Source organism: Diadema antillarum, unplaced genomic scaffold (assembly GCF_040938485.1).
Source record: "Diadema antillarum isolate AM-2024a unplaced genomic scaffold, OU_Dant_1.0 scf00000035, whole genome shotgun sequence".
Classification (NCBI taxonomy): Eukaryota; Metazoa; Echinodermata; class Echinoidea; order Diadematoida; family Diadematidae; genus Diadema; species Diadema antillarum.
This window is the reverse complement of record NW_027270924.1, coordinates 3413252-3474199: the sequence shown is the minus strand read 5'-3', so window position 1 is coordinate 3474199 and position 60948 is coordinate 3413252. Positions and strand designations below refer to the sequence as shown.

General features: G+C 38.0%; 1 protein-coding gene across 8 annotated transcripts; it reads right to left on the bottom strand.

Annotated features, from left to right (window-relative positions):
• Nucleotides 1–218: 218 nt before the first annotated feature.
• LOC139744225 (far upstream element-binding protein 1-like) lies at nucleotides 219–44457 on the bottom strand. Of its 8 annotated transcripts, none has more exons than XM_071654714.1 (20): nucleotides 44289–44457; nucleotides 40448–40658; nucleotides 40154–40208; nucleotides 37700–37752; nucleotides 36744–36815; nucleotides 35885–35942; nucleotides 31785–31929; nucleotides 31111–31209; nucleotides 26796–26852; nucleotides 26274–26306; nucleotides 25406–25511; nucleotides 24433–24533; nucleotides 22839–23070; nucleotides 21945–22099; nucleotides 20444–20541; nucleotides 19904–19982; nucleotides 19338–19563; nucleotides 16423–16487; nucleotides 15323–15439; nucleotides 219–2472 (listed from the first exon to the last, which is right to left on the bottom strand). In XM_071654714.1, the coding sequence occupies exons 1-20, from the start codon at nucleotides 44376–44378 to the stop codon at nucleotides 2464–2466; spliced, it is 2061 nt and encodes a 686-aa protein (XP_071510815.1). In that variant the 5' UTR covers nucleotides 44379–44457; the 3' UTR covers nucleotides 219–2463. The 8 variants fall into 8 exon arrangements, with proteins under 8 accessions (XP_071510815.1, XP_071510819.1, XP_071510793.1 ...); XM_071654718.1 differs by having other exon boundaries at nucleotides 15323–15429; nucleotides 16425–16487; XM_071654692.1 differs by having other exon boundaries at nucleotides 15323–15451; nucleotides 16426–16487.
• Nucleotides 44458–60948: the final 16491 nt, after the last annotated feature.

Below are 60948 nucleotides of genomic sequence, written 5' to 3'. Positions count from 1 at the left end.
AACCGTTTCCTGAAAAAGTAGCGAAACTTCAAAATGTAAAAACTTCCTTTTTTTCATCTGGTTTTGGTCAAATTTTCAGTGGTAAGACAATTATATGCTTTCAAGTTTTGTTTTGTTTTTTCAGACTAACTTTCAACTGCAATGGAATTCCACTTTAATAATGTAACAGAGTCAATAGCCGTTGGTCTACAGAATGACTACACCGACAAGTCAAACAATTTCAATCGACCAGAACTTGTTTTTTTTATTAGGAGTTTTTAAAAGATCAATGTAGCCAATAAAAAAAGGACAATGTATGACATCGTTTCTACAAATATACACTCTCAATCCATTCAAATACTCGAGTACTACTTAGGAACATGAAGAACAGTGCATGATTACGTTACAACAAACTCAATCACTATTATTTATTTCAATGAATTTTATAACGACGAATACTGAAAAAAAAAATACTACAAATGTAAGAGGACAAATTGAAGTTAATACGAACCTCCCTTTTCTATATGGTGTTGAAATCATGAATTAAATAAAGGTATTGCAATGTTACCATCAAGTCTTCAAACTTTATCCAGAGATGAAATATACTACATAAAGCATTTTCAAGTGTCAAGTACAGCATACAATAGAAAGAACACCCATTTTTCATGCATATTGGTACATGTACATAAATTTTAATCACGGCAATCTACCGCACGTAAACCTTCCCCTATTCTCCTTTCATTGTCTCTTGTGTTAAACATGCCAGCTTTTGTTTTGTTTTTGTTTTTTTGTTGGGTTTTGCTTGTCAAACACTACTTGTTGGGTTTTCATGTACGGTACAGTAGGGAAGTAAACTAACAATGTACAAGGCAATAGGCCAGCAAGATGGCTCTGCTTCTTAGGACTACTACCTTACCAGTTTCTTGTGTTTGTTGTCGTGCCTCTCTGCCACCAGATGACATCCAGATGAAAGCTGATTCCTCTTGCATTTTCATCACCAAGTCCATTAACATGATATATGCAACACTTCATACTGCTTCCCTGCTTCATTGTACTTTAAATTTTGTTTTACAGACACTAAGTCTTTATACATTGGCACAAAGCATATCCCTGCTAATGTCCTGAAAATGCAATTATACCATCCACTGTAGAACTGTAAACCAGTGCCACTTATAAAAACATGTGTGTACGATATTTAACTTCAAAAGACAACATAATAAATGTAGAGAAATTGCAAGTCATCTACCAGGATTCAGTTTTTAAGGCGGGCAGCATAGAGTACATGATTTTTTATTTTCAAATGGAAAACACAAACAAAAAATTTATATATTCAAAGGGCAATAAGCAAGATTTCACTTTCCACAATCACACCACAATTGAAAAGGTTGAAAGGGAACCCAGGCTATGGAAACAAACTATCCGATAGAGATTGTCTGGGAGAAAAAAAAAAAGTTTCATATAAATGTATAGAAGCATAATGTAAAGAGGCAATATACATCTTAGGGAAAGTTTTCAAATATGGGTGGAAATGTGCAAAATTATCAGCCACAAATGCACCATATCCATACACTTTGAAGCACAAAAACAAACTTGAAAAGACACAGGAATAAATTCTATTGACGGTGAAATATCAGTTTAAGTTATATTGACAATCAGACAGTATGCAGTGACCTATCATATATAAATATATAAAAAATGTCCTGTTTATTTTGCAATATGAGAAAAATTGAACATGTAATAATATCACTTTGTATCATTCTATTATCACTTACACACATCTGCAGTCTTGTGTAGTGAAGCGACCATATTGTTTTAGAGTAACGAGCCCCTGGTTCATCTCCTTCTAATTGGGAAAGAACTTTCAAAAATCAATAAATGCAAATATTGTATGCCAAAAAAAAAATTAAAATCAAAATGAAAAAAAAAAAAAAGATATGTTTTGGTATTCAAAAGTGCAAAAGGTAATACAAGGATTTTTCATTTTCAAACAATCAATCATGTACATGTTGCCCTTGTACTTCAACGTAGAAACAACACAATACAAATGTATCCTGGGCCTACAGGTCTACCACACAAGCAGCACTTTGGCATATTATTACTATTACACACTTTCTTATCATGCTACAGCTTTAAGTGCTATAAAGGTGTTGTGGGGAGTTTGAAATCCCTCTCTTAAATACACAAACAAAATTTATTTCATAGGTATGTTTTAAATTTGAATCCATCTGGCACGACATTCAGAAGCAACTGTTACGTAAGAGTGGTCCAATCCTCATCATCCTGATTTTATAAAACCCAGTTACCACCTGAATCTTGCATACTATATTTACAGTGTTGGCATTAATTTAAACAAAAAGAAAAAAACACACTATATCCACTCAAACACTGGAAAATGTGTTTGGAATTAAGCAAGGAACACCAGCAATGCATATAATCAACATAGCGAAGTGATGAAAACGTAGGTAGAGATACTTTTTAACTGCTTCACTGACCCTGTGGATATACAAGAACATGAAACAAACAAAGACACATTGCCATACATCTCATTGAAAAGCCTTGGGTACCTGGAAAAGAAAATTTCATTAATGTTTATTCTATTACAACATCTACAAATCATAAAATGGGATGCATAACATGAAACAATAATATTTGCAAATACAACGACATAAAAATTGTTAACTATGGAAAAGCCAATTGGGCACAGAATCACCTTATATAATCTCACACATCACTTATACTTCTCTACCTCTTTAAACGCAGTCACAATTACATACATTGTACTGACCAAAAAGATATTCAAATTCTATCCCCCATCCTCAACGCATAGGAACCAAACACACATACACACCCCCATACACAGTTTGTATTAAAAAAAAACAATTATAAGCATAAATATTCATTCATCGAGCAATCACATATTCAAGCATGTATTTTCAAGGTTCACACTAAAAAATGAAATGTGAAAATGTGAAAAGATAATTGTATCAAAGCCCGTATTAACAATTTACCAAATTATTACATTTAGTGAATATGGGTTTGGCTTTTATGCCAGCTTTCAAGAAGGGAGAGTGATTTTAACAGTTCTGTCACTAAACTTCAACATGAGAACATTTCATATAAAAGAAACCAAAGTCTTTACAATAGCAACCCACAACACTGAAGAGCAGTATCGTTATTACAACATCTGGTTCAGGATTTTGTGTACTTTTTTTTTTTTTTTTTTTGAAATGTGTACATTAATTATCTGGGACCAGAAAAGCAGGTATTGAATGAACAAAAACAATTGCAAGGGGAAAATATATTATGTTGGCATAACATGTATTTTGCTATTTAAAGGGGATGGCTAGTAACTGATCAGTGGGAATCAGTGGGAATGCTGGGGATGATTGTTCTAATCCTTGTGGGATTCATTTAAGAGTACATTATATATCTATTGTTGTGTGAAAATTATTTGTTTCAGAATTGTCTCATATTCAAGTAATGTGCAGTTTTATGCTTCCAGGTTAGCATGCCTGTACAGTGACAGGGCGATCGTTGATCATTGAACTGCACATTACTTGAATATGAGACCATTCTGAAGCAAATAATTTTCACACAACAATAAATATATAATGTACTCTTAAATGAATCCCACAAGGATTGGAACAATCATACCCCAGCATTCCCACTGATCAGTTACTAGCCATCCCCTTTAATGCTGCGTTTACACCATGTTCCCTGTGGCGATGGCAGCCCCGTTTGCCTGAAATGTAGTGCAACGTGGGCAGGTGGGATATTCTCAATTTTTCTACCCCTTCCGTATTCTAGCCTTGTTCCTACCAATCCTCCGTCCAGTGAACATGTAGCTATTTGACGCTGTTCTCACAACTTCTGGTCAGGCAAGACTACCATGGTAAACATATTTCCCATCGCATTCCACTATGGACGGCCTCCAGGCTATGTTATGGCCTATCACATGATATAAAGCTTTGTTGCATTCACCCCATTTTACTACGGCCTACTAGGTTTCCCATCTGCACTGTGACTGCCATGGCAAATTTTTGACAGTTTAAAAATCTGACAAAATATCCACGGCAATCATGGCCTGTCACACAATTGCCCATCCATTTTGTCCATGGTGGCCAGCAACGTGACTGTCATGGCCACCAGGAACATTGTGTAAGCGAAGCATTAAAGCTTGCTTGTGATCCCATCCTCAGCATCATGTATGTTGTGTTTTACTTGCAACATATAAATATAGGCCAGGAAATGGGTTGTCCAAAAACTATTCATATGAATTAAAATGTGCAATCATCTTCAGCTGCATAAAATATTCTGACTTTCAGTTTCAAGGCACATCTTAATACAAGCTACATAAGTATTTTTATTCATCACATACAAATACAATCATCCCATGATAACAGGGGGAGGAAACTACGCCATTTATCCTAACATATATTCTTGGATGAACATGACGATATGAAAAACACTCAGAAATGGCAATGACATATTTTAACATACTTCAGATTGGAATATATTCTAGTAGAAGTCTGATAATTCAAAACAGGAAGGCAATTAGCTCATCTGATTAACAAATTGACGTATATGAACGTCAATGTACGGCAATTTGTTAACCAGATGCAATAAAAACAGCTTGATGGAAGAATTTCACGAATTTGAATAATTAGCTCATCTGGTGGACAATTTTCTACTCCTTTTACTGCATCTTACATAGCGAACATTTAGAGAAAGCTGAAAAGGGATGGTATAGTTTTGTTTGAGATGGGGCCTCAGAATTAACTTTGTTGTGAGATAATGAGAAATCACTTTTGAAATATAAAAGAGCACACAATTCTAAAAGGAATTCAAAGTTCAATTAATGAAAGTCGGTTTTGAAATGGGTGAGATATCTGAAAAGTAATAAAGGTTGGGGCCCAACTTTTACTAGGACCACTTTATTTTTGGACAACTCAGCCATTTTAAAACCAATTTCATCAAATCTCATAAACTTTGAATTCCTCTCAGAATTGTATGCTCTTTTTTACAAGTGGTTTCTCATAATCTTACAAAAAGTTTAAGGGGTGTGTAAAGTTCTGGTTGAGGTGAGGATGTAGCTTTCAACGTTTTGCGAGATATTCAGAAACCACTCTACAAGATGTCAAAGAGCATGCAATTCTAAGGGGTATCAAAAGTTTATTTGATGAAAATCGGTTTGGAAATGGCTGAGATATCCAAAAACAAGGTGAAACAAAGAGATCCTAATAAAAGGCGTGGCCTGTTGCCTTTTATTATTATCACTTTTTTGGGTATCTCAACCATTTGAAAACCAATTTTCATCAAATAAACATTGAATTCTTCTTGAAATTACATGCTCTTTCATATTTCATAAGTGGTTTCTCATTATCTCACTTAGGAATGTTCAAAACATGAATCCCCACCTCAACCAGTACTGTACAGTCCCTTTAAAATTTGAAGACCCATTTTAACCCAAACTATATGATGCCAAAAAGTCATGTCGAATAAAATCTTCTTTTTCCACTCTCACAGAAGAATAAGATACAGAAATGCACCATTTTAAGCTGTTCATTTCAAGAAAACATGTAAGACCAAAAGAAACACACAGAAAAATCATAATTTGTCATATATTTTGACTTTCAAATCCAGTTTTTCTTTCCTATTTCATTGTGTGAAGCTGATGTTCCACAGAAATACAAGCTACAAAGTGTTTTAAGAGTCTAAATCTCAAAGTGGAATAAAGAAAAGATGTTCATGTCACAATAGGGCAAAAAAGACAGAAAGTAGAAGAAAATGTTTCCTATTCAATCCTACATGTACAGTTTAAGAGATGTCACTTTTAGCAATATTACTATTATAAGCATTTGGTTTCATATCTATCCTCATATCTACAGTGCACTGAATGCAAATGTTTCATGCTTAAGTTGTTTTCTGAGCCTTACTTTTTATTATTTGACAACAATGAATTAGCACCAAAGATCAAAGTCTTTATATCAGATCTCTAACAAGTTTGCACGATACATTGGACTCGTTTGCAAGTTCTGTATTTTTGGCATGTTATAAATTCTTGATATACTGCTATTCAGGATATTGCAAAAATAATTCAGGATATTGCAAAAATAATTCAGCACTTCCCAACAACATGTCAAAAACCCTTACAGACTAACCCAGTTTCTATTTTCTAAGGGTGCGGTCGAGTGCTCTCCAAAAAGGTACATACCATACCATACCATTGCCAGAGCAGTGCTCGAACGCTCCTGAAGTGTACCGTACCATACTACAAGGCATATTGAGCTAAATGTGGACCACTTCCGGATGTGCACCAAAAGCATACCATACCGTATCAAAAGTTGGCGGGAGAAGAATGCGCGTAACACACACATGCGTCATAACGATGATCGGGAATTAGACATTGCGATCTCTGCCGCTGCCGGTACGCTTTAGAACGATGTAGCTACGCTGTTAGTGCGATGTTGCCGATGTTATCCGATCAATGCACGCTGTATCTACGCTCTGAACGATCTATACGATCTTATCACGCTGTTACCCCGTTCAGAGAGCTGAAAAGTGCCCGATGTGCCCCGATGTACCCCGATTCGACTGTGGGTCAGCAGTCAGTCAACTTATTAGCATGCAGAACCGAAGAAATATACTGTGGACCTCGAAGATTCATTCTTCTTTTTTTACTTTTGATTTTCAAAGTTGTTGTTGCTTCGTTGTTCTCACTACTCTTTCTTCATCAGCGAACCCGTGCTTCTGTGCCTCCAGTGCCCTGGTTATGACCCATCATTCCCCTCTCCTCTCCCCTCCTCCCCCCCCCTTGTCCACCTTGGACTTGCTACCTTCTTCACTACTATATCTTTCTATCCTCTCATCAATTTTTTCCTTACAAGAGAGCCGCCATGTGTTTGTTAATGTGCGTCCGTATGTGTGCATGTATGTGTGTATTACTCTGTCTGTCTGTCTTTTTTTTTTGCTACCGCTTAGAGCTCTTAGGGAAGTTTGTTGTTGTTGTATTTTGCAATTATATATTTTTCTCTATGAGGGGACTGCATTCTAATACTACAAGCTCTGCTTTTTAGCAGTCCCCTCCATTTCCAGCAATATTTTGTATGCATTTACCACAGTGACGTAACTGTTATTTGTATCTCTGTTAATAATTTGCCTGTATCTCTTTTACAATGTTATTCTGTTCATCGCATTGTGGTACTGATTTCATGACGTCTGTGTATATGAGCGTTTCTTTGTATTTTTTATTATTTGTTTGTTGGAAGTGAAATAAATCAACTTGAACTTGAACTTGAAGAGCCTCCTCAACTCACGGTTCTTTTGCAGCAATGCATTGTATAAACAAAGACGTGCTGATTTTTCAAAGGATTTTTCTTGATGTCCTTGCTTTTATAGTCCGTCTTCCTCCAGTTGTAGATGATTTCATATTCTTCAAAATTCTGCTATGTCCTCTTCCTCCTCTTTCAGCATCACGTGCAGTCTCTCTTTCTTCGCCTTTTGGGTAGCTGCTTCGCGGCTTTCTTCTCTTCTTTTTCTTCATCTCTTCTTCTTCTTCGAAAATTACAGCTAAATTACTTCCCGTTCTTGTGCCGATGTTACTACGCTCAGAAAGACCTTGTTACGCTCATCCCGCTGCGTTTACGCCGTCATTACGCTCTCCCCGCTGCGTTTACGCTGTCACTACGCTCTCCCCGCTTGCCGTACGATTAAAAATATGTCAATTTTGATCGGGGAGATCGGGAAGAAATTTTGAACCGGTTCAAAATTTCTTCCCTATCTGAAAAACTGCCCGCTCCAACCCCGACCTCTACACGCTGCTGCTACGATGCTTCCGATCCCCGTACGCTTTTGCCGCTCTCTCCCGATCTGCTAGATCGGGACAGATCGGGGTCCAAATCGTGATAGTGGAACGGGGGCTTTATGCAAAGAGTCAATTCTCTCAGTTAGGGACACCTGTAAGTCAGGTAACATAAGCATGCCAAGTGCATGACCCTGTTGCTACAAAACGTATGGCCTCCTGTAACTCAAGTCCCAACATAACATGCATGGTACGCTTTCTCCACAGAGCACTCAAACACTCCAAATCTGGCATGGAATGGTATGCACTAAACTGATTCGCTTTGGTTCAATTTTGAGCGCTCGAACGCAGCATAGGTTGCAATCATCGTTTATTGACCCGCCTCATACAGAAAATGGCAAATTTTGAAGATGGCTAAAAACAAAATGTACATATCTTGTAGGCAGAAAAGCAAAACTATGCTTCAATGAAGGAAGATATTCAGACAAGCTAAACAAGGCTTTAACTACAGAGTGTACAATATGTCTGTAAATTGAATCTTTACCAAATGAGTTTACCAACATCAAGTCATCAATGTGCATGGACTCACAAATCCTGCAGATTCCATTACTGGTGAAGATCAACTTTATATCCAAGTTCACCCTAGATAGCCTCTAAAAGCAAAGTACAGAAAACTTATTTTGTTTTCATCAAGCTCTATTGTCTCTGGCAGAATAAATTCTTTCAGGTACTGGATCAACGATTCAAGTAAGCCGCAGGGGAATTGGGGGGGGGGGGGGGGATGGATGTATGCATAGTGGATTTTCTTTGAAAAGATAGGTCACAAATAAGACCAAGATTTTCCTCACAAAATAATATCAACAGTAACTCTCTCTACAAGCATGAACTAAAAATGAAGAGATGAGATAATAGAAGCCCAAAATACATGTGAAAAATTGACATGACTTTTCCAACAAAAAAAATCAAATAACTCAAGCAAACTACAAAGTTTGCATTAAAAAAAAAAGGAGCTGAAACCCACAACAGGTCTAGATGAAATTTCCACTTTCAATCAATTACAGCTATCTTTGGTAATGAAAATATACAACATTTTGCTTTGATATGGAAAAGCTTCAGTGAGGGTTTCATTTTGACCTTTTTTCTCACAGACAGCATCTCAAAGAGATTCAGAAAGCAATGATGTAATGATCACATATGGGAATGGTAATATGTAATCATTAAAAAAAAACTGTCAAAAAGAACAGCTGTGTTGACAGATTTAGAACAACACAAGGTCTTCAACAAGATTTTGTGGTAAGAACTACATATGGCTGGTCTAACCAAATTCAGGTATTGCTAATGAATTCACATGTACTGCAGTATCAACCCTTCAGGCCAAATTCAATTCCCAAATGTAACAAATACTTCAAAAAACAAATAACATTAAATTTAAAAAAAAGGCAGTTTATCAAAACTAGGGGGTGTGTGACAGAATCAACCATTCCTCTGGAATATTACAGAAATGACGATGTTGAGTACTGAAATGTAAGCTCTCGCAGATATGTACTGGAATTAGATTCTATGAAATGTCCCCCTAAAAACAAAAACAGCACCGTCACACATGAAATCAAGATTTTTGAGGGGGATATTTAGTCTGTTTGAAATATCACTATTTTGTACTTCCTGACTAGCAATGGAAGGAAATTAACTTTTATACGGGAACATCTCAATCCTGAAGTCTCATTGTGCTATGTGGTACACCAGAGTGCTACACAAATTTCAAAATGGAATGCACAAAAAATTGCAAACAAAGATCGCTCTAATTTTGCAATGCATCATTAATTCACGACTGCAGTGTAATGACGGTGAGTCAGAGAAACTGCATGAAGAGCTAGTGAAACACAAAACTTAAGAATGTATTCAACAGCAGCAAACAATCCGCTGTCTGGATATGAATATGCATTGGCAAATCATTTGTGTAATCTTTATCAGTATGATTACACAAACTGACAATAGACAGAGAGAGAAATAAGGTACAAATGCAATCTGCACATTGCTACAATGGAGCAAAAACAGCCCAATGACAAGATACATTATCTTCATGATAACAAGGCACATCATAGTACCAATATTCTGCGGTACCCCCATCAGGATATACATTTCAGGGAAGTTGAAGGACCGTCTAATAAAATGTGTTGCACACTGTATATCAAAACACATTTCAAATGTCAACAAATTTACTGCAAAAAGTGAGAAAACTTGAATCTTTTCCCCAATTACCAACATGTGATGCCTAGTTGCTGGTGATACTAATAGTAATACTACTAGTACCTCAAAGTGGTGTTAACCTGGCATGGGGCCATTTTGCAAGCACGGAAAGAAAAGGGAGGGAAGAGAAAGGCAACAGCACAGAGACCATAAGAGAGAATTCAAACATGAATGTTAAGAACATGTAATTACATAAACATAGTGTTCTTTTAAAAGTCTTGACAAGCTATTGCTATAATATCACTCGCATAGTTTTACGTCAGTTTTCATCGTTTGTGTACAAGAGACAGAGCTGCTGAACAATTTGCATTTTTAAGTTTCATCCACATTATCCCACTGTCATTTTCATTCATGCTGATCAATATGTGTGGCAAACTTATCGAAATTTATGCAACAGTCATCATAAAATCAATATCTTTCACATTTTGGTATTCTTGTCGATGTTAGGAAATGGTGTAAGATGGGAGAGAAAGAACAGGGGACAAGTGTGGTTATTCTGGCATTGCACTTTTCCTGCTGACCTTAAAATGCATTACGCTCACTTGCAAAGAATCCACTCTAAACCAATCTTGGTGTGATACAACTGTAGTATGCTGCCATTCAAATCTGGGCATAGAAGAATGGTATCCAATTAGTATGAATAAAAAAAAAAATTACAGCTTTAATCTTATATTGATATGAAGAATCCACTAGCATGACGGAAAACCAAGTGTACACCTTTTCAGTGAGAAACTATACTAGCATCATGTTACACGAGCATGTGAAGGAAAAGATGAGATTAATTTATGATTCAGACATACGGCATGAGACCACAGTAATAAAATCTGAAAATATACAAATATTATCCCCAAAAAATAACTCAATACTGGTGATATGCGATATCTCATTTTCCTTATTTTCCATCAAAAACAGCTGCAAGATGTCATACCACTTGATGTTTCAAAGGCAAAAATTTCGCCGAGGCAAACCAGGGAATAGAAAAATAACCTGCGGTACAAAACATGAATCCAGCAAATAGTGCAAAAGAGGCATAAAACATAAGTTTATATACATTCACGGTATTACCCTACATGTAGATGATGTCATAAGACTTGCATATGAAATAGTGTTAAATACTCTGTATGATATAAATTCAATGTCACTAGTCTAATAATTAGCCAATGAGCTAGCATTGACAAGTAAAGAAGTCAAAAAATATTCAGATGTGCTGTCAATAATGCAATTCAATAGATGTGTGCTGTGTCACGACAGTACTGAATAGAAAGTTGTTACAATTACAAGCACCCTATGGCAATATCATACAGAATAAGAACAAAATACAGCAAACGGCAGTATCTCTCGGCCGAACTCTATGAATTATTTCATGTGTACAGCGAACAATTTTCAGTCACTTGGTTGAACATCCTACCCAGCACTGTCACCAAAAATAACCACAAGTCATTAACACTATCAAGGAGAGTAGGAAATCTGAACTCCCTATATACCTGTAAGAGATGTCATTACAGCATTAAAGGCTAAACTGTGCATGTAACTCATATGTTTGATACTTTACAAAATATGAGAATTTCATTTTGTGGATTAACATCTTATTCAATAATGCATGGAATGCAGAAATAGAAGGTTCCAATAAATAAAAGTCATGTACATATGTATCAAATATAACCAGACTTGATTGTATGACATGTTGATTTAGATGAACCAGTACATCGAAAACATTTAATTCAAGAATCATTAAGGCAGTAAAAGCAAGTGTCAATATGCAATCATAAATGCACCATCAAGAATGATTTAAGGAAATATACAAACTTCTCATTTACAGATGACACAGGTAGTTTTTGAAGGTGACTAAGGGCAAATCATGAACAGGTTACACTGAATAGACATAAAGCATGGTGGCAGCATAACCATTGACTTAATTTTAAAAACTTGCTTCAGCATTAGGAAGTCACAGAGTATGAAGATGATAATCTATCCCAGGCAGTCATGTCCTTACCTTTCAGTTTGAACATGGAAAGATGCTGCTCTACAACCTGAAAAGAAGAATCTTCACATGTATAGCAAAATGAAGATTCAAAGTCCCAAATGACAAGATACTGAAAGATCTCCATAAAGTGAGTATCCACGCCGTAGACAAGAACGATAATTCATCATCATGGCAAATAATCAATGCAGCAGAAACAGCAAATTAGGAACCTTTGTAACCTTTCAGGGGGCATATGCAAAGTTTTATCATCATATGTGACTGTGCACCTCAAAACGAACATAAAGTCGCACACACTGATTTTGCGTGAGGACTGAAAATAAGTGAAATGGGTCAACGTAGCTGAACTTGACTTTTTCATATTTTCTGAAAGAGCGGGTCTTCTTTTACATTATGCTAAAATTTGGTATCATAAAACGGGCTGGAAAGTGTGTTTTTTAGCAGTTTATCTCGAACATTTTTGGTAGAATAGTGTGATTAGGTGAGTCTTTAGAATGCCTTTTTCATTTCTGAAAAACCTTGTCCACACTCTTCACTTTCAACTCTAATAACTTTTGAAAGGACGATACTACTGCTTTGAAAGTTGGCATTAATTATGGACAGAATGTGTTAATGAGGCATGCTTAATTTCAGTCTAATCTGATAATCCCTTCATTGTTGTTACTCTGGTGGTTTACTTCCTGTTTTTTGTCCCATTCATCGCACAGCCAACACGGTTTGGTAAAGATTAAGCGCTTGAATAGACAATGTACTTCAGAGCCTCTTTTCTCAGTTCACACTTTCCCTGAGTTTGTGCTTTCTTTCCAATATTTAGATAGGTTAGAAGAGTCCATTTGATTTGAGTTATACATCATTTTAAAGCTTAAAGTCTCCTCTTTCAGAATATGGTCTTAACTAAAGATTCATGTCTGGCGACTTTTTGTTTGTTTTGAGGTGCAGGGTCACATATGATTTCATCAAGGAAAACAAAGAAAGGGTTCAGATATCAATAAATGCAATCCTTTTTTTTTCAATTCAGAAATGTCACTAAGCACATAAAAAAAATGACTGAATATTCATGCAATAAAATTGACAAATTAAACAAAATAATGTCCTCACACAGATAAAACATATACTCAACAATTTCAAAGAATCAGGTGCGTAAAGCTCATTTCAAAGAAATGCAGTGAAAACAATAATGCATTGAACCTTTTTGATACTTGTGGAAATTCAGTTATGTGACGAATCTTCAAAGTTTGTCATTGAATGAGCATTACAAAAACGCAGGATGCAGTACATGTGAATGGTTATTCAGTCAGCACATAAAGTGGAAAGTGACCTTGATTTCATGTTTGAAGTCTAGAATAATAAATCAATAAAGTCAGATAAGAGTCTGAGTGAGATGTGTCTAGTGTTTGTTAATGAAGATTGAAGCTGATAGAAAAAAAATAAATAGGAAAATACAGATTTAAATTCATTTTCCTGGTTCCTCAACCAGAACAAAGATACATTTATCGAGCAACGCCCATTTTCCTTCACTTCATTGCTAGTTGGAATCAATTGAGAATGAAGGAGGCAGGGGTGCTTAAAATATTGATGAATGTCCTTGTTTTCAACAGAAGATACATGGACTGTGGCATAATTGAACAAAGCAGTAAATATGGCTGCTTCGAGATTGTTCATTACAAAACATCAAATGGGTATTTTCTATTGTAGATGATTATCTCACTGAAGAAAAAAAAAAAGTCGATAACAATCCCTCATGAATAAAATTGGAATTTGAATGTCAGCTAATTGTGTGTTCTGCAGGTCCTTTCAAAGCGAGTTTGATGGATAAAAAGCTCATCTTTGCAGACGCACATACAGTTGTAGCTGCGAAATGTGTGCTTTAAAAAGTGTCATTTGAGTGCTGCAGTCAGGCAGCGAAAGGTTCTGTCCTTTTTTTCCCAAAAATATGAATAGAAAACGTTTCTTAATGCATTCTGCACTGAATTGAAACATTGATGATCAAGCAAAAAGCAAATTACAATGGCCGGTCCAGAAGTGCCCTATCAAACAGTAAAGTATTCCAGTCAATTCCCCTTATATAACCTACACGGTTACATGTACATCAACATTTCTGAACAACGAAGGCTACATTCAGGTCCCAGAATTATCAATTACATATCTTTGTATGCTTTATTTGTTCGGCTTTAGCGAAATTTTAGCAAAATGAAAGATTACTGCTGGTCTTGAAGACTTCGCTATAACAGGAGTCAACTGTTCTGTTGATGCATCAAGTGATCCACAACCAATTCAACCTAATTTTGTCACGTATAAATGGTACGGCCTCATTCCACTTTATCGCCAGCACAGCATTAGAGCTCTTGATCCAACAAACTGCTCTACTAAGTAATCATTTTGAAGGAGCAGAAATCTACTAAGTAATCATTTTGAAGGAGCAGAAATGCCATTCAACACACAAGATGGAAGCTGAAGGTACGAGAACCCCCCTCAAGCACTGCCCAAACTTTGTGTGTTGACATTGACATCCAGTGCAACCTACAGCATTACTATTCCCATCATCCCATCCCACGCAGTATACAGTAACTCAAGATCTAAGAAAGTGCCCTCTTCATCAATTTTTCATGTGGAATGCTTTTAACATTTCAGTTCATGAATCAAAGGATAGGCAATAAACTCTAAATCATCATTCTGACCTGCTAATAACATCAAAAATTATGGAATGCTTTATTACATGAGGTCTTAAACAAACCCTTCTTCCTTGCTCGAGTCAATCAAACATCTACGTCGGGATGTTTAAAAAATTAGCAAAAAAATCACACATTGCAATTAAGCAAAACAAACACACATCGCCTCATACAACTACATGTTCAACACAAAATCAATATTCCATCTACTCTTTCATACACACACAACCTAGTGCATACATCCTGTCCATTAGCATTATATCATAACATTTATATGTAATTCCAAATGCAATTTTATTCTAAAGACAACAGAAAATCTAACAAAATCCTAGACATTTTTCAGAGTTCATTTACTGTATTTCATATATGCATCTACAGAAATGACAGCATGTATACGATAGTCTAAACCATAATACATACTATTCTTTCACAAATGAAACAAAGTTTACTGCTTCGCTTCACAAATCTTATGCTAGCACTGAAATATATCCCCAGCCCTGCTTACCAAAGAAATACTTGCAATGGCAGGAGCTACCCTTTTGTAGACCAAAGAACTGGAAAACAAGATGGGTGTCTATCAAGAGAGTTTTCTTCCTTATGTGGTGGGGCAACAGATCAGGGGCAAGCGTTGGCTACTTGACTTACCTGCGCGGGTGTCTGGCCCTGATTCTGCTGGTTCATGTACATAGCTTGGTGCTGGAAGTAGTCCATCCACTGCTGCGTGTAGTCCTGCGTCCCTTGCTGCTGCCCGGCTGTTGCAGCGCCAGTAGGGGCAAAAACGAAAAGCAGACAGAGACGACGATGATTTCGCACCGTCTACACAGAGCATGTTACCCCAATGACAGGACATACAGGGCACTCCCGTTCCAACAAACAAGGTTATACAAAATTTAGATACGGCAAAGGGTACGTTTGAGTGCCTCTTGAAGCGTACCAAACCGTACCGTACCCATGCCAGAGGAGCGCTCGAATGCTCTTCAAGTGTACGGTACCATACTGTACCAAGCCAAAAGTCGACCACTTCTCAATGTGCTCCAGAACCATACCAGAAGTTGGCATGTGAAGAATGCGCATACGTCATAATGCAAAGAGTTCACTCTTTTTGTTCAGGACATCTGTAAGTAGTTTAAGCGCGCCAGGTAAATGAACCTGTTGCTACAAAATGCGTGACCCCCTCTAAAATAACTCAGGAGGTATGCTTCCTCAATAGAGCGCTCAATCGCTTCAAATCTGGCACAGTACGACACGGTTCGGTTCAATTTCGTTCGCTGTTGAGCGCTCAAACGTGGTCCCAAAATTACCATTAAAATCTATGGTGCAAAATTGTATCGGATTTAATGAAATTTCAATGTAACGAAAAAAAAAATGACAGTCCCAAGGACTTTGTTAAACAAAAGTCGCCTGTATACTGCTGCATCTTTTAATAATTACTTTAACTATTTCTTTGCATTTCATACTGTAGAGCAAAAAATACTCTCTCATACAGCAGGTTCCCCAGTTCCAAGGATTCAGATATTCCATGGCATATAACATGGCCTAAAGCTATCTTTACATTGATGGATTCATTCATTTCTAGGGGAAAAAAAAACAAATAAAATGTGCAGGTATATGACTGCAATGGAGTAACATAAAAGTGTGCATGCCAAAAGATTAGGATCATATACAAATGAAAATGCCTCAAAGAGACAATATAAAGCTACAGTACAGAAGTATAATACATGTAAAGTTAACATGAAAATCCAAGTACCTTGAGCTCTGTAGTACTCGGCCCATTGCCGCATTAAGTCTTGATTTGCTGCCTGGTTATTTGCTGTTCCAAAAAACAAAAGAAAAGTATTTTTTAGAGGAATACTCGAGAATCAATGGAGGACCAAATATTTTCAACCTCCCTGTTATTCTCTATTAAGTACCTAACTCCAATCACTGAAAATACCAACACACAAATTTAGTGCTTACCATTACCTCCATTGAATCTGGAAGACTGGATTGATTATTCTAGTTTGATTAGATGAACAGCCAGTTGCTCATGCTACCAACATCTCACCTGAAGATATGCCATCTACATAAAAATGTTATACCCTACACCCCCAGCACATCACTCTGGCAGCAAATGCTTAGGTAAAATGTAGCAATTTGATCTTATCTTACCTGACTTCAGAATTCTTACATTAACAAGAGACCCGCGGGTCACGCGCTCACCTGAGTATCACACGTTCACCTTCCATGCATTCTTGCAGACTCTCACCTGAGAACATTGGAAACTTATGGTTGGGGTAGCTTTGAGAATGGGGGCATGGTGTCCATTGACATATTCCATCACACTGGTAAAAATACCTGCCAAGTACACTGTACTTTATAGAACGTTGGCTTATGCAGCTTGGGAAAAACGACTTAAAGGCCTATCACTTTCGATTAGAAGTAGAGAAAAATATTTTGTCTATTCATTAATTTAGGAGGTTTGGACCCCCTGGGGACCCCAAGGAAAGCATGGTGCCCATACAAACACTTTGAGATCTTATCCCTATGGGAATGCTACTTGACAAGTTTGGTGAAAATCCATTGTTGTTTTCAGCAAGAAGATGAAAATTTAGGCCTGCATTTGGACCCCCCCCCCCCCCATCCCATCCCGCTTCCTTGGGTCCTAAGGGGGTGGGGGGGGGGGGGGGCATCCCTGATTCTCCCATGAACAAACTTGAAACAACAGTCATCAATATACTGACTCATTGTATTAACTTAGCTCAATCACTTCCAGTTCTAGAGAAAATCTGTAAAGATTCCTTACAGGAGGGAGGGGATGGATCCCCTGGGGCCCCTGAGGTGGGGCATGATGCCCATTTGATGGAATGGAGATTCTATCCGCCTAGGGATGCTACCTGCCAAGTTTGGTGAAAATTAGTGATAGGGTTTTCAAGGAAAAGATGAAAATTTACAATTTCGGTCCAAATTTAGGCCCCCTGGGGCCCCCCAGGTGGGGCATGGTGCCCATTTGATGGGAATGAGATTCTTTCCCCCTAGGGATGCTACCTGCCAACTTTGGTGAAAATTCATCGTGGCATTTTCAAGAAATAGATGAAAATGTACAATTTGGGCCCCATTAGGACCCCTCCCCACCCCCTCCCCTGGGTCCCAAGGGGGGCACCCCTGATTCCGCCATGAACAAACTTGAAACTACAGTCATCAATATACTAATTCATAGTATTAACTTAGCTCTATCACTTCTGGTTCTAGAGAAGAAGATTTTTTAAGATTCCTTAATTTTGGGGGGTTTGGGTCCCTCTGGGGGCCCCTCAGGTGGGGAATGGTGCCCACTTGAACAAATTGAGATCCTATCCCCCTAGGGATGCTACCTGCCAAGTTTGGTGAAAATCGGTCATAGGGTTCTCAAGAAGAAGATGAAAGTGTAAAAAGTTTACGCACGCCGGACGCCGGACGACGCACGACGCACGACGCACGACGGACGCCGGACGAAGAGCGATCGCAATAGCTCACTTGAGCCTTCGGCTCAGGTGAGCTAAAAAAGGAATTTTAAAAAATGGATGATATATTCAGAAAATGCTTACAAACATAAAACCTGTCATGAGAGCCGAGAGCTTTACAATCAACATCAGATTGCTACTAACTACATGAAAGAAACTATAACATGATGTAAAACAGACATCACATTATGTTGATATAGACCTTCAACTGAACGACAAGAGTTGGGGGGGGGTGGAGATTCTTCTGGCACCCTCAAGAGGGAGAAAGGTTTGTACATATCTAATCCTCGCACAATGTGGCCTTGCTCGACTTGCATGTTTTGCAAAGCCACTGGGCCGCTATGTTGGCAGGTCTACTATCAAACCCTACCCACAGGATCACAAGGGTAGTGCTAGCGAATCCTGCCCGTGATCTAGCATTGCTCTCGCGGACCGGGAGGATCACGAGAGGATGATCCCAGGGCTAATGAGAGATGCACAAATTAAACCAGCGCCATTCTCAATCTCTCTGAAGGTCATCATCAGCTCAGTCTAGATCAGAAGATTGGCATGGGGGGGGGGGGGGGTTGGATCAGAGTTCGAGTCTACAGACACAAAACTTGCTACTGAGACAACTCTGTTAAAACAATTTTGCTAGTTTGATGCCATTATTTGGCCTGGTTGCAGATTATATTCATGTAAAGCAACTTTCTTTTAAATCTCGACAATTGTTCCAACAGGGTTAGGGGATACTATAATGAATCATAACCTCCGATAAGACCAATTTTACTAGATATATTTCTAATGTGGACTCTTACCACATTGTCCTCAAATCCTACCCCCAAAAATACAGTAACCACCTGATGGCATTGTCCCCTTCATAAAAAACTTTTTTCTTTCCTGTTTAAATTTCCCCATATTGTGTTAAAGCACAAGTGCAGGGCAGCCAACATTCACCCATGAAAATCAGTGAGATTCCAAAGAGCAATCGTTGAGATGCTCGTGTGTTACATGTACCTCATGTACCAAAAGTAATTTCTCAATCGGGGGGATTTCGTCTTCTCTTTCTATCTAGACATGAGGAGATAATGACGTTTTCATCAAGTTCCTGCAGAATGAGTGAAGACTTGGCAGCTTTGCAAGTGGTAATTGTTGCAGTTAAAGTGAAAACTATTTGCGGCAAGAGAGCTACCACTTCGTTCTACCTTGGCCTTGTTGTGCCTGCGCATCAGTTGACTGAGGGGCAGAGGTGCTTGCCGGGGTCTGGACTGTGCTGGCTGGCTGGCTGGTAGCCTGCTGCTGTTGCTGCTGGGCGGCTGCCTGCTGGTAATACTGGTAGTAGGCCGCGTACGGGTTGTTGGCGTCGCTGTAGCCAGAGGTGTCTGGGGCTTGCTGTTGGGGTTGTTGCTGGGGCTGTTGCTGCTGGGGCTGCTGCTAGAACAAATGATAGAGAGAGTCAATGCATGCTCTCTCTGATCAGAATCTCATTCTACAACAATGGCGACAACGTAGACTGAACCCTGCAAATGGACACCTTCTACCACATGCAACAAATTGTGGAGGAGTATACCACATAGTCCAGCCAAAGCATCTTTAATCAGAGTGCAGCAACTACAGCTACAACCAATGGGTGAATGCAAGAAACCTCCGTCATAACACCAGACACACCTATTCCTGGCAAATCACAAGTTTTCCCATTAATGAGAGCATCCTTTCACATCACTATGATTCCACTGGAATAGGAATACTTCTCTCACGATTCGGTACTTGCCTGTGGTTGCTGCCACTGGCTGTATGCATTCCATCCTTGCTGATTGTTAAACCCTTGTGGAACAGGGGGTTGCTGAGGCCTGCAAAACAAAAAGGACAGTACCATTAACATTACCCTGGTAACTTCGCAAATCATAAGCCTGTAAAACAATCATAATCAACACACTTTGACCTACCATTATGATCTCACACACACACATACACACACACACAAAATAAAATCTCAACAACACAACGAAAATGAAAAACTTCTTTTTCAATGTCACAATGAAAAGAAACTAAATTCTTGCCTCCTATTCAACAAAGGAACTGTTGTAGTTCAACAGATAAGACCACAGACTACCAGTCATGAGGTCCCTAGTTCAAATCCCCCGGCTACAGCAACTGTACCCCTGTGCAAGGCTCTTCATCCTTATTGCATAGTCCCTCAAAGGGGACTGAATTTCATCGGTCCCATGGTTAACTGCTTCCTCAGTGACCACAAAAACAAATCATCATGCAAGTATCACATGCTCACAGTATACAAAGCAATGGTATTTACCCTGGTCCCGGGGGTCCACTGAATCCACCACGATGTCCTGGCGGTCCGCCAGGTCCCGGGCCACCACCTGGGCCACCTGGACCTCCTGGGCCTGGGCCCTGATAAACATTAAAGTAAACCAAACATTGATCAAGACAGTTGCAGTGGTACTAAGCACCATCTTTCACACTACTAGGCCAGTTTTTTATTGTTTTTCATTGATGTAAAATTATGCATATTTTTCCTTGGAAGAACCTGGTAATTAGCTTAGGTATCCATCTGCATTAAAATGTATTTTGCATACTTTAAATGTTCTTAGCACACATTAGTAGTGCATTCTGCAAATCTAGGGCAAGGTTGAAGTCTTCAGCACACTTTCAGAGTGTTGGGGAAAAGTCTTATAAGGTATACATAGAATTCAAATACGTCAGTAACCTGGTCAGTTGAGAAGTCGCAGCTAGCACAGACAGGAAACAAATGTGATTAACGAGAAACATCAAAATGTAACAACTCAAAGTATAAGAGAAGTAAGTCCCCAGATCACTATACCCTGCACTGATTGTAACATTACTTACAGCAGCACAAAGCGTGACTACCAGCACAAGAGCCAATTTTCACACTGTATAAACTTATCATTTGTAGGACACACACATACAGACAAGGAAAATATACCTTCATACAATGTACATGATAGCAGCCATGACAAACATAACTCATATCCTCAATTCCATTTGCATCTACTCTTATTCAACTGTATTTTTGTTCATCTTTACCAACCAATGCAAGTCAGATGCCATTTTCCTGATAAAATGGGTAAAACTTTGGAGCCAGAATGACATTAGCAGGGCTACGCACATTCACAGGTTAAAACTGTGTAGATTCTGTAGAGCCATCCAGGGCATAATTGTGTAGAAGTATTACATGTACCGGTATCTCAACAGGCAAGAATGAATTCCAAAATCTGGGAGCCTTTGCATTCTTTTGTAAGGACATACAAGAACTAATTGGCTTTTTTTCATGAAGCCACCTCCACAATCAGGGAAGTTTGCTAGGCACCATTTCACAATCAACCAAACAAAACCACAGAAAATGACTGTTCCTTTGTGAAAGGGAAATTGTTTACCAAAAACAAAATTAAAGGGATCGTACAGTTTTGGTTGAGATCATGAAAAATTTCTTCTGAAATATGAAAAAGCATGTTATTCCATGAGGGACTCAAAGTTTATTTGATAAAAATTGCTTTTGAGATGGCCGAGGTATCCAATACAGAACAATCATAATAAAAGGTGGGACCCATCTTCTATTAGGATTGCTTTGATTTTCTTTATTTTTGGATATCCCAGCCATTCCAAATTCTAATAAATTCCTCTAAGAATGGCATGCTCTGCATTATTTCCTAAGTGTTTTTTTTGATATCTCGCAAAAAGTTAAAAGCCCAAATTCTCATCTCCACCAATACTGTACCATCCCTTTAAGCCCAGCACTTCTTAACCGAGGTAGAAGCAAGGGCACACAGACTCACTCCGTTGACTTTCTCATCGATCAGGTTCCTGGCATACTCGACTTGATCAGGATTACCAGTGACTAGGAAGATCTTCTGACCGGGCGGATGCTGGCCATGGCTGATTTCCACGTGAGCTCCCGTTTGTTGGATGATGCCCCGAATGTTCTCCCCACCTACACAGCATTGCACGGGGTGGGAGTTGCGGGTACAACGTGGAGCATGTGTGTAGGGTAAATATACAGGATGTGTGCGTGTGTGTGCGCATGTATGTGTGTGTGTGTGTGCGTGTGTGTGTGTGTGTGTGTGTCAGTAACAGAGGGATGTATGATGGTGTTGATTTTTTTTGTTTTGTTTTCAAGGGGGTCAGGATCCATTTCACACGGCGATTGCGTTCATTGCGTTCATATATCACATACAATGAATGTATGACAACATCAGGCAACGGTTGCAGATATGGCAAGAGAAAAAACAGAAAAGAGCAATGTCAAACACAAATCCATGATCACAATTTCACACACATACAGGTCTACAAATTCTTTCGGACAGATATTTGACAAATAAGCAAATACATATATTCACAAAAACATTCTATTTTTTTTTTCAAATATTATGATGTAATCACTGCTTGTAATGTATTCACATACACAAATCTGGCACACTTCAATTTCAGTCTGAAAGTGTTATGAAGTAACAAACAGCAATCCGTGTGCATACGCGCAGTCTCTTTTTCAGCATAAGTTTTTATAATCCCATATACTGGCATGTTAAGTATTTGAGCTGTAAGGCAAACATAACATGGGTTAAAAACAAGTGGACACAAGACATTGCCTACACAGTAGACAAGGCCAGACTTAAGCGCAAGTCTAGCCAGATACAACCACACACAAACGCACACACCAACAAACACTTTACCTCTGCCAATGACAAGACCACACTTGTCGGCGGGTACCGAGTGTTCCTGGGGTTCCCCTCGGCCCATGGGACCGCCCATTCCGCCACGGCCACCGAAGTCCCTGCCGCCACCGCCGCCACCCCTGCCAAACGGTGGACCTCCGCCCCCGCGACCGCGCCCTCTTCCTCGCATCCACGGACCACCTGGTCCACCCATACCTCCATGCATGGGACCACCATCCATACCCAAGTCCTGCCAATAACAAAAGCCGTAAAAGAGTAAACATCTATAAATGCTATATCAAAGAATTGTATACTGGTACATTAATCTACCATTACGCTAACAAACTTGCACTCGCCAATACTCGATAGTGATGATTATATCAGCAATTTTGCCTAAAATGGGACTAATATTGACAAGTTCAGACTAGTACAGTGCCACAAGTGAAACTGCACAGAGATGAATGCAAGCTGCGAGCACAATCCTTCTTTTTGCATATCCCTACTTTCATGGGGTCTGGTCAATTTGCAGTGACACGTGTATGCATGGATCCGCAAAGCCTCTCCCACAAAGTCAGAGGTTGAGGCTTCCAAATTGGAAACATGCACCCGTTTTCATTTGGCATCAAGAATACACCCTGCACCCACAAGGAACATTTAGATGCAGGGCTCTAGCATGATGCTGTGTGTGAGTGTGTTATGTGTGTGTCTGTGGGGGGGGGGGGGGGGGGGGGGGTGGCAAATAGATCATGCTTGAAATCTTGTTACATGAAGTTGTAGAGAATCATTAAACTAGCAAGGAATGCACTGCATGACCAGAAGTCGTCTTGTCTTTCATTTTGATTTTTGGTGTCAAGTTTGGGGGTTTTCTCTTTCCCCTTATCCCTAACAGTTGTGCAAAATTCATAGCAACACTGTGACATGTATTCACAACTACAGTGGAGTTTGTCTCAGTCATATAACACAAAATCCCACAGAGATCGTGAAAAAACAGTTAAGCAATGATCTGGAAAAAAAAAAATCCCAATCTACAGGGCGCACACATACTGTCAAGATTGTCTGAAGCAAGATTTTTTGTTTGTTTGTTCTGACTGGTGAGTCATTACATCGTTGAAGTGAAGTCATAACACAGTCAAAAAGAATCTATGCATTTTGAGTCAACGGTGAAACCGGTGTCATTCCCTGAGAAAATACACAGAAATCTAAGAAAACAGTATAATGGTACTATTCCAAAGACGACTTTTTCAAAGCTCTTGTGATGACAAGTGTGACTTACTGGGACCGGAACAATAATGACTTGCTAGGAATTTATGCCTTTGCTTCAATTTTTGGGCATCGGCAGATTAAATGATGATCAATTTCCACACAGGAGCATCTGATATACTGTAAACAAGGAATGTTCCCATGCATTTTAATTTCGCAAATTTCACGAGCGCCAACAATCGCGAAATTAAAATGCATGCGAAAGATCTTGCGTACACAATATGCATTGGACGCCAGTGGCAATTTGTGAAAATTCCATGCTGCGAGAAAGGCCTTCAGCTCCAACTCGCAAAATGCCATGCCATGCCATGCCATGCCATGAATATATCTTTTTTTTTACAGTAAAACTTACCCTTGCATTAGAAATGAGATCATTGATCATGTCAACAGCTTCCTGGATCTGATTCTGTGCACCTGTGATCAGGGCAACTCTTTCCGGGGCATCGCGGTCCCCTGTAACACAAGAGAGAGAAAGTTCAGTTTGGATGTAGTCTCAAACAGGGAATGTTTTGACACAAGGGCCCGAATTCACGAAGGTGGTACAATCTTTGTCCATGGTTTAAACCATGGACAAAGACCGTAGTTTTGTATGGGGCGCCAAAGGTCGCTTGGCCTATTTTGTCGATGAAATGACTGTTTTCGTAACGAAATAGGCCATGTGACACTTGGCGCCCCATAAAAAACTACGGTCTTTGTCCATGGTTTTAACCATGGACAAAGATTGTTCCACCTTCGTGAATTTGGGCCCAAAAATCTGTCTCGACATGAAGAAGAATAGCTTTCACAACAATGCATTCAGTTCACTTACATTAAATTCTGAACAAACTGTCTGTAATCCAATTCAACTCGACAAGTGATCAAACTCATGACATGGACCTGAAATCTCGCACTCTTCACTACATTTCGAACCCATGCATGAGAACGGACAATCAGAAAACCAAAACCGTCTTGTTCCATTCACAGCAAAGGCATGGCAACTCATTAATACATATATTATATGCAAGAAACTGCCCAATCTGAATGCAAACTTGCAAACATTTCTCACACAAAATGTGATGCAAGCGATTTCAGGAAAGCTTATGACATGGACCCGAGATCTCGCACTCTTCACTACATTTCGAACCCATGCATGAGAACAAACAACCAGTAGACCCAAAACCGTCTAGTTTCATTCACAGCAAAGGCATGGCAACTAATTAATACATCTACTATAAACAAGAAACTGCTCAATCTGAATGCAAACTTGCTAACATTTCTCACGCAAACTGTGATGAATAAAATGTGATGAAAGCGATTTCAGAAAGGCAACAAAGACAGCAGCTCACCTGGCTTGAACTGGACACGTGCCTTGGTCTCTTCCTGGATTCTCTTGATCATCTCCCCTGACCGGCCAATGACCATGCCAACAGCATGCTTTGGGACTACCACTTCCTGTTTTTCAGTCGATATGAAAAAGTGTATCACCCTAATCAATTCAACGCTTCAGAAACATTTTTCTTCTCATCAATGGTGCGTATACAAAAGGAAGGAACACACACGCAATGTTTAATGCACTTTGTTCTGAAACACAGTTCTTCATATTCTAACCAATGGACAACTTCAACATATAATATCACAATGCTGATAAATCTCTGCATGTATTGCTACACTGAATATGAAAGAGTATAATTTTCCTATTTTGGACCAAAATACACTTTTAAATACACTATTTAACAGCACCCAAAAATGCTATTGAAGAAATACAATCGCAAAGTTTAATATGGAACACACACAAACATAGAAAACAAAAAATTACCCTCCCCCAGACCCGTCATATGTCAAACATGCATGTAATCTACTGTATCAACAGACAGTTCTCTTTTATAATATGACCTAAACAGTTGTCTCAATATCCACAGGCAGATTTACTCCCCAACATTCTATTAATGACCTGAAAAGCTCCATTTTATCTTCAGGCAAAGTCATACATACTATGAATGACATTTTGAGAAATCACTAATTGAAAGAAAAAAAGAAATCAAGTTGAGGATAACATAAATTAGAGTGTGGGATTGAGAATACCCAGATGGCTTTCGTATCAAGGTTTTAAAAAAAAAATTGTTAAAGTGAAGATAATTAAAAATCAAATTTGTACAAAGAAAGCCATCATCAATAATATTAGTTCTAAATGACATGCTTCAGAACTGCTATTACCTGAGTAGGACCACTGCGACCGAAGAAGTTGTCCTGTAGTGCAGGAAGAAAAATCAAGGACATTGTACTTTGTGAGAACAAGTACATTTTGACAACCATCGTGTATGACCCTGCTTTTCGTTGAAAAAAAAAAAAAATGAAGGGGGGGGGGGAATCCTCATGCATTTCATTGCATGCGCATGTTTAAAAGTTTAAACAGCATTCATCCTTTAAACATGAGGCTGTACACGTTGGAAGTTAATCCACAAAGAGAAATCAGGGTGGAAAGGGAAGGGGGAAAAAATAAAATGCTCTAAATTTGAACCATAACACACATGTAGAGTTCCATGAACAACTGACAGCAGTAGTTAGTGTATGTAATCACGACCATAAACGCATCACTGACGAGCAGTTTCCTAGAGTAAAATCTGTGGCTGGAGTAAAAACTGCGCTCATGGGGTGGAATGACGTTTTCAGGTTTTCTATTATGTGTTAGGACCAATCTTTTTCTTCTTCCTTTATCACTTCAGCAGATGTACTCACCCCTCCTGAATTGCTCCTTGCATTATCCATAACCTCTTGGATCAGCCTCTTGGCGTTCTGCATGGAAGAATAAAATTAATTCTAGGCTAAACTGCAATCAGAACAGTACTGTATACGCTATAATTTTCGCGTACATAAATTTTCGCGAATTGCCGTTGTCACACATTTCACGAGTGGTTAAATTCGCGATTGGGGGACCAGAGAAAATATGAAGTGGCAAAGAAAGTGTGAATTTATTAAATTTTCAATTACTAGCAAATAAGAATGATACTAGTTATACACTGCATGAAAAAAACTTACCAAACTCTGCGAACTAGTAAGTTAGAATTCAACATTTTTGAAGTGGTTAAGTCCATCGCGCTAGATTTCTGACGAGTGGTCCCCTTGCGATAATGGATTGGCTCTCTACAGTATTCGTAAGTAGACGTGGACATGCGTAAACAAGTTTAGCCAGAATGGTCTGTTCGGTAAGCCATGACATAAATGTTCGTATCATCAAGGCAAGGGATTCATTTTGGAAGGTAATATTTCCGCGTGTTGTTGATTTCGCGAATAGCTTGTTTCAGATTGTATCAAGCCCTGTTGCTCCCTAGACAATAATAGAGTCAATATCCACTAAAATGTGTTCCGTAGTGGGTACGAGACTGTCGACTTTCAAACAAACGTCCAAAGTTTGAGTTCTGCCTCGTGCCTATGTCCTTGCACAAGATCTTTTCACCAGTGATGTCCCTCTCTACCCAGGTATATAAATGAATACCTGGTAATGCTGGGGTAATAATAACATCAGAACCCTTTAACCCATCCCCGTCAGCTCCCACAAAAAACGTGGTTTTTATTATTTATGACCAAAAGAGGGCGTCCTAGGACCTCAGGCTTGGCCAGGAGCTGTAGAATAATTTTAGCCAATCACAGAGATCCTTACTGGGACTCAGAAAAATAATTTATGCAAAGAAACATATTTTAGAATGTCTCTTATTGGCCAAAAAACACCTGCCAGGGGTTCGAGCCTGCTGAGAAACTAATCAATATTCATGTTTACAGCGCGCATGTATCTTTGTTGCCCCAGCAACTGCAGTGATTTCTTACGCGCGGTATCGTGATATCGATCTCCTCATAGAGTGCTTGACGATATCTCCTTGTGTGTGTACGTGTACTGCTATGCTATGCTGAAATAACAACGGGGCCCGGGGGTGTGTGTGTCGAATTCCATTTACGTTAGTGAGTGTGGGTAACTTCTCTAGGTTTCCCGTCCATTTCTCTCTCTCTTTTCTCTCTTTTGCTTTCGTATCATTCTATATCTTTCATTCTCAGAGTACAATCGTACTTCTGAGAGTGTTTTGTTCATTTTTTCTAAGTGATTATCTCGTTTGCAACAATTTAGAGGTGAGTTTTTGTCCTAGTGTATGTTGAGTTTTTTGATTGAACACGATGTAGCTTATCTACGTATGTGCGCAAACATCGTAGCTTGTGTGGTACCCACTCGTTTGTTTTCCGTGTAAGCATTTTTGCCGTAGTGTCTTCATCGTTCGTCTTCCAAGCATCGTGTTTTCACCCTAGTTTTTCTCATCGTAGTTTTTTACCTCGATTTTTTTTTGGGTGCAAGATGTTCTGTGTATTTTTTTCTACGGCAATATGCCATCGTTGATGATCTTCGTGTATTCATTACTAGTTTTTCACCTCCGTTTCATTTTTGTGTACAACTAATGTCTAACGTGGCGTAGTTACAACTATGTTTAGAGCTAGTAGTTAGCTAGGTCTGCGATGTCTGTATCGTTTGCTGATATGTTTTGTGAGCTGAGAGTGACTATGATGGGAGTGATATTCAGGGTTTTGCTGTGGTTGAGGTGATGGCAAGATGTAATTTATTTTGTGTAACCATGTATGACATTGATGATGGCGAGTAAAACTACGACACGAGTAACCTAGCCTAGGCCAATGACGAGAGCTAGAGTGACACTGAAGAAACGGGGGCTGATGCTCGCTCGTGCACGGGAGTGGTCTAGAGACCTGCATTACAGTTGTGTATTTATATTTTTTTTTCCCCTTTTTCTTATTCACTCGGGTATTGTGCTACCAAAATTCGTGTCTCTGAAGAAACTCAACCAAAAGCTTGACAACAAGTTTGCATCAGGTCTATTCTGTAGTACTAGCACTAGGTTCTAGATCTAAATCATAATGGCGATGCTAATTTAGTTTTCATTTAGAACTCGATGAAATCCATTTTCTTTGCTCATTTTTCAACTGATAAATTATTTAGAACTGTACTTAAATTCTGATGTACTGCATTCACCATTGTAATAAAAAAGAGCCTGCTGATCAGGTGTTTCATTGTATCCTTTTCATTTCCTCCCTATCCTTTTGGTTTCCTTCCTGTCACTTTCTTCTTTGACCCTGGATGGAAAAAAAAAATCCCATCTTGCCATGTAAAGACAGAATATATAACCATCATGAAATATCATGACATTGAAGTAATAATAAGAAATATTCAAGTGACCAAAATACTTGTTTGTGAAAATAAATAACAAATGAAAGGTGATTTCTTATGGAGCAGTTCTTTCAAATGTCAAACAGCTTCGATAATGAAGCAAGTGAAATCTGAAAACTATCCTGGCAACAAGTTGAAATTGATAGGGAATTCTGACAAAAACTGTCACACCATTTGATGTTTGAATTTGTCTTTTTATTGGATGAGGTTATAAAACTAAGTGCCGCCGATAAAATAACAATCCTCTCAATTTGAACAAGAGCAGTAGGGTGGTACACTAGTACGACTCAGTAAACAGCTGATTATTTATGCATCGTATCCATGGGCAACTGCGGGGTAACTGCAAGAAGGCGCAGGAAATTAGACTTGAGTCAAGAACGACTATTTATTATTATTTTTTTATTCAAACTATTTTTTTTTCTTGGACTAAAAAAAACCCCCAAAATATTTCATATTACGCTTCTAAAATATAAAATGAATATATGAAGTCTTTTTATCGTGATTTTATGAAGAATTAGAATTATTAAAAAAATATAGATACTAGACGGGCTGAACAACGAAGTCTAATTTCACCCCAAGAATTTGCAACACACCGCATCTCGGGTGCATTCCTAGCGTTCTTGCCGCACTCTCATGATCACCTAGCTAGGCCATGTGCACAAGCCAGTCACATGTTCACAGTACACACGTTGTTAGCCAGTTCACCAATCTCATTCCTGATCTCGTGCGTGTAGAAAATTCTCTCAAAACTAAGCCAGACATGATTTTGGAACATACATTACAATGTCAAGACCTTTTCAGTGGACTTTGAATTCGCTATTTGTCTGTTTTAGCTCTTGAATGTACGACTTAGAACGTCCGATTTGTTTTTTACTACACCACATGGAGTCCCGGGTTTTCTCAGCCCCATGCTCTCCACACACGTCACACTAGCAGTTGGCTTGAAATGAAGAGGATTTATCAATGAAATACACAGAAACAATATTTTTTCATAATTCCTGCACAATTCATTATTTCTTTTCATAAAATTCACATAAACTAGTGCTGTATTGAGTCAACTAAGTGCATATTAGCACGAGTGTACACACATCATCCCTCCTGCCTAGTGGGAATGACACAGGCAGTTTTTTCCATGACGTATGAATGCTCTTCGCGTGTAGATCGCGCCGTAGGGAAGATCGCGCCCAAGTTCATGGCCAACTTACTAGGCAGGCACGATATTACAGATTACACAGAGGCCCGTACGTGGATGGGTTAAAGAAGCAGTGCTGTGAAAGACCGAAGAGGCTCCCCAGGGTTTAATAGGACCATATCTTTATTATCATTATTTTGCTTCACAGACACAAAGTCATCCACACACACCTACACACTTGGATTTCTGCATGACGTTTCCGAAGTCGCCAATGACTCACACAGAGCTGTAAATCTTCTCTCTGCATCACAAAATTCCATTTCCAAATACACTTTTGTGTCACGAACTGGGGCGAGGCTACCAAAATATGACAAAGCCATTATGATCTAAATTTCACCTCTTTTGTGTCACGAACTGGGGCAAGGTTACCAAAATATGACAAAGCCATCATGATCTCAATTTCATCTCTTCATTCAGTTTGGAATCTTTAAGAGGAAGCTTTAGCCTTAGGATGTGTGTACAATGCATGGAATTATAAAACATATGAGGCATCCCCCACTTGATCAGTTCACTCAAGGCGGAGTTTATGTGCAGGACAAAACTTCCTCTCAGTCACAAAGTTTCTCACATGGTCATGCTTCATTTGATCCGACATCCAGCCCCGACATGGCGAGCGAAACTGTGCACAGGATACTAACCTCGATCTTGCTGGCATCTCCTGAAATTCGGAGAGGCTTGTCCATGCCTGTGTTTGACGGGCCATCCTGAATCATCACCATCCTCACACCGGCTTGGTCCTGGGGAAGAGGATTCAATTCAGATTTAAATCATTTATTGTCATAACTCAGGCATAAAAATCATCTCAACAGTCTCCAAATATACAAACATACAAATGTGCAAAAGGAAATAGAACAATTTAACCAAATGAAAAATACACGTTGACAAAAAGGAAAAAAAGAGAAAGGGAGATAGTAGCTAATATAACTAAATGTCACTAGCAATATAGAAGGTTAAAGGGCTTAAAGCACAGTGAAATGGGCATTGATTATTTCCTGAAGTTTATCTCATCTGATTTATACATGTATCTGCTCTGTGGGGAAGGGGAAACAGTATTAATTCTATGCTGGAAGACTGCACAGAGCTGGGGGAGGTTTCCTGGTGGTGCTATTTTGTTTACTCCTTTTCAGATACAACTGATCGCAAATGTAAATGGACAGATCTGGATAGTCCTCATTTCGGCACTCAAAATGGATAGAGAAACAAAGTAGCTCTGCTGAAGTGGAGGCAACTCTGGCCCAGCATGCATGGGTTGCCGAGTACTGTCGTCCCTCGGTCAATTTCGCCCACTAAATCAACAACAGCCGTGGCATACCTGCAACTGACGGATGGTGTCGCCCCCCTTCCCAATGACCAGCCCGACTTTGGTGGCAGGGATCAGCATGTCGAAAGTCATGTTGCCTTCCTGCTCGTTCTGATGGGCCTTCTCTACGATGTCGTCAATCAGCATCTTGGCCTCCCTGAAAGATGAACAAAGATGAACAAATTTTTATTTAAAGTAAATAAAGAATGTTTGGTTGTTCACATAATGTCAAAAATATTATTTTGACATTTCATGCGCTTAACTATCGAGCATTTTCTTCTTCTTCTTTTTTCAGGGAGAGAGCGAAATGTTATTCTCTTTAGCAATGTCAGCCTAGGCATACATATCATATTTGTGACGCAGTTTTCGTTAACACATGAATTGTTCTCCTTCCAGATCAGTTCTTGATTTAGTGAAAGTTAACAATGCTTTTCACATTCACACGAGGCAGTTTGGTTAACCAGTGTTCAGTTCACTGCCAGTGAAATTTCGGAATAAAGCGATGGCCCCAAAACAGTGTTACTCTGAGGGTTCGTTCCTCCGACAGAAATAATAATGATAAAATAATACTAAGATTCTTTATTCTGAAGGTTCGTTAATCAAAAAATAATATAGAAAAAAATGTCCGTTAACTTCAAAACGAAATTAGTTTTGTTATTTCGAACGTTCTGCCAGTGAAATTTTGGAATAAAACGACGGCCCCAAAACGGTTACAGTTTTCTTTTACTACAAAGTTCGTTACTCCGAAAGAATAATGATGATAACATATTATAGATTCTTAATTCTGCACGATCATTAATCGGAAAACGATAAAGACAAAATGTTCGTTATTTTCAAAACGAAATCAGTTTTGTCATTTCGAACGTTCTGCCAGTGAAATGTCGGAATAAAACGACGGCCCCAAAACGGTTACAGTTTTCTTACTCTGGAGGTTTGTTACTCAGAAAGAATAATGATGATAAATAATACTATAGATTCTTAATTCTAAATGATCATTAATCGGAAAATGATAAAGAGGATATGTTCGATTATTTCCAAACGAAATCAGTTTTATCTCGGACGTTCTGCCAGTGAAATTTCGGAATAAAAGACTGCCCCAAAACAGTTAGTTTTCTTACTCTGAGGGTTCGTTCCTCCGACAGAAATAATAATGATAAAATAATACTACAGATTCTTTATTCTGAAGGTTCGTTAACCAAAAAAAAATAAAGAAAAAATTGTTCATCAATTTCAATACGAAATAAGTTTTGTTATTTCGAACGTTCTGCCAGTGAAATGTCGGAATAAAACGACGGCCCAAAAACGGTAACAGTTTTCTTTTACTCTGAAGGTTCGTTACTTTGAAAGAATAATGATGATAAAATACTATAGATTCTTAATTCCGCACGATCGTTAATCGGAAAACTATAAAGAAAACTAGACATATCGCTACGGCTACTGATATGCCTCCGCCATAATGCATGGTTCTCCTAATAGGTCTATAGTACAATGTCTTGACAATGTGTGATGACAGTTTCACACAACTGGCAAAATATTAAAAGGACAGGTTTGACACAAATGTGCTGAATGTTCACTTTCCTAGAACTAGGTTCAATTGGATGAATGATTAAAATGTCAGAGTGCAGGTATTTGGGGAACTGATGATTTTTACTTGACTTTTGACCCTTTTATAAGTTTATGCATTGAGTAATTTTCAAGGTATTGAGGAAAAGTATAATTTCAGTATCAAATGGGAAAATAGCATTATCTAAACCTGGCCTTTGACCTTTGACCTCACAGTTCCAAAGAGAATCACTGTTAGGTTGAACATGCATAAATATGTAAGTTTCATGATGATACCTGGAGTTACTTTCGAGATATGGAGAAAAAAGTGCAATTTAGCACTTTCACTTGACCTTTGACCTTTGACCTTTTGGCAAGAAACTTCCCCAAAAATATATATTGGGTAATACATGCCATACATCAAGTTTAAAAAAAAACAAACCTTCAGGCATATTGCATTCTAAGGAAAGTAGTGATATTTTGAGGAGTTGACCTTGACCTTTGACCCCCTGACCTTTGCCCCACGACCCCAACTTCCCTAGATAATCACTGCCCATCAGTACAAGCATATATACCAAGTTCCATGAAGATACCTTGAACCATTTGCGAGATATGGAGAAAAAAATGAAATTTCAATTTTTTTTTTCACAAAATAACCTGTGACCTTTGACCTTTGACCCTGTGACCCTAAAATCCACACAAAGTATTATCCCCCAAGGATATACCCTCATACCAAGTTTGATGTAAAACAACCACACGGTTCTTGAGATATCGACAAAAACAAAACGGGACGTACGGACGTACGGACGGACGGACGGACGGACGGACGACCCGAAAACATAATGCCTCCGGCCACTTCGTTGCGGAGGCATAAAAATGTTCGTCAATTTCAATACGAAATCAGTTTTGTTATTTTGAACGTTCTGCCAGTGAAATGTCGGAATAAAACGACGGCCCCAAAACGGTTACAGTTTTCTTTTACCCTGAAGGTTCGTTACTCTGAAAGAATAATGATGATAAAAAATACTATAGATTTTTAATTCTGCACGATCATTAATTGGAAAAAGATAAAGAAAAAATGTTCGTTAATTTCAAAATGAAATTAGTTTTGTTATTTCGAACGTTCTGCCAATGAAATGTTGGAATAAAACGACAGCCCAAAAACTGTTACAGTTTTCTTTAATACTCTGAAGGTTCGTTACTCCAAAACTATAACGATGATAGATAATACTAGATACTTTTCTGAAGGTTCGTTGATCGGAAAATAATAAAGAAATATGTTTGTTAATCTCCAAATGAAATCAGTTTTGTTTTTTTGAACATTCATAAATACATAGTACGGACCTTTGTTGTTGTTGTTTTCGATTAACGAACCTTCGAAGTACTCAGTAATGAATCGTTTCACTTTACGATTAAACAAACCAATAGGAATAACGACGATCACTCGTTGTAATCAGGGAGGTTCATTTTTGTATGATACCTCTTTGATGTCAAGGCCAAACTACCACAGTATACCCAGAAAGGAAAGTGCAACATATCCCGAAAGTTCTCGCTTCTCGCGCATCTGCATGCAGTAGGCCTACCACGTGGTCGAGCAGACGGCGAGAAAGCAAGAACACTACACGGCGCGCGTTGTTGCAATGCAGAGACGGCTAGTATTGTCACAGTGAAACAGGAAAGTCCTGAAAGAAAACGGAACCTTCACCATCGGCACCTACCTCTCTTTCATTTATTATTTACGAACTGCTGCCAACAAGAGGTATGGAGTTTCTGCATTGTTTCTGAGAGAATATGCCCCTCACAACACTCATTACATCTCCATGAAAATGTCGCATTTAGTGGCATTTTAGCGGCGATTTATCTGTGTTGTATTGAGCATTAGCGAAGGCTTCCGCACCTCGCGCCGGAGGGGGAACCCCCTCCCGTAGGTACCCACCCCCAGAACAGCGCGTCTAAAAGTGCCAATATATATATTATTAGCGAAGGCTTCCGCGCCTCGCGCAGGAGGCGGAACCCCCCTCCCGTACCCATCCCCAGAACAGCTCGTATAAGTGCCAATATAAATATCAATCCCCGACAAGCATGAAGAAATTCCTGGCGAGAACCCTAAATACTAGCGAGGTTATTACCTGTGACCTCCAGCATCAGGACCAATGTAATTAATGAGCCACTTTCTTTCAAACTAAAGAATGACATTCATAAATGTAATGCCCACAATCTCATTTGTACATATTACATATGATTTGAAGAGATGGACAATCATGCTGCACAATAACACTGGCTTAGACGATGAAGCTCTGTGGCATACTTGTTGCATACTTTGTCAAAAGGCTACCACATTAACCTAGCCGTCAAATAAATCGTACTCTTAATGTTTCTACAGACATGCTGATCTACGAATATTTCTGATAAAGCACGTATATTTGCATCTCTGCCATAATTTTGAAAATTGGTTTTACTCGTTCTTGTTTCTTTGTACCTGCAAGAACTGAAAAGCTATCCCTCTAAAAATCAAGCTGCTGCAATATTTTGAGTTACAGTCAAAAGATAACCCTGCATAAACCACTTACTTCACACTTTCAGGGGTTCCAGTAAGGGTAACTTGTCGGTTCAGTTGTCCTCCACTTTCTATATAATGAGAACATCAGCATAACACAGTCATCATCTCAAAAATTTTATAAAAACATGCGGGACTTTTCAGCCATTGGGGGCCACAGCCCATTCAGGATGAAATGCAAGAAATTATGAATACGCCCCATGCATGTATGCTTGTATAACCATGAAACCTGAAAGAATATGGCAACATGAGTCCCAGTGGGGGTCTTACTTTGCACAGTACAGGCACTGTTTGCTTACAAATGTTTAAACTTTGAAACATCTGGGCTGCATGGTCTTAAATGCTCATACTGCCTTTGATAGTACTTAAAAATGAGGCTACCAGTACAAGAAATGTTAGATTGGAAGTAATAAGATTCAACATTCTCCATTAGTGCCATACACAGCAGTGTGATAACAAAAACAGTTTAAAAGCATGGTGATGTTTGTTCGGCAAAATCTTGATGCTGGCAGCAAATTGTGAAAAAAAAAAGAAAAGATGCAGACGACCATATGCTATTACTTTTCACCCATCTCTATCGCACAGCTCAGTTTATAGCAAAGTTCAAATTTGTCAATCCACCATAATGTTAAAACAGAATCTTCAAGTTCAAGTTTGGGGAATGAAAGGCCCAGCAAATTGCTTACGAAGTGAAAACGAAATGCATGAGCACAGAGAGTATCAATAATATCAGATGAATGCTATGCTAAGCAAAATTAAAGATTCAGCACAATACATGGACACTGTTGAGAGAAAAAAAGAAAAAAAAAGAACAGAAAAAAAAAGATTTGAATGAAGTGATTCTAAAATTACTTCTGAGAATGAAGTCTCACCTGGGGCAATTTGAATGTTACATCCGGATTTTGACTGCAGTTGGGATATCTGCTGACCTCCACGACCAATAACTGAGGAAGGAAGAAAAAAAAATTTTCTACCCTGTGAACTTGTGAAGGAGATGCTCATTACATAGATACACTGAACATAGCAAACACTGAATATACTTAAATTCATACATTCATGAAATTACAGAATTATGCTAACAGGTGAATGATACGCCATACCCAAACATACATGTGGATTGACTGAATGCAACAATATTAGAGCACATAAGTGAAGTTTGAGGAAAACCGGAGAGAGAGTCTGTTCAAAAGTTTTAAAAATTAATTTTTTAAGATTCCCTGCTGCCATCAGTGGATGACTTCTACTGAAACTGCTGTATTCACTCAATCCACATATGAACAAATATTTGGGTATCATTCTTATTGCATGCATAAGTGTTACTTTCCTAAAGCTCTGCTTTTTTTCTTCCTCTCTAAAATTGAAATCCACTTTGCTATGTCCACATTTGAAATGTGCAACTTTGTCAGTTGGCACTTAACGATAGTACAAGCAGGGAGTACTCAGTACAGGAAGAACATGTCTGGAGTACACATGCATTGTACATATAACATACACATATCATAGAGAACAGTGAATGAACTGGTTGAATATATTGGGCCAAAAGAAATGCTTTTTACTACTGAACTGGACTTGAATGTTCTGTTAAACTGGAAAATGCAGGTGTAGAGAGCAGAGAAACTTTTGTGGATATTGAACATGCACAATCCAGCTCCTACAGAATCACCACTATTTACAATGTACATCTGGGCAGCAGTTACATTGTACATAGTGCCTCCCCCCCCCCCCCAAAAAAAAAAATAAATAAAAGTAAGTAAATGAATAAATAACGTACTATACAAAATACACAAATAAAAAACTTTATAAAAAAAAACTGGCACTGTATACTTACTGAGGCCAACAAGCTTGTTGGGAACAAAGTATTCTTCATTAACAGATCCTTGGCTGCAAGACAAGAGAGTGAGAAAACTGTTATCAAATCACCACTCACCACTGTCGTAGAGATTTGAGAATGCTATAAGGGCAATTCCGCATTTAGGTGGACATGACATGGATAAAAGAAATGTGCCTCTTTATCTTACTCTTTAATTTAGGTATCAAATAATGCCATGGATGTTCACCAATCACTAAGGTCTTTCAAATTCAGTAGATTTTATTTTTCATATTCATTGATTTTGCGAGATCTAAATCCATCATTTAAAAGGTACATGTGGGACTGGGGATGCTGAAATTCACTTAAATGCAAATTACAGTGGGTTGCTTTGAAATTTTTTCCTCAAATTTTTGCTAAAAGGTAAAAGATGAATACATTTAAATACTCCAGAAGTCATGTGACATTTTGTTGATTACAAAAGGGTGAAATGACCTGCGGAATTACTCCAAATGTAACGTTACTAACCGTAACGTTACTAACTGTGCATTTGGGGTCTAGCTAATAAATCATCGGTCGAACTGCTAAAAATATTTGTGTGAACATTTGTCATGACGCAATAATTGAAATTAATGCAACACTTTGTTTTAAGTAACTTGAAATTTTGCACACTTTTTGTTTCAAGACATTGATTTTTTTGTCATGTCCTTTTTTCGTAACGTTACTAACCAGCCCTTTTAGTTGCCATAGCAATTCTAATATTTATTGGATTGTACTCATTCTTTTCTATATCATAGACCTAGGAAGGATGAACATGTTTTAAAATGATTTTGACTTGAAATGAATAAATGGTGATTTAGTAGTAAAAATAAATATCTAAATTTCTTTAAATGTAACGTTACTAACCGCGGAATTGCCCATAAGGTTTCACACATAAATTATGAAAGGACTGTAACTTCATGGGATAAGCATTGCCCTTATACATGTCTTAATGTGTGAGGAAAACCTATTTAATTCATATCCTATCAACACAGCTTTGGTTCTTATTTCATCTACACTGCAGAAGCAGACATAAGAACATAACTCTAAACTCTTTTCATGTGAAAGCAACATACATATGTACTACTGAAGCTCAAATTCACAATTTACAGAAAAAATGCATGTTTGATTCAGAGTTTAGTGGGTCTACTGGAAACTTCTGAACTCAAACACCTCAAAATGTACAGCAGACACTACCATCTCACACACTTTATAAAAAAATCAACACATCTCAGGGTGCTACATAAGCACTTGCCCAATTGCCGAGGCAAGTCAAAAAATCTAAGTCGGGCAAGTGTTTTGGAACAATGAGAGTAAATGCTTGCCCGAATTTGGCAAGCAAAACATTTTGAAGCCATCATTACTTCCCAACGCTTACGTGAAGAAGTCCCACCAATCCAACACAAACACTCTATCTCACCAAGTTTTGTTACTCGGGTACAAAATTCTGCCGCAAGACTTGTCTCCCTCTCCAGGAAATCCGAGCCCATAACTCCAATCCTCCGTTCTCTCCACTGGCTTCCCATACATCACCGCATATCTTTTAAAGTTCTTTTGCTTACGTACAAAATTCTGAATGGGCAAGCCCCCAGGTATCTCACAGATCTTGTTTTTTTACGTTCCATTACTTCCTCAAGACCCCTCCGTTCCTCCTCTACAATGCAATTGACTCCTGGACCACGTACTTCCACAAAATACGGTGATCGTGCTTTTTCTACAATTGCCCCTTCTCTCTGGAATTCTCTACCCGCCTATATACATCAAGCCACTTCCGTTAATCAGTTTAAGATTTTGCTTAAGACTTATCTTTTTAGTAGATAGTTCTTTGGAATAGTCCAGTTTTGGGTCGGTCAATGGAGGTGCACACTGGTTTTGATTTTCATTATTTATCGTAATTATACACTGTATCTATTTTTTTTTTCTTTTTGGTATGTTTGTACTTGTATTTTGGTATTTTTGTATTATTCTGGTATAGATATTAATTTTCCGGTAAACTGTGCGCTTAGAAACATCGGTATTAAGCGCCTTATAAATGTATTGTATTATTATTATTATTATTACTCCCCACATGTGCTTTTTATTCAAATAATCGCATTTTATCAAGCCCTTGACTTTACAAGCGATTTTCTATATCATTTTCTTATATCTTTGGACTTTCTTTTCGGGCAAGTAAAATTCATGTTCGGACAAGTGTTCTGCAAGAATTTGAAAATCTTCTTGCCCAACCTGGCAAGTGGTAACAGAAAGTTATGTAGCACCCTGCATCAGTATCTGTGCACCCGCACTGTTCCACATCAGTGTTTTGGCAAGACAGAGATTTCCGGCTGAAACCATTGGGGACCCTGCATATATTTTCTCTCTTTCCACAACTGCCTCGAGACGCACAATACGTACACACTGCAGTCGCTCTATTTTCGCAAATGAGCAAGTACTTACGACATATTGTTGGCTGGAGAGGCTCTTGGCATTCCTGGCATAGCGGAGCCAAAGGCTGTGGGAAGAGAAGAAAGGGCAAATCACATATCAATCAATCGTCAAAACTCTGAAAAAAAAGGGCGCATACTCACATAGAAAGCAGTGCACTTTTCTGCCTCAAATTCTGATAAAACAATAACCTTTCATAGATATGTAACCGAGTTCAAAGGGCTTGCGCTTTCTACTGCAGGTGGACTTACTGTCATGTTTAAATGCAACCCGAGGTAAAAATTTGTGTTATTGTTTGATACTCACTCTCGAAGTCATTGTCATTCTGCATGGCTAAATTTTTGGGTGCAGGCTCTGAGTCTGAGACAGTGTCTTCCAGAGGGCGTTTGATTCCACTACCAGCGTCTCCACCACTGAGTGCACCTAGTCCACCAGCAGGGGGCACTCCGCCGACTTCGGATGTACTGGAACCTGAATTCAGGCCTATAGTGCTAGAACCACCAATCTTAGCAGCAATCTGTGCATACATTAGTAGGAAAAACAAAATGGGCAGGGGGATATTATATACAAATCAGTAATGTTCTACTTATTCACGCGTGTGTATGACTATACTAAATGTACTACACGTAGCTAAAACCATAAGTCATGACTCTAGTTGTTGAACAGCCACACATCCATGCACTTCCATGCATTTTGATGGTAAGTGATCACTGACGAATCCGCTTTCGTGCTAAAGTTTCTCATCGGTAACCTGTAAAACACACCACAAGTTAATTTACAGCGGCATTTGTATGCAGAGTAATTACCACAGTATGGTACAACCTTGTAATAGTAAACTTAAAGGCCCTAATTTAAAATGACTGAACTGGTGGTCAACAATCAAGCAGACCATGTCACACATGCAAATGTACTTTCGCACCTGTTTGTCAAATGATCTCCAGACATGCACAAACTCACCCTTGTTGTTACTGTACATGTATACGTTGATATTTTCGCGAATGACGAGGTCAAAGACATTTTCGCGAGATGTTGTTTTCGCGAATCGACGCCGACCTTTACGTTAGTGCTCTATTAATGAAGTGCATGTAGACATTTTCGTGTTATTAAATTCGCAATCCAACTGTGATTCGCGAAATTCGCGAAAATTGCACCCTCGCGAAAATAACAGCTTATACAGTATTCAGTGATCTAAAATACTTGCAATCTGAGTCCTCAAAGTCGAACAGACGTTAAGTTTTAACACTTTTAGTATCTATAAGTGTCAGAAAATCGTTGGAAAATCTTGATCACTTGAAATGCTGCTCTGTACACAAGCACAGTACAAATATGTTCAGCACATGCCAGGGGTCGATCATTAGGTCTGAATGTAGTGACACAGCGGCTTTTTCTATGGTGCCGTTGAAAAGCTAAAATTTGTTTTTCTCTTTTCCTCGGCGAAGTCTTGCGCGAGCACTTGTAGCCTCAAAGCGGTTGAGCGCGTGCACAAGTGTGTGCTGCCACTTATATTTTTTTCTTTCTTTTCTATCTTTTCTTCTTTCATTTTCAGGTAGAATCTATACCTAAATTTCCCTTTCCTTCCTATCAATCATTTCTTTGTGGTTTCCCAATTGTTTAACTTTCTCAATTTCCTATTTAATTGTACTTTCTGCCTAACTGTTCTTTGTTTCCTTCATGGGTTGTTTTTCCCTCCACCTACAAGAGTTTTTCCTTTCTATCCTCTCAAATATCTTTTTCTGATGTGTCATTCAAAAGAATCCTTTACTTCATTTCCTTTTCAACCTGTGATAATTCTTTCATTCTTCCTAATCATCTTTGCTTTCATCCAGTTTGGATTCATCTCTCATTCTAAAATTCTACATGTACCTAGTACTTTTCTGTTTTCAATCTATATTTTTACCTTCGCCAAGGGAGGAGGTTATGTTTTCATCGGCGTTAGTTTGTCTGTGTGCAAAATAACTCGAAAAGTTGTGAACGGATTCGGACGAAACTTACAGGAAAAATTGAGAATGACACAAGGAACAGGTGATTAAATTTTGGTAGTGATCCATGAATTTTTGTGGATTTTATGAAGGATTTTCAATATTTTGGCAGGTAGGGTCAACAAACTTGATAGTTCAAGCTGCGCATCTTTGAGGTTTTCATTGACCACTAAAGTGCATGCTCTAGTTTATGCTAGGGCAAGGCACGTCGCGCAACTGGATATTGATGATGTAACAACTGGCTTCTATATTGGGAAATCAGACAACTTACACCATGCATCCACATGCAGGAGGAAATCTCTGATCTCTATGAGAGAACACGATAGTGGTGGAAATGAGCTGCTTGGCGGAGGTCTGTGCTCTCAGAGTGCTTCTCTTGACTCTAGTTCTCTTTGCTTTCCTCTTTTCTTTACAAACATATCCATCTCTCCCTTGCTTTCCTTTATAATGCAAGTTTCTTTTCTTTCTTTCCTTCTATTATCTTTTGGTGAACTCTCTAGAGTAATTGTGGCAGTATGCGGCCGTGCGCCCGTTCACGGCAGGTACAACATACTCGGTGATATACCGCTAAACACAACGGCACACTCTGTACATGCAGACTACACATATGCTAGCACACTACCAGTCAACAAAAATCAACCGATAAAACGGGCACAATCACTGACGAAAGTGACATTTTCTCACCTAAACGACAACATATCGCATCAAAAATTTTATTTTCGGTACTTCTTAACATAACAGTTAAGAAGCAAGGGTGTAAGAAACTGGATTTTTTGTTGTTTTCCCAATGTTCATGGATTTTGAAAATATATCCTAACGTAAAATAGAACCTACACGAGCCGATGTGGGCCGCCATTTTTTTCGGAAAGTGGACGTTACCATCGAAAAAATGAGAAAAACACATGAAAGACATCAACAACACCGCCAGGATTGCGATCCCTGTTTGCAGCCGGTGAATGTGCGCCCTCTATTTTCATGTACTTTCGCAATGGGAATTGGCGCTTACACAATGTTCGCGAGACATGTGAAGGCGTTCAGCTGAAGATCGCGGAGCACGTGCGTATTGCATAGGAATTGTACATCGTGCCGCAAGCAGAGCTACTTTGTACTACGGCGCATATCAGCGAAAATTGTGCAGGGTTTTGCCCTGGTAAATCATGAAAACTGTGTTTGTCATTGGTCAATTTTTTATGATAACATTAGCGTTTATAAATAATCCTGTCGATGATATATGAAATGGTTGAAAATAACTTGCCTAATTTGTTTCAGTGTTGAAAAACCCTAAACTGCCGCAAACGGGGTATTTTACTCTAGACCCTTCTATTTTGTAAACCTTATGTTTAATTTTTTCCAGTTTTTCTTATATCTTTTCTTTCATCTCCTTTTCCCCCTTTTCCTTGGCAAACAGGTGGTTAGCCCTTTTTTTTTTTGGAAAGGCTTTTTATTTTTTCACCCTGGTCTTATAACCACATTTTTCACAATCTTCATTCATGCTCACAATCTTCTTTCATGCACACAAACACGCCCCGGGCACCCTCACATATGCACGCACCCACCATACACACAAACACACAAACACGAACAACCCCAATCCTCAATCAATCGCTACCGTGACTCGGTCCTTTGTCATGTTTGTACAAGCTGCTTCTGACCGTCTGTGCAATGCAGTAGGCCTAATCGCAGGGCGAACGTTTAATACAGCTGCTATCAACATATTCCAACAAGTTTTTTAAGTGTCAAAAAGGTGAAAAATTACTTTTCTAATGAATTTGAATGTCACTTGGATATAAAAATTTAAATCTTTGACTTTATTCAAGCCCAGAACAAGGGCAAGGGTGTTGAACTGAGTTTGTGATTGTTTTGGAGATCATTTGACAAACAACAGATGCGAAAATACACTACACTAGCGCAGCTAATTATGTAGGTTTTTCATTCCATGTTAAGGTGGTAAAATTTAAATGGAGTTGCCGTTTAGTATAATAGCAATGCCAAAGGATTTTACACATTGCTTTACAGGCTGTAGGCCCTCTCTACGCACATTGCGTTCATGCGTGCATGCCGGGCACAATACACGTTTTGTCTATGTGTGGTGTACTTGTGGCGAAGTGGCGGCATACGAAAATTAGGCAGCAAGATATTGAGGTGTAAAACATGAAATATGAACTCACCGCTCTCGCCCTTTGTACGGCGTCAGCAAAAGCTGCATTCCCGTCCAGAGTTGTGGATGTTTGAGGCGTTGCGGATGTATAATCGGTCATCTTTCAACCCAGAAAACTGGATGGGTAAAACCAAGATGGCCCCTCAAAAATCATCTCCAGACACGAGGAAAAGCGCAGTGTGGATATTATGCAAATTGGGTTGAAGATTCAGATAGATGATGATAACGCTTCGCTCAATACTTCAAACTGGACTACATAACGAGAGTTGACCTTTTAAAAAAATAATTTTTGAAATAATGTATTTTTAGTTTTTGAAAATCATTAGAATTTATCTAAAATGTGCACATAATTTTTGCAAACAATTTATGTAAATATTCGAGATACGTCATAATAGAGATTGACTGGCGCGTCACCCTTGATCGCACGCGGGGTACGCACGCTCGCTCGCTCCATGCGCTCGCCCGTCGCAACAAGATTGGTCGTATCTCACAGTACAGTACCGTATGTACGCTGTTTGTTCGTCTCATTAGCTCACAGTCCTCCCTGGTACATTGTAACACGGAAGTCCGTGATGTTTGAAGCTCCTTGTATACAAAGAAGAGATCCCACCCCGTCCATGCCTGCTCCGGATCCCACCTCCCTGGACCAATTACATAGAACAAAGGTTACAATAATTGTATAAAATATGGAACACCTATTTACAAATAAAAACAACAAAAACAGTGGAAAAGCAAGAAGTTTACTCTGTGCTTTTACATAGTCCATCAAGACAAGAAGACACTGATATTATATTATCTTATGGAAACAGCTGGGGGGAATCAGAGAGCACTTGCACGCGTGGACGCAAGGGAAAAAAATAATGATAATAATAATTATAACAATAATAATGAGAAGAAGAAGAAATAAATAAATAAATAAATAGATAATGACTTAAATAGGTACTTACACAAAATAAAAAGTGAAAAGGGAACCTGGGACGCGTTTCAAAGAGAGTAACGATTGATCTTACGTTCAATTTATCAAAAATAACTAGGTGAATCGAGCGTAAGATCACTACTGATCGTAAAGTCTGTTTCATAATAGTAGGCCCTAGAATTTGCAGATTCTTTTTTTTTTTTTTTTTTTACTCTTTGGACCCCTTCTTGGGATATGAGAGTACAACAAACATATAGAATAATATAATAACAGATTTATGGATAGTTACAATATCTTGTAGGTAATACATACTGACCAAATTTAACGAAAATAAATGCTTATTATATGCAATTGAATGACAAAATACTGAAATTGGCCGGGAAAACCTATATTACACTTATCGACATTCAGTTATTATGATTCTGACGTCTTCTCCCGTTGTCATGGTAACTTTTTTGAAGGATGCATATTATTTTCATTAGACATTATTAAAATATGTAATGACCGCTGTTTTCACTGAGCAAGCGAATCATTTGCGAAGGACGCGAGTGTCAAGAAAATGGCAAAGTCAAACATTCAGAGAAGTTTTTCCGAAGGTTCGCTTCTAGGCACCATTTCCTTTTTCTTTCATTTTCGGAATACTGAACTTTTATTCAAAGTCATTTTCGGTGCAACGAGCTATCAAAATAATGCCCCATATTCGGATTAACCAATACCCTTTTTTCACTTTCGGATTAACGAACATCAAATGCCCTATACGGAATTTGTGTGATGTTTCAGAATAACAAACCTTTGGAATAGCGAACCTTAAATTTCATTTTCGGATTAACGAACCTTCGGAATAACGAACCTTTTTCATTTTCGGATTAACGAGCCTTTCGAATAACGGACCTCATTTCATTTTCGTAATTACGAAACTTTCGGAATTATGAACCTTCGGAATAACGAAATATAATATTATGTAACCTATACAGTATAGGCTAATATACAGTACTAGAATACTCACCAATTTTAAGCAGAAAAGGTCAGGATTGTCTGCTTATAGGCCTATAGGCCCTAGCATTAACAAAATCACATTTCATTCCAAAGCATGCATTTCTGTCTTTAAGTAGAAATTCGAAGAAGATTACAACTCAACGTCACAAATTATATGCAAGCAGACGACCTTTTTCATTTCCAGGTTAACAAACATCAATACATACAGTACCCTTTACAGAATTTGTGTGTTTCAGAATACTAGTAACTAATCTTCGGAATAGAGAACCTTATTTCATTTTCGGATTAACGAACCTACGAAGTAAAAGAACGAACATCACCCCTGCTGAATATAACGTACATTAAGAATTATTTTGTAATATCGCTTTATGGTACTGTAAAAAAGAGTCTGTTAAAGAGGAAATCCAGTCCAAGTATAAGTCGGTCTGATAAAAAAGAGTGAAATCAAAACAGTTCTTGTACAGCGGATATGAATATGCAAATGAGTGAGCTAACCATGTCAGATACCCTCACAATATTATTTTCCATTGATCGTGTACAAAAAATGACGAAAATTCAATGTTTCTGTCATTGAAGTCTGAAACATGATGCTATTCCCGGTTGAATAACTTCAAAATAGTGATCAGTTATATAGCCTCGGGCATAATTGCATTTGAATGAAAAAACTGGAAATTTCACAATTTTATGTACAAACTATATTGTAAGTTGTGAGGGAATGACATGCTCACTATGCCATTTGCATATTCATATTGACTGTTCAAGAACTGTTTCCCCAAAAAATAGCAAAACTTCAAAATGTCATAACTTCCATATTTTTCACCCGATTTCGATCAAAATTATATCGTTGAACTCGTAATATTTTACTCTTTCTTATCAGACTAACCTATATTTGGACCGGATTTCCTCTTTAATCTTTGTCTATGCCTTGTCTGTCTCCTGCTCATTAAATCCAGGTGACAACCGAGGCGTGACATGTTCTATTGTTTATTGACAAGATGCAGAATGTTGAACACAATTCGCAATACAGTTTTGATGATGATGATGATAAATACAGGCTTCAGAAAATCATGTCTATTATTAGTGCCGTTTCCTTATCAATCGTCAAACAAACAAAAAACAATGAATCGAAATGCGTTTCGTTTAAAGATGAAATGTAATGTTCCAAAATGTTTCAGTCAAAAAGGAGAGCTGAAACTTAATCCTTGATTCTCAAGGGTTCTCTTTTTTCTTTCTTTCTTCTTCTTCTTCTTCTTCTTCTTCTTCTTCTTAGAGAAGAAGCGGTGAAAGTGTCAGGGTAAATAACGTCAGTGGTAAAGATGCCAGAGGGAAAAAAAACAGAGGTAAGCATGCTCAGAGTAAAAATTCCGGAAATAAAACTGTCAAAGGTAATAACTTTAGTGCGGGCTTTAGTGGTTAAATGTTGGAGCTTAAAACAACAGCAATGATTAGAGGCCGCACTTATTATAAGTAGTGGTGATAGTACGTTTAACATTTTATGAATTTTTACCTCTAACACTCTTACCTCTGATATTTTCCCTCTGACATTTTTTTTTTTACCCCGTCGTTATCCCTGACATTTTCCCTTTGACATTTCTCTTTCTGTGACGTCTTTAACCTCTGGCATTTTACTTGAACGTGGAGCCGCTCTTCGTTTTGAGAGGGAAATGCACGCAGCAAGATAACTTGATAGAAACGATGGGGAATTATTATTCTAATCGGCGCTCATCCTTTTCCCAGATGGTTTTCCATTTCAATTTTCAGGTTCTAGGTAAAGCAGAGGTACCTCCCAACCACACCGCACGCTTCTACCACGCGGATTTGACATCGTGATACGGGATCTAGTACGGCTTACTGGACCATCTGAAATTTCCTCCGACAGCGTTTCGGGATGACCGACAATGTCTCCTGATGCGCTACACTTTCTCTGTCTCCCCTCGAGGCACGGACGATTTGGAAGGCAGGCGCGGATTTGCGTTCAAAGTTCCCGAATCTAGAATTACCACGTCGACCAAGAAGCGTCAGAGATGCAGAATCAATTCCGGTGATTTGTCTAAACTATCATGGAGGTACGAAGGCATTGCGGATTTATTCCTGGCCGTGGCATAGCGATGGGGGAGGCAGTAATCGCGCTATTACCATAATGAATAATGCATTTGCGCATCAATGACTGAAAGACTCGGACTGGTGTCTGAGTATTACTTGCAGAACATATTATGAACAGTTTTAGACCTTTAATCCCCCTTCCAAATGTAATGCTTCGTTTTATTTTCACGTTCTTCAAAAAAAGAGAGCATGCGATGGTGACGTCAGTTAGAAACAATAAAACATGATTAAACATAAAGGTTATGGTGATGAAAGTGTATATACCCTGCTTTGATATTTAAGATGAACAAAATATTGATAAAAGAGAACACATCTTACTCAAATGCGTTTTTGTATGGGAAAATATATATTTAAAGATATCTAGGTTTATTTGTAAACATTTCTGGGAAGTCTATCACCATCCTTCCTCTCTGCATTTCTCCATACTCTCCATCAAACTATTTTCCATTCACTATTCTTTTCTCTCTTTTTTTGTCAATCTACCTGTACCCGTCTGTCCTTCTCTCTATTCGCTTCAATTCATTTTCAATATTTTTTCCACCAAACATAAAGTAAGAAATACAAATTATCATGGATCATGGATATATGCATTTATTGACTGCAAGATGAAGAACAAGTAGTATTCAACAGTACACAAGCTCTCAAGTTACACTTATTGAATTGTGTTCTAATATATATATATTATTATATAGTATAAATGTGTATAGAGTGCAGTACTTGTACACTGAAGACAACTAATGAAATTAATGAAGGACCTTAAAACTTACTTGAATCCAGAACTATACACTGAGCAAAAAAAAAAGAAAGAAATTAAACACCTTTTCAACTTCATCTTTCTCATAGATTATGTGGCTAATATTAATGTTTTATATACCGTGTTAAAGGTAATTTAATTGGCTATCAACCTTGTAGGTCAATAAAAAGGAAACTTTACGCATGAGTGAACACATTCGTTTTTCTCTTCCAAGGCATAAAAATTGACAAGTTGTTATTCTAGCGTAAGTGCTCTTCTATATAACAATGAAACAAAAGACAGATTCAACACAATAAGAAATGCAAATTAATTTACGAAAATCAATTTATGATCTCTATAATGTCTCTGTAACCCTCCAAAGATAAAGAAAGGCAAAAAATAATGGAGGAAAATGAAGAAAGTTGATAATGATGATGTCAAATCCATCTTCAAAAGACATGAGAGAAGAAGCAATGGTAAACAAAGATGGTAGAAATTTGAACTTTTATTCCAAATCAAGAAAATCTGAAATAATATTTGGTTCTTGAATTTGTCTCATGAATTCTTGAATTCCTTAATTAAAAAAAAGGAAATAAAGAAATTCTGTCCACTTTATCACATTTACGGCTTACTCCCTCATTTAGATTTCGAGTTGACAGAAAATGCCCATGTTCCCTTTCAGTTCCCCCACTATGTTTTGTTTGAGACTATAGAGAGAAACAAGGGAACGAAAACTTCTGCTATTTCATTCATGTCTCTTATTGCGTTGAATTGGTCTTTTGTGACCATTGTTATCTTTGAGGGCATTTACATATTAATTTCATTATGTCATTTCTGCAGTTTTTACTTTTGTGCCTTGAAGGACAAAAACGAATGTTTTCACTCATGCGTAAAATCCCCCTTAGTATAAACCTAACAGATTGATAGTTGATTATAATAACCTTTAAAATGGTATAAGACACCATGATTTTTATGAAAATCTTCTATGAAGAATATGAACTGAAAAAAGAATTTACTTTCTTCTTCTTCTTTTTTTGCTGAGTGTGTGTGATATACATTTTTTTTTTATCATTCAAATCAGGACAGTCATGACAGAGGACGACACAAGACATGAAAATATGACATGAGTATTAAATGGAAGCCCAGAAGGGACATCGCAAACAACCCGAAATTTGAGTCGAAATTCATAAATAATTCACAAATAATTGTAGAATATTAGTTGTGAATTTGTCTACAAGCTGCACTCTCAAAGTTTAAGCTTCATAGTAAATTAAACAATGAACATTTGTTATCATTATAGAAAAAAAAACACTGAAATATACACATCGACACTCACATTACATCACACACCGAGGCGTTGGTTCTTTTTGCCGTCTGTCTCTCCCTCTCCCAGCCTCCCTCCCTCTCTCCCCATCTCCCCCCCCCCCTCTCTCTCTCTCTTGTTGTATCTTCTCACTCTCTCCAAAATTTCTCTTCTCCCCCCCCCCCTTGCTCTCTCTCTCTCTTTCTCACCCCATTTTTCTTTCTTTATTTTTTTGTTCACTTTCTCATTCGTATTCCAATGATGGCTGCATCTATTTAGAAGCAACAATGAGGTTGTGCGTGATGATGAGAGCTGCAGACGACACCGCGACAAGGTCGGCATGGAGACCGGTGGTTTGAGTCACGTGACGAGTAACATCTCGGCGGGCCGATAAAAAGAGGGGCGGAGCCCTTGCGATAAACTTCCAATTTCCACTGCTTCTTTCAAGGATGGGAACCTATTTCAAGGCTGATTAGTCGTCGTTTCCTCCATCAAAGCGCACAAAAAAGAAAAGCGAGTGAACTTTGAATTACCAAAGAATTATCTCTTAAGCGATCCAGGATGAGAGTAATCTGTGGAGATCTTTTGTGTAAAAAGAGAGAGAGGAGAGAGAGAGAGAGAGAGAGAAAAGAAAAACTACAACAAAATAATGTATTATACTTCAATAATGCTACTTGATCACATGATAGAGTAGATTTATATTCTACAAAATATGAAGCGGATTTTGAAGGAAATAAAAACAAAATCGTCCAAAATAGGTCACTTTCTTTCCTTTACATATATATATTAGGATATGTGTGTTGTTCCTACGTGTTGCCATGTGATGACTTTTTGTTTAAAAGTGGTGCTGTTTTGTTTACACAAATATTATAGGCGTATATCATATAATTTCGCCGTAAACCATCACGTCTCAACAACGCGCCATGCAATGATCGAGTTTTACACACTGGGTTTACAAACTCGACAATTTGCAATTGATATTGTTCACTTATCCATATCTATATGTCTTTGTTACAACCGCACTTGCAAAGTGTGCATTGTTCTTTTGTCGCTTTTTTCGTTTTAACATCGGAATATGCACAAAGTTGTAATGCCTGAAGGTTTTCAAGGATATGTGAAAGTGTTGTATATGTGCTTGTTCATTTCTTCCTCAAAATCACAAAGATTCGTCGATTAAACCGTGTGTATAGTTGTCTTAGTTCATTAAATGCGTAAATATTTGCTTTCTCTTGATAAAAAAAAAGTATGCCATTTTACCATGCTGAATGAATCAGGATTTAGATTCAGTTAAGTTTTATTCGTTCTAATTCAGTTTTAATTTAGTCTAATTTAGTTTAGTTTAACTGCTTACAGTATAAACGGGAAACATTAGTCGATAGACAAGTAGATTGAAGGAAATAGAGTTCTTCTATGTCCCATATCTCATAATGATGTGATTGTGCGTAAGTTTTCCTCGGAATTATGAAAAAGAAATAATTTCATACGTTGACAAACTTACGCAGGCCGCCTTTAAACAGAAGTTGAGAGTGTCGGCACCAAAGTTAACGCACGATTGGTTCGCTATGGGTCGCCCCGCTGAAAACAAGAGACATATTTGGTAATTTTCATATTTTAATGGCTCCCAGCTGGGCGCTACGGTTCGTTATGACCCGGAAATGAGAGTTTGTTAAAGAATGATAGAGATTGGTGCAAAGTCGCAAAGGAGCTAGTTGCCAAATTCAGACAGTTGAGCAGATTTGGAACATCGATTTGTGTGTGTGTGTGTGTGTGTGTGTGTGTGTGTGTGTGTGTGTGTGTTTTGTTTTGGTTTTTTTTGGTGGTTTTTTTTTTTATCCTTTTTTTTTTGGGGGGGGGTTGGTGCTGGTGGTGGTGGTATTGCTGGATGCAATACGCAGCTTCATACTTCTTATTGAGACAACGTAACAACTGAACTGATCAGGAACATGCCTACAACTTTGTATGATCATATTTTTGACCGAAATAGCTGCTGACACCAGAAGAGTAATAAGGCCAATGACAAAAAAAAAAACCAATAACAACAACATGATCAAAGTGTTGTGCACATCCTTGCATTGTGCGAAACGGGCCTTGCACCAAATAATTTCATCCAACATTGTTAAAACCATTTAGATGTGCAACGGAGCTTATTATGTTTTTCACTATACTCGTGGAAAAAGCTATCTTTATCGGCCTATCTCATGTAACTTTCTTTTTCTGCGTAAAAAAAAAGAAATGCCTCAGCCAGTAGGTTTTGTTTTCGTTGATGTTGATGTTCATATGTCGTCGCTGCAGTCATCCTCTCCTTCGACCTTGCTGAATCAGGTTAAAATGTATTTCACTCAACGCTTTGCCTGTAACTAGTTTTCGTATTGGGGTCTCGTACTCGAGACTAAGATGTGCGCTTGACTCTTGGCCCTTGTTCTTTGACCTTGAAAGCTTGATCGCGCCTCGTCTGAAAAGGATTGGCTTGTGCGTGATGTGCTGAAAATTACCGCCTCAAAGGATTGAATGGCAGCAACCCGAGGGAGGCTGCATTCGTATTATCCGAAACCTGCCGAAGATTTCTTCATTGTACATGTACTCTCTCCTGATACGCACAACACTTCTTCGCTTAAAACCAAGGTCACGTCATAGTAGCCCCATGGTTACATTAGCCGTGCAGAATTGACGACTGTAGATGAAGCGATTTCACTGTTCCTACAGTATGTGAAAAAAGAATATTGTATTATATGACTGTCAACGTCATCAGGAACAGATCATCAAATTTCAAAGGTCTAAAATATCATTCTGTCCAGCAAAATGATGTCCATTCTATACTTAGCAATGTCCAATTAAGCTTCTGTCGTGGGATGATCATGAGTAAAGAGACATTGTCTTATTCGTGATTTCTTTCCTAAAAGAAAAACATTTTTTTTTTCCATTGTTCTCTTATTTTCATGCTATGTAAAGGTTACTCCTAACCTTTCTCGGGCATCGCTGATTAACGCTTCAACCTCTAAGAGAGATTATTTGCTCAGGGAAAAAATTGTCATTTCTGGATCTTTGTTTGGGGTTCGTCTGTTTGTTTGTTTATTTGGTTGTTTTTGTTTGTTTTCATTTGTTTACTTGCTTGATTGTTACAGTATATTGGTTGATTTTGTTTGGTTTGGTTTTTCTAAGAGAACAGATTTGATTGATATAAAAATCGCATAAATGCCATCCAATCTGATTTATACATTATATTATGCATATTTTCTACATAGAACCAATTTCTCAAAACATTCTGCATTAAATGCCTTATGAATAAGAGGCCTGACATGCAAGTTGACTGTTATATCAATGGTTTAAAATCAATCTCAGAGTATAGAAGGACATATATCATGATGTAAAACGCTGTAAATATGTTCATGCAAATTTTAAAAAAAAAGGATTTTTTTTTTTTGCTGATTTCTCAATGATTGTAAAAGAACTGGAATATTCAATTTCATTTTCCCCCTAATGTTATGGGTATGGCTTAGCGGTTCCATTCACTCATCACTTCTTGTCTTCACAATCGACATTGGTTTTTTTTTTTTTTTTTGGTCTATTTTCCCATCATGTTATCAGTTCATCTTCATCTCTCTCTCTCTCTCTCTCTCTCTCTCTCTCTCTCTCTTCTCTCCTGTTGTTTTTTCTGTATGACAGCGACTTAGTGTTTTGATTTGACTGGGTGCTTGTCTATAAAGCTAGTTACGTTTTCATTCGTAGTTCGTTTTGTAAATTTAGTTTCATGTACAAAGTAGAAGATCAATGAAATAATATGTATAATTGTTTTACTGTTTTGGGGAATGCACCCTAAAAGCATTGTTTCTTCAGCATTCCTCCTCATCTCCTGCATCTTCTAAAGTTCAGAATGTTCTTTGTGCTTTTTCTTTTGTATAACCATAAATTTCATTTATCATATTTTGTAATATTGACATAATAATATTATGTACTTTTATTTTATGTGAAAAAAAATGAATTTACAAGTTCTGTTGGATATGAAAAAATTAATGAATGAATGAATGAATGAATGAATGAATGAATGAATCATGTATTTTCAAACTACAGAGCTTACTACCTTTTCAGAACCTTTGAATTAGACAGGTATCAGACTTGATTAGAATTCATGCTACTTTCTAGTACCTTTTATCTTGTATTCATGCATATATCTTTTGTTATGTATAATGACATGTAAACATGTGCATTTTAAAATTGATAAACTTCAACACAACTTCAAACTTCAACTTTAGTTTCAATTTCCCCCTGAACTTCAACTTCAACTTCAACTTCAACTTGTAAGATGATGACATTACCTTCTGATACATGTTAGATCTTTTATGATCATGGCCGTATATCCCTTTAAAAACTACGGGTCATCCCACGAGACTGACACCCACTAGTTGTACAGCCCGCGAATTCGACATTGGAGAAAAGGTCCCTGAGTCATACAATCCACGAGTCATACAGCCCATGGGTTCGACACCAGGCAAATAGGGCCCATGAGTTCGACACTAATATAGGTAAGAACAGCCCACGAGTTCGACAGATACAACACGGGGATTGATGTGTCGGTCTCGTGGGCCTTGTTATTGCTTAGTGTCGAACTCATGGGTTTTATGGCTCGTGGGCTGTATGACAAGTGGACTGTATGAATCGTGGATGTCGATCTCGTGACGTGCACCCGAAAATACTGCCATATCGAATAGAGATCGTCGCTTGCATAAAGTGTCCACGTTGTCATCCCCGTCTGTATTTTCAGTTATAATAATTGGTGCGGATAGAGAGGTGAAAATTGGCGTGGAGTCGATGGGATTTGGTAGAAAATCCTCTGAAGGACTTTTTTCCCAGTTCCAGTTTTCCCAGAGTTGAGAGGATATGCACGCAGTCAGTATTTCTGGAACCATCCTCCGATCGCTCTGGGAGTAGACAAGCAGCTTTGTAAAGCTCAGCACAAAATTATAGACACGTAGGACCTATAGGGCCTAAACGCGTCCTCATGCCCACTTGTTTTTTCCTTTTTGATGTTTATTGATTTCATTGAAATCGGTCGTGAATTAACCCATTCTGGGCATAACATGAACAAAATCAATACAAATACAATTCAAAAACACAAACAAATCAATGTCCAATTCATACTGGAAATAATCTCTCTCTTGTACATGGATAATAACTCACTTAAATCAATCTCACTGGTAAATTCTTCAAGAGAAAAAAATTGACATATGCCAACATTTGTCCCTTGAATATGTTGGATCATATGAATTATATTACACTTAGAAGAACATATACATGAAAAAAAAACATACATTATACAAGAAATCATTCATAAAACCTATAACCAGCCCTCCCCTTCCCAACCAAACCAAGTCTTCCTCTATCCCATTAATCCTATACCAAATAATATCTTTCATACAATTTATAACCATCCTCCTTCAAATCAAATCCAATCCCACCAACCCCTGATTCACCAATTCGCACAATAAACGCACACACACACACACACACACAAGCACACTCACACACACACACACTCACACACACTCACACACACTCACACATACACACACGCACACATACACACACACACACACACACACACACACACACACACACACACACACACACATATCTTGATAGGCAAAGGAAGAGTGGGTAATCACAATAACTTCATTGTTGAGCACATTCACGGTCTTGTTAAAACAAAGGACCATACTGAACATATTGCCAGCATAGATAATCTAATGACATAGGAGAAGTATAAGAACACAATGTCACAGATGATTGATAATCATGACACACAAATACTGATACATCAGTATGATATGAATACTTCACTGTAAAAACATCGGTGTTAGATTTAACACCATGGGTGTTAAATCTAACACCGATCAAACTTCAATAGAGGACCACACCCACAGGTGTAGAAAATGCACTGTGATGGTGTTGAAAAGTGTTCACCTGACACTTCGTGGTGTAAATTTGACACTGTACCTGGTGTTATTTTGACACTGTACTGGTGTTAATTCAAAAATGACACCACATGGTGTTCATTTGATATTTGTTGGTGTTAATATCAATGGTTTAACACCCGTCCAGCTTCAATAAGAGACCACACCAGCTGGTGTTACTGTGGTGTAAATTTATTTTCACATTTTTTTCAAAAATCTAGTATTTTAATGTAAAATTCTTGATCGTCTTGTTTAAATTAAAAATCAACAAGAAGTGCAGTTACTAAGAAGCTCTTCAAAAAACATTTTTATATTTGGAAATGACACCCGGAGGTGTTAATTTAACACCATAAATGAGCACCGAAAATTTAACACCAGCTCGGTGTTCACTATTTAATACCGGACTTTTTGCAGTGTTGTTTATTTGTGTCTGTATATCGTATGTTCACTTTGTAAAAGTAATCATACCTATAATAATGTGGTTGTATACTACCAGTATAAATGTTTTATAAAGTCACACGAATATGCTATATACGGATAAAATGTGCCGCATGTAATTACAATATAGATGCATATTGCCGAAAATTGTATATTTGTATATAGGTCTGCAATGTTATAAAAGTGGTGAAAATTGATGTATAGTTGTGTCATACAAAGAATAGATCAAATAATCAAGTCAAATCAAATCAAATAAACATGAGCATGTATAAAAGGAGAAAGTCGAAGAAAGAGAGAGAGAGACACACACACACACACATACGCACATAATATATATTCATCTTGACAATTCTAAACCCAAAATGTAATGAAGTTGCACCGCATAATTATTATTTATCGGACAAGACGCCAAAGCACAGGTACGCCTAATATGCTCTGCTTTACAGCATCGAGTACCATTCATCAATCCTCAACAAAACTAAATATTCCCGAAGGATATATACCCAACGGATATATATATATATATATATATATATTATCTTTGACAAAAGTATTGTAATACAAAGCGAGTGACTTCTCAAATATCAAAAGAATTGACTATTGTGGAAATCTTCTTTCAAGTAACTAATATTCCTTTACAGCCATATAAGTACACGTGTATATACGTGTACTTATTTCTTATCTATTTGTGAACTTATGTGAACCTATTCTCATGTCTAAAGTAGTTATACACACAATGTCCATCAAACATTTTGTTGTATGAAAGGAAATGATTATAGAAATCTTGCGTTTTAGTCATGACAGGGAATTCAATATTGTTCAGAGCTCTGGGATGGCATTAGCGCTTCTCTGTTGATACATAATTCTGTATGCATGTAAATGTAGTGATAATGTTGTGACGATTGGCTTGTATAATATCAAATTTATCTTTACTACGACTATCACTAAATCTGAAACAGAACTGACAAGTCATGATTCTTGTATCATAGTCAGTCCTTTCTTCTCTGAGTACTTTGTGTCTGTGTTATGGCCTTTTATGAATTTACCCAAAAAAAAATGCAACCTATGACATCCGAAATAGACGTGCTGTTTAATCCCCAAAGTGTGAGCGTAAATATTTAACGACGGCAGGTCACGTGCCGAGCTGAAATCATCACGTGTCAGGCAGAAAACATCACGTGCCTGGCAGGAAACGTCACGTGCCTCAGCAATGTACAGAAGAAGAAAAGAAAAACCTTTAACTCGATTCGATTTGAGTTAAGGAACGAATCAAACTTTGCTATCATCTTGTCTGATGTCAACTTCATACAGTCGATGGTATCTTCCCCTCTCGTCAACCCATTTCCCTGTCAGCATTCCATTTCGAGTTGCTTCTTTCTTTCTTTTTTTCATTTCAGAGATAATAATTCAATGAGTCTTTGATTCGAGCATATTTCTGGTCCGGAATAGAGGCTTATACACTTTTTTTTTTTTTTTTGTCTCCGCGGCGATGTCAACTTCGGTCCATTGTAGAGTTACTCGTAATTAGTGCGTGGATAGATAAGGGCGCAAGACGGGCACGCGCCCATTGACTGAGACTTACTGGGGCGATGAAACGGTTTAGTGCACGCGCGTGCACCTGCAACATTAACTGATTCATCCTGCGATACCACTATACCTTCGGCCACTTAACTTCTCCTTTTATCTGTCCTCTGCTGTTTTTTTTTTTTCATCCTCTGTCTTTCTCCCTGCCTCCCACTATTTCTTTCTTAGTTTCACACATACACCTATATACATACACACATACAAACACAGATATGTGTTATATGTATAATATGTTTATTGTATATAAAACATCTCAAAAGTAGGCACATAATCATGATAATGTTCGCTTTCCAGGTTTTCTTCATATCTCTCTTTCCACGTCCCTCATAAACATATGAAAACACAAATGCAGTTCTCTTTTCCTCTATTATATCTATGTATGTATGCATCCATCTATCTATCTATCCATCCATCTATCTATCTATCTATCTATCTATCTATCTATCTATCTATCTATTATAAGTTCTATTCTTCTATCTACGTCTATCTCCACACCCTCATCATATAGTATATCATGATCCAGTAATGTGTCTATACCTTCAGGCTGCATATCTTGTCAAGTTGCTCTTTTTCTTCACTTGCGTGGCTGTCATGTCGCCTTGACATCATATATACTGTCCCTATAACATACGTATACATGCATGGACTGCATAATCATTTCAGATAAAATTGTATACAAACACCGTGCTTCCTTCGAAAGAACATTAGCATGAGTGAAATAAAACGACATATTATTCATAATATCAAAACAAACAACACCAAAAGTGATCTGTCACCATGCTTATATACGGACGACGACCATAATCATTGTTTAAGGCTTTCCAGAGGAAATGGAAGATTAGTGATGCAAAAGGGAGAAAAAAATAGCATAACTCTCCAAAGAAATTGCCGGGGGAATGCTTTGACCATGTTGCCTACTTCGGTATTGGCTTTTTCGTTGGAAGCATAAGGCAAAAACACTAAAATCTTGCCCATCGCACCTAAACATAAAAATGTAATAATAAGCATTGTGGAGCAATCCAGCTGAGCGATATGTCCAGTCGCTCGATACTTATTAGCTACACAGCGTGGTAAGTTGTTCCAGTTTATGTAATGGGGAAGGGGTCTACAGTTTTTAATGACTCGTGAGCTGTATAACTCGTGGGCTGTATGGCTCGTGGGCATTATGACTGGTGAGTGTCGAGTTCGTGACACGCACCAGTGTTAATTGCTTGTTTAATGCTGTCCTTTTGTAACTAACTTCATCTCTATCAACCTACTTATAAGACTTTTTCATTGACGGATATAATTTGAAAAGCATTGCTTTCAATAATGAGGACAATGATATGATCATGTGACACTGTATATGTTACAAGAATATGCCATCATTTTGACGTTTGTATTACCCGTGTATATGTTACAAGAATATGCCATCATTTTGACGTTTGTATTACCCGTGTAAATAGTGTGTAAATGAAAGTTGAACTGGAATGAATGAATGGATGGATGAATGAATAACATACAGAATTAACATTGTGCATTGCTGTGCCAAGACATTCAAGGGACATCCTAATCCCTGGCACTTTAATATTTGTTTTGTCTCACTGGAGTTTTCGGTGTTGCACACGTCCATTTAACGTGGTGACGATGCGTAGTTTTTTTTTATTTATCTTTCCTGATATTGGTTGGTACAAATAAACAATTAAAGGTAGTTTCTTATTGGTTGATATTTTGTTAACTATACAACCCCTTATATAGGCTACGAAAAATTGTCATTGCTACTCTCTAAAAAAATCGAGTGAAAATATTCACTCTTAAAAGAGTGAATACAAAAAAGAGTGGATTTAGAGTGAAATTGGAGTGAATTTTGAGTGAAAATGTTCAATTTCACTCATTTTGGAGTGGTCTCAAGGATCACTCGAAGATTTTGGAGTGATCCCTGAGGTCACTCTAAAACGAGTGAAAATGAACATTTTCACTCAAAATTCACTCCAATTTCACTCTAAATCCACTCTTTTTTGTATTCACTCTTTTAAGAGTGAATATTTTCACTCGATTTTTTCAGAGAGTAAGTTATAATAACGCAACAACGACAGCTTTATTCGAAGGACGTGACTTATTTATTTTGATTTCATTTCTGAAAGGGAACAATTTATTGAAGATTTTGCACTTGTCTCTGGATATGGGTTATCTCTATGGCGATGATATCATTACCTCTTCTAATTTGCACATTTGCATATTGCATATTGCATATTTGCATATTGCATATTGCATATTAATGAACCGTTCCGTTAAAAAATAAATGTGCAACTTACACCCAAGTTCAATACCAATCTGATTCTAAAATGTCCGGTTTTGATAAAACTTCTATCACTACACTTGTTTGATTTCACTCTACTCATTAAAATATCGCTGTGGATTTGATATTGAGTGCACGCCTATAAACTACATTTACATGCATCAAACGCCAACATATTGAAATCTGCGAGAAAATGTTAGTGATTATATATAGATTATTTTTAACCAAATTCATGATTTAAAAAGGGTAGTCCCTCTCGGATCGCTCAACACGTTGAATCACTATGGCAACGACTAACACTGGCAAAAAGAATGCTTGCTGAACGTTCAAAAAAAAATAGACATTATGAAATGATTATGTAAACTTGTTGA

Bases quoted from the DNA above. Each gene is read 5' to 3' on its own strand.
- LOC139744225 (XM_071654672.1), bottom strand. From the start codon at position 44,378: ATGACCGATTATACATCCGCAACGCCTCAAACATCCACAACTCTGGAC. The intron at 40,209-40,447 runs GTGAGTATCAAA...CTCTTCCCACAG, and splicing joins GAATGACAATGACTTCGAGA to CCTTTGGCTCCGCTATGCCA. The intron at 26,853-31,110 runs GTTAGTATCCTG...TCTTCCATGCAG, and splicing joins GAGATGCCAGCAAGATCGAG to AACGCCAAGAGGCTGATCCA.